The sequence below is a fragment of the Bufo bufo genome, chromosome 4 (genome assembly GCF_905171765.1).
Source record: "Bufo bufo chromosome 4, aBufBuf1.1, whole genome shotgun sequence".
In the NCBI taxonomy this organism is placed as follows: Eukaryota; Metazoa; Chordata; class Amphibia; order Anura; family Bufonidae; genus Bufo; species Bufo bufo.
The window spans coordinates 136,353,274-136,416,529 of NC_053392.1; the positions used below are offsets into that span (position 1 = coordinate 136,353,274).

At 45.0% G+C, this 63,256-nt stretch overlaps 1 protein-coding gene across 1 annotated transcript; it reads right to left on the minus strand.

The window, feature by feature from the left end:
- Window positions 1-9,680: 9,680 nt before the first annotated feature.
- Window positions 9,681-60,741, minus strand: LOC120997731 (diacylglycerol O-acyltransferase 2-like). Its single transcript, XM_040427995.1, has 9 exons — window positions 60,599-60,741; window positions 58,193-58,304; window positions 55,915-56,005; window positions 45,862-45,969; window positions 45,073-45,143; window positions 43,495-43,699; window positions 38,460-38,634; window positions 25,297-25,499; window positions 9,681-10,254 (listed from the first exon to the last, which is right to left on the minus strand). The coding sequence occupies exons 2-9, from the start codon at window positions 58,274-58,276 to the stop codon at window positions 10,100-10,102; spliced, it is 1,092 nt and encodes a 363-aa protein (XP_040283929.1). The 5' UTR covers window positions 58,277-58,304; window positions 60,599-60,741; the 3' UTR covers window positions 9,681-10,099.
- Window positions 60,742-63,256: the final 2,515 nt, after the last annotated feature.

Sequence of the window (63,256 nt, forward strand, 5' to 3'; positions counted from 1 at the left end):
CCATAGTACCCACCATAATGTGTCACAGTATAAAATGCTACGGTACAGAGCCCCCCATATAAAATACCCCTTTTTTGTGGCCTCAGTAGATGCCCCTATAGTGGCCACCAATAAGGTGTCCGTAAGAAGTGCCCCCATAGTGCCACCCAATAATGTGCCAGTAAAATGTGCCCCCATAGATGCCCCCAATTATGTGCCAGTAATAAGAGCCCCCCCACCATCTTGTGCCAGTAACAAGAGCCCCCCCATATCATGTGCCAGTAGCCATTGGCCCCATATTATGTGCCAGTAGCCAGAGCCCCCTCATATCATGTGCCAGTAGCCAGAGCCCCATGTGCCAGTAGCCAGAGCCCCCCCCATATCATGTGCCAGTAGCCAGGGCCCACCCCATATCATGTGCCAGTAGCCAGAGCCCCCCCCCCCCATATCATGTGCCAGTAGCCAGAGGCCCCCCCATCATGTGCCAGTAGCCAGAGGCTCCCCCATATCATGTGCCAGTAGCCAGAGCCCCCCCATATCATGTGCCAGTAGCCAGAGCCCCATGTGCCAGTAGCCCGAGGCCCCCATTATGTGCCAGTAGCCAGAGCCCTCCCCCCATATCATGTGCCAGTAGCCAGAGCCCCACCATATAATTTGCCAGTAGCCAGAGGCCCCCCCATCATGTGCCAGTAGCCAGAGCCCTCCCCCCATATCATGTGCCAATAGCCAGAGGCCCCCCATATCATGTGCTAGTAGCCAGAGTCCCCCATATCATGTGCCAGTAGCCAGGGCCCCCCATATCATGTGCCAGTAGCCAGAGCCCCCCTCATATCATGTGCCAGTAGCCAGAGCCTCCCCTATCATGTGTCAGTAGCCAGAGCCCCCCCATATTATGTGCCAGTAGCCAGAGCCCTAGGTTCCAGTAGCCAGAAGCCCCATGTGCCAGTAGCCAGAGGCCCCCCCATCATGAGCCAGTAGCCAGAGCCCCCCCCCCCCCCATATCATGTGCCAGTAGCCAGAGCCCCCCCCCCCCCCCCCCTCCCATATCATGTGCCAGTAGCGTTTAGGACATTGCACGGCCGGGAGAAAAACTTCAGTCTTCTTCGCAAGCGCGGCCTAGCCGGGAGAAGACGTCAATCAAGCACCGCCGAATCCAGGAAGTGAACGTCCTGCTGGACAAAGGTAAGTATGAAAACTGAAGATGGGAATACCCCTTTAATGGAAGCGCCGCCCCTGTGAATCTTCAGGCTCCATGTGTCTTCATCTCTAGCCAGCAAACACCCCCAACATAGTGAGTAAGAAGAAGACCCCTTGTCTATCTCTGTCAGTCATTTATACCATAGATACAGGCGTGTCCTAACCAATGTATGTGCTTCTACATGGAGATTTATAGGTCTTGACGTCCTCATACAGACCTCCCATCGTCCATGAACTTTACTATAGATGGTGTCAGTGTGTAATGTAATACATACTTTATATTAAATACCAATTAATATTATATCACATATTATTTAACAAATGGCCAGGAAACAGCACTAGCATAGAGCACTACCTCCTCTTCAAAGAGCTGATCGGCGGGGATTTCGGAAGTCTGACCCCTGCCGATCTGATATTTATGTCCTATCCTGACAATAGATCATCAATATAAATGGCAGGACAATCCCTTTATTTGCATCCTCAAGAGTGTGCCACAAAATGATTGAATTAGTAACGCATCATATAAGCATACATACATTTCAAATTGATCACAAGAGAATTTAGTCACATGATTAACCTCTTGGGGACACAGGGCGTACAGGTACGCCCTGATGTCCCGGTACTTAAGGACACAGGGCGTACCTGTACGCCCGGTGTATTCCCGATCACCGCGGCGGGCGGTGATCAGAACAGAGTGCCTGCTGAAATCATTCAGCAGGCACTCTGTGACAATGCCGAGGGGGGTCCTGTTTCAAAAATGATATTATTGTGTAAAACTTAAATACTAAAAAAGTATACATATTAGGTATCGCCGCATCCGTAAAAACCTGCTCTATAAAAATAACACATGACCTAACCCCTCAGATGAACACAGCAAAAAAATATATATAAATACAGTGTCATATAGTGTACTGTATTGTATTATACAGGCATCAGACCCACTGGATCTCGAAGAACCAAGTGGGTCTGGGTCAATTGTTTTTTAAAAAAAGTGAAAAAAAAACAAAAAAAAAACACATTTATCACTGATTAAAAATGTAAAAAATAAAATGCACTACACATGTTTGATATCACCGCGTCCGTAATGACCTGATCTATGAAATGGTCATGTTACTTTCCCTGCACGGTGAACGCCATAACAAAAAAAAAAACTAGGATGAAATTGAAATTTTGCCCACCTTACTTCCCAAAAAAGGTAATAAAAGTAATCAAAAAAGTCGTATGTATGCGAAAATGGTACCAATCAAATTGGCACCTCATCACGCAAAAAATGAGCCCCTACATGAGACAATCGCCCAAAAATAAAAAATAATATGGCTCAGACTATGGAGACACTAAAACATGATTTTCTTTTTTCTAAAATGCTGTTATTGTGTTAAAGTAAGAAAAAATAAAATATACATATTAGGTATTGCCGCGTCCGTAAGAACCTGCTCTATAAAAATATCACATGACCTGACCCCTCAGGTAAATACCGTAAAAAAATTCAATAAAAACCGTGTCAAAAAAGCCATTTTTGTCACCTCACATCACAAAAAGTGTAATAGCAAGCAATCAAAAAGTTATATGCCTCCCAAAATACTACCAATCAAACCGCCATCTCATCCCGCTAAAAATGAACCCCTACATAGGACAATCGCCAAAAAAAATAAAAAAAATATGGCTCTCAGACTATGGAGACATTAAAACATGATTTTCTTTTTTTGTTTCAAAAATGATATTATTGTGTAAAACTTAAATACTAAAAAAGTATACATATTAGGTATCGCCGCGTCCGTAAAAACCTGCTCTATAAAAATAACACATGACCTAACCCCTCAGATGAACACAGCAAAAAATAATATAAATACAGTGTCAAAAGCCATTTTTGTCAACTTACGTCACAAAAAGTGCAATAGCAAGCGACCAAAATGTCATATGCACCCCAAGATAGTGCCAATCAAACTGACATATCATCCTGCAAAAAAATGAGCCCCTACATAAGACAGTCGCCCAAAAAAAAAATATGGCTTTCAGAATGTGGAGACACCAAAAAAATCTTTTTTTTCAAAAAAGCTTTATTATGTAAAACTAAAACAAAACCCCCCAAAAAGTAGTCATATTTGGTATTGTCACGTCCATAACAACCTGCTCTATAGAAATAGCACACGATCTAACCTGTCAGATCAACGATCTAAATAACAAAAAAAACTGTCCCAAAACAGCTATTTAATTTGCAAATTTTCCATTTTAATCAATTTTTCCAGTAACAATGCAAGGGTTAACAGCCAAATAAAACTCAATATTTATTTCCCAGATTCTGTGGTGTGCAGAAACACCCCATATGTGTCGTAAACTGCTGTATGGCCAAACGGCAGGGCACAGAAGGAAGGGAACGCCAGATGGTTTTTGGAAGGCAGATTTTGCTGGACTGGTTTTTTGACACCATGTCCCATTTGAAGCCCCCCTGATGCACCCCTAGAGTAGAAACTCCAAAAAAAGTGACTCCATCTAAGAAACTACACCCCTCAAGGTATTCAAAACTGATTTTAAAAACTTTGTTAACCCTTTAGGTGTTCCACAAGAGTTATTGGCAAATGGAGATGAAATTTCAGAATTTCAATTTTTTTGTTACCTTGCCTCAAAAAAAGTGTAATATAGAGCAACCAATAATCATATTTACCCTAAAATAGTACCAACAAAACTGCCACCTTATCCTGTAGTGTCCAAAATGGGGTCACTTTTTTGGAGTTTCTACTGTAGGGGTGCATCAGGGGCGCTTCAAATGGGAAATAGTGTAAATAAACCAGTCCAGCAAAATCTGCCTTCCAAAAACCATATGGCATCCCCCTTCCTTCTGTGCCCTGCCGTGTGCCCGTACAGCAGTTTACGACCACATATGGGGTGTTTCTGCAAACTACAAAATCAGGGTAATAAATATTGAGTTTTGTTTGACTGTTAACCCTTGCTTCCTTACTGGAAAAAATGGATTAAAATGGAAAATGTGCCAAAAAATTAAAATTCTGAAATTTTATCTCCATTTGCCATTAACTCTTGTGGAACACCTAAAGGGTTAACAAAGTTTGTAAAATCAGTTTTGAATACCTTGAGGGGTGTAGTCTCTAGAATGGGGTAATTTTTGGGTGGTTTCTATTATGTAAGCCTCACAAAGTGACTTCAGACATGAACTGGTCCTTAAAAAGTGGGTTTTGGAAAATTTCGGAAAAATTTCAAGATTTGCTTCTAAACTTCTAAGCCTTGTAACGTCCCCAAAGTAGACATATGTGGAATGTAAATGAATAACTATTTTTGGAGGTATTACTATGTATTATAGAAGTAGAGACATTGAAACTTGGAAATTTGCTAATCTTTCCAAATCTTTGGTAAATTTAGTATTTTTTTTATAAATAAAGATTTTTTTTTACTCCATTTACCAGTGTCATGAAGTACAATATGTGACGAAAAAACAATCTCAGAATGGCCTGGATAAGTAAAAGAGTTTTAAAGTTATTCACACATAAAGTGACACTGGTCAGATTTGCAAAAAATGGCCTGGTCCTTAAGGTGAAAATGAGCCCGATCCTTAAGGGGTTAAGCGGCTCAAAATCTTCCACATAACTTAGGTGTCTAATAAACTATTGCTGCTCAGTATTACCGTCTTTAGCCATTACAATTGATCATTTCTTTTACTTCCCATAGTGCTCAATCATTCCCATCAAACCAGAAGAACATCTGTTCGTTAGTCCCTGCTGAGACTCTTGTGGTTCCTATACACATGAGAAGTTTATATACTAAACATGCTGCGTATATGAATACAGCCAAGAAAAGGTCAGCTTTTAAATCCACCAGAGTTTTTTAACCTTGTGATGTAAACCCAGCTGTTCCTATTCACTGGAAGCCAACCGAGTTTGAAAGTAGCGTGGAACTGAAAATATTAATTGAAAATATTAAAAATGGTGCCAACGTTTATTACTCTGGAGGACTGCCCATTGACTGCACTGGTCTGTTGTAGTGATCAATTTCTTTCTATTTTTTTTTTTAGCAGATTAGGCCAATAGGACACTTTCATAAAATAAACTTTATGGCAATGAAACACATCGGGGGGTGTACAGTTGTTTGGATCTGTGAAAGCTAGGAGCCTGGTGTGATGTGGTCTCGCTCATTTCAAGTAGGACTTCAGTCCAAGACAAAAAAAAACTAATGCAGAATAGAAGTTTAAAGTAATCATGTAACTTACATATCAGAGACACAGATACATCTAATAAATGCTGGGCCAATTAGTCCTCAATCATGAATACCTTAGAAATGATACAGTAGATGATCCAGGAAGACAGGGGAGGATTAATCATTCTACATTAATCATTTCTTGTATCTGATTATTCACACCTTGTTTCAAATGGATTACATGTGTAATACTGAGTCTATCTCCAATGTACGTAGAAGTAAAAGCTTTCCTCATAGGAGCTGGCAACTTATAGAAAAAAATCTAATGAAGCAATAAAATGTTAATTTGTGACTTTAAAGGTGCTATATTTCTATCATATCACCACTAGGCTAATAAGGTTCCTCTGGTCCATGTATGTCAGGGGTGAGCAACCTGCAGCTCAGGGGCCACATGCGGCCCTCAATACCATTCTGTGCGGCCCCCGACCATCTGGTAACAGACATGTATATCTATGTCTTCTGGCTGCTCACATGTATCTTTCATGTATTCTCTTATTAGATGGGAGTCCCGGAAGTGTAACTAGACATTTATGATATACAGTGGATATAAAAAGTCTACACACCCCTGTTAAAATGTCAGGTTTCTGTGATGTAAAAAAAATGAGACAAAAATAAATCATTTCAGAACTTTTTCCACCTTTAATGTCACCTATAAACTGTACCACTCAATTGAAAACCAAACTGAAATCTTTTAGGTAGAGGGGAAAAAATAAATAAATAAATATGGTTGCATAAGTGTGCACACCCTTAAACTAATACTTTGTTTAAGCACCTTTTGATTTTATTACAGCACTCAGTCTTTTCGGGTATGAGTCTATCAGCATGGCACATTTTGACTTGGCAAGATTTGCCCACTCTTCTTTGCAAAAACACTGCAAATCTGTCAGATTGCGAGGGCATCTCCTGTGCACAGCCCTCTTCAGATCACCCCACAGATTTTCACTCAGATTCAGGACTGGGCTCTGGCTGAGCCATTCCAAATCTTTAATCTTCTTCTGGTGAAGCCATTCCTTTGTTGATTTGGATGTATGCTTTGGGTCGTTGTCATGCTGAACGATGAAGTTCCTCTTCATGTTCAGCTTTCTAGCAGAAGCCTGAAGGTTTTGTCCCAATATTGACTGGTATTTGGAACTGTTCATAATTCCCTCTAGCTTAACTAAGGCCCCAGTTCCAGCTGAAGAAAAACAGCCCCAAAGCATGATGCTGCCACCACCATGCTTCACTGTGGGTATGGTGTTCTTTTGGTAATGTGCAGTGTTGTTTTTGCGCCAAACATATCTTTTGGAATTATGGCCAAAAAGTTCAACCTTGGTTTCATCAGACCATAACACCTTTTCCTACATGCTTTTGGGAGACTTCAGATGTGTTTTTACAAAATGTAGCCTGGCTTGGATGTTTTTCTTCATAAGAAGAGGCTTTAGTCTTGCCACTCTACCCCATAGCCCAGACATATGAAGAATACGGGAGATTGTTGTCACATGTACCACATAGCCAGTACTTGCCATATATATCTGCAGCTCCTTTAATGTTGCTGTAGGCCTCTTGGTAGCCTCCCAGACCAGTTTTCTTCTCGCCTTTTCATCAATTTTGGAGGGACGTCCAGTTCTTGGTAATGTCACTGTTGTGCCATATTTTCTCCACTTGATGATGACTGTCTTCACTGTGTTCCATGGTATATCTAATGCCTTGGAAATTCTTTTGTACCCTTCTCCTGACTGATACCGTTTAACAATGAGATCCCTCTGATGCTTTGGAAGCTCTCTGTGGACCATGGCTTTTTCTGTGGGATGCCACTAAGAAAATTTCAGGAAAGACCAACTAGAGCAGCTGAACTTTTTTGGGGGTTAATCAGAGGCACTTTAAATGATGGCAGGGGTATGCTGACTCCTATTTAACATGATTTTGAATGTGATTGCTTAATTCTGAACACAGCTACATCCCCAGGGTGTGCACACTTATGCAACCACATTATTTTAGTTTTTGTTTTTTTTTCTTCCCTCCACCTTAAAGATTTCAGTTTGTTTTTCAATTGAGTGGTACAGTTTATAGGTCACATTAAAGGTGGAAAAAGTTCTGAAATGATTTATCTTTGTCTCATTTTTTTACAGCACAGAAACTTGACATTTTAACAGGGGTGTGTAGACTTTTTATATCTACTGTATGTTCAATATGCCATAAATATAGTATTTCAGTTGGTAATACCCCTTTAAGTTTTATTTTCAGTTCTTAGAATTGGTTCAAGCTCACAATGTGGCCCCCTAACAGAAAAGGTTGTGCACCCCTGATGAATGTGCCACATAAACTTGAATAATGCTGCCATAATTATCCAATAGCCGTCTGAACAATCATTTAGCTGACGGTTTTCTCTCCCTCCGCTTTTTTCCTTCTACTCAGTAACCCCAACCCTGAGTGGAAGTTAAAAAGGATGAGAAGAAGAGGGGAAAAATATAGCAATATGAACCCAGTTCTAGGTAATGGCAATAATGGGGCACATGGCCTTGTCCATTTTGTAAATCACGGATCCGCAAAACACAGACACTGGCTGCGTGCACCCCGCATTGTGGTGCAGCCCCATTGATTTCAATGAGTCATGCGATCTGCAGGTTGCGACTAAAGATAGGACATGTGCTATCTTTTGCGGAGCGGCCGCATTGACCCAGAAGCTCACAGAAGCCCTTCCATGTGCTTCAAAGCCAAACCAGACAGTCATCTGTAGACAGCTGTTTCGGGGTTCTTGCTTCTTGTCAGTACAGAGCAGTGTACTGGTTGGCTGGATACCTTTGATTCAGCTTGGGGAAGGGGGGAAGGCTGGGGCTACACAGCAGTTTTAGGTGCTACAGCTGTTGTGTGTGAACAAGGGTCATAGTCTAGCCATAGAAATGAATGGGGTTGCAGCGCAAAGCTTAAGTCACCATGACCCCAGGATCACAAAAAGTCTAGCAGGGTAGTACTGATTAGTACTTTGACAGTAGTATACAGCCGTACATAGGCTCATAAATTGCTCATCACTTCTTCTCATAGATATGTTTTGGTGATCATCTGATAAGAGTGCAATCAGACATCAGTGATGAACAAGCCAAGTGTCAAATGCTGAGGACCAGTTTGATCATGTACAGGATATGTGCTGCAGACAAAGTCAGTCCAAAATGTAGTCAGCTTTAGGGTACAGAAAATAGTGTCATTTTTGGATTTCCAACCTTAAAGGGGTTCTCCAGGAATTAAGAAAATGAACATACTTAAATATTACTTCATTATAAATATATTACCAAATACCTTCTATTAGTTATAATGGCTCATTTTGTCTGGGGAGCAATCATTAGGAGAAATAAAATGGCCGCCATCCTACTAGTCCACACAAAACCTGTCCTGATCACACAGGAGGACAAGTTAAAGAGCTGTGCCATCTTCCTCTCTTACTTGTCAGGGATTATGATCCTGAATACAGTTTAATATGATCTTCAGATGAATCTCTGTAGGAATATAGTTCATTAGGAGACATGAAGTACAGAGAAGGGGGGGGGGGGGGATAATGAGCAGCAGCACTTGTATGCAGTCTCTATTACCACAGCCCCATATTACCACAGTCTGTCCTGTCCGTCCTCTCTGCACTTCATGTCTCCCCCTGAGCTCCATTCATACAGAGATTCAGCTGAAGATCTTATCAGCTGTATTCAGGATCATAATCCCTGACAAGCAGAGCAGAGATGACATGAGCAGTTCTTTACCTCAGTGTTGTAAAGTAACTTGGCCTCGTGTTATTAGGACAGGTTTTGTGTGCACTGATAGGACGGCAGCCATTTTATTTCTCCTAATGATTGCGCCCCAGACAAAATGAACCATTATAGCTAATGAAATGTATTTGGGAATATATTTATACTAAAGTAATATTTGAGTATTTTCATTTTCTTGATTCCTGGAGAACCCTGTTAAAGCATACTTTTTAATATTTTTGATGTTCTCTGCTTGGCGATTCATTTGAGCAAAGTGAGATCAGTGTTGGACTGGCCCACCAGAGTGCCAGAATATTCTCCGATGGGTCCAGATTCTCATACTATAGTGGGCTTCGAGGACCATGAGTTAAAAAAAACATTTGGAGTTGCCTTTGGAGCCAATAACGTGCCACTAGGGTCTATTCTTTTTAAATCTAAGCCTATTAGACTTCATTGATGACACAGAGTTTGGGCTCAAATTTTCTGGTGGGCCCAAGGAAAACCAGTCTAACCTTGAACAAGTTATTTTAATTTCTGTTCTTGCTTTCAAATCGAATAATTATTTTGAAAGCAAAAAATATTCACCTGCGTTAGGACGAAAGATGACAACACGGATAGACAGTGCATTACAACATGAGGTTACATTCATTCTTAATGTCAAAGTTGATTATACAGAACATTTGATCATACACAGTACACTCTTCCTATTACACATGACCTCCTAACCCAAGTAATTGTCCATGAGCAATAGGGTTACAACACTGGTATAAATGACACTGCTTCCTGGAAGACTTGTCATGGTTCGTATGGGCAGACAGTGTTTCCCACTGAACCATCAGATAGGGTTCTCAGTATTTCAGCTTTCCTTCTTAAGGAGTGCAGTAACCACCCAAGGATGTCTTAGTTATCAGGTGTTACGTAGTATAAACCCCTAATATATTCTGATGCTACTGGCAGTCCAATCCATCATCACTGCTCTGTTGGCTTTTGGTCCAGTTAAACTTCTGTTCTCATATGAGCACCAAAGAGTCACTTTGTTGAAGACCAAACCGTTCCTTGTGAGCATTGAAAAGGTCTTGTAGACTTTTTATGTAGAGAGCATGGTACGCGTCCACCTGCTGCTCAGAAGGATTCTCAATTTTAGGCACAGGGATAGGTTTACCAACTGAAAAGAAAAACAAGAGAGTTCAGTGCAGGATAACCACCACAACAGTCTGAGGTGCCACCTAATGCCAAGGTTCGATCCCCTTGATATGAAACACACCCTATGATTCACCCTCTATCCTTTCTCAATGTGTTAATGATAGTCTGGGCAAACCCTGCACACATTAAATCCTATGCACGTGTGCAACAATTTTTATTGCTCAAACTAATCTAAAAAAAATTGAGCACTTTGCATATACTATAGTATTTATTAGGATATGCAGTCATCGACCATCCCTGGTCCTAATGTACTCTAAAGCAGGTTAATGTTCGTCACACACAACATGCTCCACTTTCTTGAAGAGACTTTTGAGCTGTATTTCAGTTTACACAGCCATCTCAATGTGAGGGAGAAAGGGGGACGATACAAAGCAAACAGGCTAAAGAACTCAGACCAGGGAGAAGGAGAGAGCATTCTTCATGGGGAACTTCCACTGAGCCCTAAACTTGCAGCTCCACAAGTAGTGATGAGCGGCAGGGGCAATATTCGAATTTGTGATATTTCATGAATATTTGGGCGAATATTCGTCATAAATTCGCAAATTCTAGAATACGCCATTATTTTCTTGATTGCGAAAATCGGCAATGTAATATGCGCATATTGCATGCGCAATACAGTTGTGGGTCACTTTTGCTACATTTTTCAGGCTGCTAGAAGTTTCCCAAGACTGGAGAAAATGGTTGGCACGGTAGAACATTACAATAGCTTTATATGCAGATAGAGTGCTCCAATATATTCACGATTGCAAAATCTTCACTAATGATGCGAATATTTTGCCGCAATACGTGCAACTTCACATTTTAACAGGTCTGACTACTTATTAGTGATTGGTGCACTAAGTATTGTTGTGAACTTGTGACATCACAGCAGTATGTATGTATGTATGTATGTATGGACAGCAGAACCTATTAGCTACACTATATCAGGATATAACCTACACTGACTATCTCCCACTAACTATCTGTATTATATATATAAGCTAACTAACTATCTTATGTAATGAGTGGAAAGCACAGAGCACAGCAATGACACTGCTGTCTCTCTCAGATCTGCAAAGTACTGCATACAAGGGCTGCTGGGGAGGTTCTTACATAGTAAGGGGTAGGCAGCTTTCCTATTGGTTGCTAGGGATGTTGCTAAGCTCTGACAAAGACATTGCAGCCTTCTCATTGGCCCACAAGTAAGAAGGGAGGTTACTGATGAAAACAAAAACTAGAATACGAATATATAGCACTATATTCTAATTCTTTGCGAATTCTCAAAGTGGCGATATTCGTGATTAAAATTCGCGATTCGAATATTCGCGCCCAACACTATCCACAAGCAGGCAGTTAAAATAGTAAAATTAAAAAGAAGCAACAGCAAGAACAACAACAGTGCAGCTTAAGCCTGTTTTTTTATTTTTAAAGATATTTACCTAAGCATTAAAGGTGTATTCCGTTTTTATTTGTTTATGTAATAGTAAATTATATTTTGAAATATACATCTATTTAAAATTTTGCTTAAATACCTTTCTTATATTATGTTGTGACCCCTATCTGCACAGTAGAATGGTATAGCCCATGAATCAGACAGTCCTGTGTAATGCATCCATGGCCTAACTGATTCCAGGTAATTTGTAAAATGGCTGCCTGTCTCTAGGTGATGTTGTCATGCTATTAACCCCTTAGGGACTTAGGACGTACCGGTACGCCATGTTTGCCGAGTCCTTAAGGACTCAGGACGTACCGGTACGTCCTAAGTTTAAAAGTACACTGCAACTCAGCGGGGGTTAATAGTAACAGGATGCAATAATAACAGTAACAATAGCATCCTGTCACAACGCCGGGGGGGGGGGGGGTTCTTGTGACCTCAATTCAGACCTGCGGTTTGCGGCTTTTACCTGCGGTTGCGGCGGCGGGCGGTGCCATCGGGTCACCATGCGGCTGTGTGGGAGACCCGATGGTATGGAAGGCAGCGCGATGTCTAAGGAAGGCATCGCACGGCCTTCCGGTGACGAGCCTGTGAGATCCAGCCCCCTGGATCTCACAGGCCGGAAGCTGTATGAGTAATACACACTGTATTACTCATTCAGCCAATGCATTCCAATACAGAAGTATTGGAATGCATTGTAAAGGATTAGACCCCCAAAAGTTCAAGTCCCAAAGTGGGACAAAAAATAAAGTGAAAAAAAAAGTTGAAAAAATAAAGTTTTCCCCCCAAAAATTAAAAGTTTCAAGTAAAAATAAACAAAAAACGTCATTTTCCCCAAATAAAGTTAAAAAAAAGGATACATATTAGGTATCGCCGCGTCCATATCGACCGACTCTATAAACATATCACATGACCTAACCCCTAAGATGAACACCGTAAAAAATAAAAACTGTGCTAAATAATCAATTTTTTGTCACCTTACATCACAAAAAGTGTAATAGAAAGCGATCAAAAAGTCATATGCACCCCAAAATAGTGCCAATCAAACCGTCATCTCATCCCGCAAAAAATGAGACCCTACCTAAGATAATCGCCCAAAAACTGAAAAAACTATGGCTCTCAGAATATGGAGACACTAAAACATGATTTTTTTTTGTTTCAAAAATGATATTATTGTGTAAAACTTGCATAAATAAAAAAAAGTATACATATTAGGTATCACCGCATCCGTGACAACCTGGTCTATAAAAATATCACATGATCTAACCGGTCAGATGAATGTTGTAAATAACAAAAAATTTAAACGGTGCCAAAACAGCTATTTCTTGTTATCTTGCCTCACAAAAAGTGTAATATAGAGCAACCAAAAATCATATGTACCCTAAACTAGTACCAACAATACTGCCACCCTATCCCGTAGTTTCTAAAATGGGGCCACTTTTTTGGAGTTTCTACTCTAGGGGTGCATCAGGGGGGCTTCAAATGGGACCTGGTGTAAAAAAAAACAGTCCAGCAAAATCTGCCTTCCAAAAACCGTATGGCATTCCTTTCCTTCTGCGCCCTGCCGTGTGCCCGTACAGCAGTTTACGACCACATATGGGGTGTTTCTGTAAACTACAGAATCAGGGCCATAAACATTGAGTTTGGTTTGGCTGTTAACCCTTGCTTTATAACTGGAAAAAAAATATTCAAATGGAAAATCTGCCAAAAAAGTGAAATTTTGAAATTGCATCTCTATTTTCCATTAATTCTTGTGGAACACCTAAAGGGTTAACAAAGTTAGTAAAATCAGTTTTGAATACCTTGAGGGGGGTAGTTTATAGAATGGGGTCATTTTTGGGTGGTTTCTATTATGTAAGCCTCGCAAAGTGACTTCAGACCTGAACTGGTCCCTAAAAATTGGGTTTTTGAAAATTTCTGAAAACTTTCAAGATTTGCTTCTAAACTTCTAAGCCTTGTAACATCCCCCAAAAAATAAAATATCATTCCCAAAATGATCCAAACATGAAGTAGACATATGGGGAATGTAAAGTAATAACTATTTTTGTAGGTATTACTATGTATTATACAAGTAGAGAAATTGAAACTTGGAAATTTGCAATTTTTTACAAATTTTTGGTAAATTTGGTATTTTTTTATAAATAAAAATGAATTAATTAAAAAATTAAGAACACAACACATACTGGGGAGACAGGGAGAACAATGTAAGGCTACTTTCACACTGGTGTTTCTGGGTCCGCTTGTGAGATCCATTTCAGGGCTCTCACAAGCGGCCCAAAATGTATCAGTTTAGCCCCAGTGCATTCTGAATGGATAAGGATCCGTTCAGAATGCATCAGTTTGCCTCCGTTCAGCCTCCATTCCGCTCTGGAGGCGGACAACAAAACGCTGCTTGCGGAGCCAAACGGATCCGTCCTGACTTACAATGTAAGTCAATGGGGACGGATCCGTTTTCACTGAACAATATCGTGCAATTGAAAAGAGATCCGCCTCCCATTGACTTTCAGTGTAAGTCAAAACGGATCCGTTTGCATTGTTCTTGGTAATGCAAACGGATCCGTTCTGAACGGATACAAGCGTTTGCATTATCGGTGTGGATCCGTCTGTGCAGATACAAGACGGATCCGCACCTAACGCAGGTGTGAAAGTAGCCTTAGATGTGCTTCTACACAGACAGACATGAAATGCTGTGGCAAGCAATAAACTACTATTCCCCTGTTAGATACTTAGTTAAAGGGGTTATGTCATGACTGATGTACAAAATACAAATTAGACATCCTCTAGCACATGACATTACCTTTCTAATAAAGCTAGAACCAGTCCTGTACATGGGTTATGAGTAGAGATGGCCTTGCGGTTCGCCCGGCGGTTGTTTTGCGGCAAACTTTGCGCGTTCGCAGTTTGCCGAACATGAGAACATATGGCGATGTCCACGGGCGCAATATTCTTCTGCATTGCACCGAACTTTGACCCATGACACATCCATCAGGTGGGACAGGACAGCCAATTGAGACATTTCAGCACATGGACACACCCCACCCTATCAAAGAACCGGATCTGGCATCCATTTTACATTCTGTTTTGCCAGTGTAGGGAGAGGTTGCTTTATGGAGAAGGGACAGGCTGTTAGGGACACCATACGCTAGCTAATAGGGCCACAAAAGTCCTTTTAAGGACTGGCATAGGTGTGCTATTGATAGGTGTGATATACTGAGGTGTGTGTGATATACTTAGGCCCCTTTCACACGGGCGTTGCAGGAAAATGTGCGGGTGCATTGCGGGAACACGCGCGATTTTTACGCGCGAGTGCAAAACATTGTAATGCGTTTTGCACTCGCGTGAGAAAAATCGCGCGTGTTTGGAACCCAAACCCGAACTTCTTCACAGAAGTTCAGGCTTGGGATCAGTGTTCTGTAGATTGTATTATTTTCCCTTATAACATGGTTATAAGGGAAAATAATAGCATTCTGAATACAGAATGCATAGTAAAATAGCGGGTGGGGTTAAAAAAATTAATTAAAAAATTTAACTCACCTTAATCCACTTGTTCGCGCAGCCCGGCATCCCTTCTTCTGTCTTCATCTGTGCTGTGAGGCATAGGACCTTTGATGACTTCACTGCGTTCATCACATGATCCATCACCATGGTGATGGATCATGTGATGAGCGTAGTGACGTCATCAAAGATCCTATTGCTCACAGCACAGATTAAGACAGAAGAAGGGATGCCGGGCTGCGCGAACAAGTGGATTAAGGCGAGTTAAATTATTTTTTTATTTTTTTTAACCCCTCCAGCGCTATTTTACTATGCATTCTGTATTCAGAATGCTATTATTTTCCCTTATAACCATGTTATAAGGGAAAATAATAATGATCGGGTCCCCATCCCGATCGTCTCCTAGCAACCGTGCGTGAAAATCGCACCGCATCCGCACTTGCTTGCGGATGCTTGCGATTTTCACGCAACCTCATTAATTTCTATGGGGTCTGCGTTACGTGAAAAACGCACAAAGAGGAGCATGCTGCGATTTTCACGCAACGCACAAGTGATGCGTGAAAATCACCGCTCGTGTGCACAGCCCCATAGAAATGAATGGGTCAGGATTCAGTGCGGGTGCAATGCGTTCACCTCCCGCATTGCACCCGCGCGGAATACTCGCCCGTGTGAAAGGGGCCTTAGAGTATACTTTCTAACATGAAAAATATATTATAGTGCATTTGTATTGTGCAGCAGTTGTGTGCGGTTCTGTTGCGATACTGCAGCTATATAGAGTTACAAATGCTATTGGAACAACTAATTGCAACGGGTGTGATATACCTGTTGCCCCCCAAAAAAACTAATTGAGGGGTGTTATATACCTTCTTCAACAAAATACTGATTGAGGGCTGTGATATACCTGTTGCCCAAAATAAACCAGCTGGTGTGATATAACTGTTGTGCCTCCAAAAAAATTGAGGGGTGTGATATACCTGCTTCCACAAAATACTGATTAAGGGGTTCGATATACCTGCTTCCCCCATATATTGATTGAGGGGTGCGATTATTCATGCTTCCACAAAATACTGATTAAGGGGTTTGATATACCTGTTTCCACCAAATATTGATTGAGGCCTGCTATATACCTGCTTCCACAAAATACTGATTAAGTGGTTTGATATACCTGCTTCCACAAAATACTGATTGAGGGCTGCGATATACCTGCTTCCATAAAATGCTGATTAAGGGGTTCGATATACCGGTTTCTACCAAATATTGATTGAGGCCTGCGATATACCTGCTTCCACAAAATACAGATTAAGGGGTTCGATATACCAGTTTCCACCAAACATTGATTTAGGGCTGCGATATACCTGCTTCCACAAAATACTGATTAAGGGGTTCAATATACCTGTTTCCACCAAATATTGATTGAGGGCTGCGATATAACTGCTTCCACAAAATACTGATTAAATGGTTTGATATACCCGCTTCCACAAAATACTGATTGAGGCCTGCGATATACCTGCTTCCACAAAATACTGATTGAGGGGTTTGATATACCTGTTTCCACAAAATATTGATTGAGGCCTGCGAGATACCTGCTTCTACAAAATACTGATTGAGGGGTTTGATATACCTGTTTCCACAAAATATTAATTTAGGCCTGCAATGTACCTGCTTCCACAAAATATTGATTAAGGGGTTTGATATACCTGCTTCCACCAAATATTGATTGAGGCCTGTGATATACCTGCTTTCACAAAATACTGATTAAGGTGTTTGATATACCTGCTTCCACAAAATACTGATTTAGGACTGCGATATACCTGCTTCCACAAAATACTGATTAAGGGGTTCAATATACCTTTTTCCACCAAATATTAATTAAGCCCTGCAATATACCTGCTTCCACAAAATAGTGTTTATGGGTTCGATATACCTGCTTCCACAAAATACTGATTGAGGGGTTTGATATACCTGTTTCCACAAAATATTGATTGAGGCCTGCGAGATACCTGCTTCCACAAAATACTGATTGAGGGGTTTGATATACCTGTTTCCACAAAATATTAATTTAGGCCTGCAATGTACCTGCTTCCACAAAATATTGATTAAGGGGTTTGATATACCTGCTTCCACCAAATATTGATTGAGGCCTGTGATATACCTGCTTTCACAAAATACTGATTAAGGTGTTTGATATACCTGCTTCCACAAAATACTGATTTAGGACTGCGATATACCTGCTTCCACAAAATACTGATTAAGGGGTTCAATATACCTTTTTCCACCAAATATTAAATAAGCCCTGCGATATACCTGCATCCACAAAATAGTGTTTATGGGTTCGATATACCTGTTTCCACCAAATATTGATTGAGGCCTGCGATATACCTGCTTCCACAAAATACTGATTAAGGGGTTCGATATACCTGTTTCCACCAAATATTGATTGAGGCCTGCGATATACCTGCTTCCACAAAATACTGATTAAGGGGTTCGATATACCTGTTTCCACCAAATATTGATTGAGGCCTGCGATATACCTGCTTCCACAAATACTGCTCTTCTCTAAGGACTTAGGCACTGGGTCATTTAGAAAATGGGAGGCCTTTCCGCAGGGGTGGTAGGGGTCAGGCAGGTGCACCAGGCCGAAGCCTAAGTGGGAAGTTGGAGAAGACGCGTGCGATTACTTCAAAGGGCGCATTAGAGTTGGTTGAGTGGCTCACTCACCATTCCGCTTCTGCACCATCCTCATCTTCTGTATCTGCACCCTTCTCACTCTCTGATGTGTGCACTCCCAACTACACCACCACCACCATAGCCCCTCCACTTGAGTTAGAGGAATTATTTTTCCCATCCATTCCCAGACCTTACAATGCGCAGCCATTCTTAACATCGGATGAGGAAGAGGAGGTAGCAACGGCCGCCACAGAGCGGTCTGACGACAGTACCCAGATCAGCCCAAGGAGGGTGGTCCCCGCTGTGTCAATGGTGGTGAAGGTGACGATGATGACGTGTCGATGGACGTCACTTGGGTGCCCACAAGAGAGAAAGAGGAGGAGAGTTCATAGGGAGAGATGGAGCAGCAGAGAGGGAGGAGAAGGAGGAGAATCAGGCAGAGCTCACAGGGCACAGGAGGCAAAAAGCAGACTGCAAATGTATCTGGAGCGAGCCATCCACCATGCACAGTCACTTTTGGCGCTTCCAGGACACTGGCACATGGCTCTGCAGTGTGGGCTTTTTTAAACGTGTCAGCTGCTGACAATAGTGTTGACATCTGCAGCCTGTGCTGTCAATGCATAAGTCGTGGTAAGCCCAACACTCACCTAGGGACGACCGCCTTAAGAAGACACCTGGCCTCCCATCACCGAGTCCATTTTGGAAACTAGGGGATAAGGTGCCAGTTTTATTGGTACTATTTTTAATTGCTCTATATTAATTTTTTTTGTGAGGCAAGGTAACCAAAAAAGGCACGGTTTTAATTTTTTCTTTTTTACAACATTCATCTGACAGGGTAGATCATGTGCTATTTTCCTAGAGAAGGTTGGTAAGGAGGCAATGATATCAAATATGTCTACTTTCTTTGTTTGTTTCAGTTTTACATAATAAAGTATTTTTGAAAACAAAATTATGTTTTTGTGTCTCCATTTTCTGAACGCTGTATTTTTTTTTATTTTTCTGCTGATCGTCTTGTGCAAGAAGAGTTGCCGTTTTTATTGGAACCATTTTTGGGTTCCACAACTTCCATTCAGAAATAAACGACCAGCCCAAGTACGTTTATAGTCAATGGGGTTATGACATGGTTGATGTACATAATGAAAATTAGACATCATTTAGTACATGACAATCTCTTTCTAACAAAGCTAGAACCAGCCCTGTACCTCACATGGATCCAGAGATCTCCTCATTCATTGCTAGACTGTTTTCAGACTGGCAGCTCGGGGTTTGTGCCCCTTCTGCAGCTCTCTCCCTGTAAATTTCACAGCTTCTAACAGTAGATATGGCTCGTGGAATTTGAAGGATGGAACTGAGCATGTGCAACCACCTCAGTAGGTGGACATGTAAATTAGTATACAAAATAAAAAGAGAAAATCAAAGAGAATATCTTACAACTGGAGCATTTTTATAGTAGAAAGTAAATTACAAAAATTATTTCTTTTTCTGAATTATATTAAAACAACATTTAATGGTGGCACGGCCGCTTTAACTGATGTTGAGAATCAATTAAGTCTATTTATAGAACTGGAATTTGCATGTCCTCTAATTTAGAGAAACCTAATTAGCAGGAAAGTTGTCTCCACAATTTTAAACTGTGCAATTACAAGGTCTACTAAATATGAACTAAATTAAAAAGTGAAGGTTTGGGAGTGAAAGACACAGGATCTTACTAGTGTTGGGCGAGCATGCTCTGCCGAACACCTTTTTCACTCGAGCATCGCAATGCTCTACAGATCGCGGTGTTTGACCGAACACCGCGTGTGCTTGAGCGCGATGCTCAAGTCTCCTTCTCGCACGTTTGTTGGCTGCTAGGCAAACAATAACCGTGCGGAAAGGCAGTGCCACTCACTGTAATGGAGTAGCCATGTTAGTTACTGGCATTACAGTGATTGGCTGGCCGAAACGCGTCATCGGGTGCTATATAGCCGATGACACGTGGTTCGGCTCAGACTTAGTCAGGGCGAGCTGCAGCAGAAGGGACAGATAGTGTAGGGAGAGGAATTGTGTTTTTTTTTAGGGAGTTTTGAGTGTAGAAAGGTGTTAGAGACCCAACAGTCCTTTTAAGGACTATTGTTTTATCTGGCTGCGAAATATATTACAGCAACATGCGCTAAATTGCATGCAATTGTTTGGCTGCTGGTGACAGCAGCGACATTAATTGCATTACATCTCCTGTATAACATTAGCCGCTGGTGACAGCAGCGACATTACCTGTGCTACATCTCCTGTATAACGTTAGCCGCTGGTGACAGCAGTGACATTACCTGCGCTACATCTCCTGTATAACGTTTGCGCATCATAAATATCAGTGACATTCAGTGTAATTTATTTGCGCATACACTTACAAAACCTGCGCTACTGTACATGTGACATACTTGCAAGCATATATACCATTTAATATGCTCAAGGCGAACAGTAAAGGACGGGGAAGTGGCTGTGCTGCTGATGGTGCACGCAGAGGCCGTGGTCCTAGGCGCAGTGAAATTGTGCCTGCTGCCATAGCACAAGAAACACACTCATCCACGATAACTAGCTTCATGTCCCAGTTTGCAGGGCAGCGCATGACACCACTCTCGAAGTCACACCAATCCGACCAGGTGGTCGGTTGGGTTGCAGCAGATAATGCTTCCAGTCGGTTAAGCACCACCTGTCTTCCACAAAGTCCAGTATCAGTAGCCAAGAGTCTGGTCAACAGAATTCTCACCCTGATCCTCCTTCCTCCCACCATGGAGAGTCCTGGCAAACAAGTGATCCCACACTCTGATATTCCGAGTAGCTCTTTTCAGCGCCATTCCTTGATTTGGCCCTCTCACCAAGCCCGCTTGAAGAGGGACATGAGGAGATCTTGTGCACTGATTCCCAAACTCTTGAGAATCCACAGTCAGAAAAAGATGATGGTGGGGAACGGCAATTTGTGTTTCACGAGGTGGATGATGATGATGAGACACAGTTGCCAATAAGTCAACGTCAATTAGTGTCTCAAGAGGTTGATGATGAGGATGAGACACAGTTGTCAATAAGTGAGGTTCTTGTTAGGTCAACAAGTCAAGAGGATGACCAGAGTGAGGAAGTGTAAAAGGAGGTGGTGGACGATGAAATCACTGACCCAACCTGGGAAGGAGGAAAGCCGAGTAAGGACAGCAGTACAGAGGGGGAGGGACCCGCAGCACCTCAACAGGCTGGAAGAGGCAGTGGGGTAGCAAAAGGGAGAAGGCGGGCCACACCAAACAGGCCCGCAACTGTTCCCCAAAGCACCCTCTTGCAACAATCTCCCTTGCCAAGGGGTAGGTGTTCCGCAGTATGGCGCTTTTTTGAGGAAAGTGTGGACGATAAAAGAATTGTCATTTGCAACCTGTGCCGTACCAAAATAAGCAGAGGCGTGAACACTAGCAACCTCATCACCACCAGCATGATCCGCCACATGGCATCAAAGCACCCTACTAGGTGTGCCGAACGCCTGGGTCCTCAATCAGTGTCTGCGGGTCACACCACTGCCTCCTCTTTCCCTGTGTTATGTGCTGGCCAATCCCCTGTCCAAGACGCAGGCCCAGATGCCTCCTGCCCTGCACCTGGACCTTCGCAAGCACCATCAGCTAGCACATCCACTTCTGAGTCCCAGCACAGCGTACAGATGTCCATACCCTAGGCCTTTGAACAAAAGCGCAAATACCCAGCCACCCACTCACAGACCATAGCACTAAATGTGCACCTTTCCAAATTGCTGGCCCTGTAGAGCACCTGAGCATCCCAAAGTGTTCTACTCGAGCACCCGAGCACTTTGGTGCTCGGTCAACACTAGATCTTGCCACTCATGTTTGTAGCTCACCTAGTTAAGCTAGCACTCTCTGCTCTGCACTGATGAGGGGCAGTCAACCTGAAACAGTTGTCTGCAGATGAGGTGCTGGCTTATTTAATATCCGAGTCATGTGTCAAGGCCTATATAAAGGGTGGCATTAAAGGCAGAGCTTGCTAAGAACTTATTTGCATCCCTTTTTTCCCAGAATTCCAGAGGAGCATATATGGCCTATAAGTCTCCTCATGCCGACTAAGGTGTTCTCTCCCCAAGGAGAGATAATACCTCCCTAAGTCATTTTTGTATTAGTCAAGAAACTCACTGTCCAAGGCTCATACATGCAGTACAGGGTGGCCCACCTAAAAGTTATCAAAATGAAAATCCCCTGTCCTTGTGTGGGTTCACTCCACAACATACCTCTATTCCTTGTAAGAGGTGAATGGTTTCTCTTTCTTTGAAAGAATGAAGTGATCTCTGGGTAGACGACACTACAGGTGTTCACACTGACTATGTGAAATAGAATCAATGTAAACTGTGGCTCCCAACTCCAGAAGCCCCGTAACAGCTCGGTAGTGCTTTTTGTGTGAATATATCACACCCTACTAAAATTTGTTTTAAGTAAAATTCATTTTTCAGATTTCTGCTTCTTCAGTAGAAGTAAAGCCAAATGTGTCACAGCTACAATCATTTTAATACCCTTTCCATTATATAGTGGCAATCAACAGCAGCTCCAGCTATGGTGAATTCTGCTAGACCATGTGTTAGATGTTACCCATTCATTTGAATAGGTGACTGTTAATACTTTGTTTTCCCAGATGTTGGGGGAAAGAAGGTTTATGCTGTTGGATTTCAAAACATCTTATCCTTTTGTTGAGGAGAGTGGCATAAAAGTAATGATGATGTTGGTGGGTTATAACTGCCCACAACATGTATGAAGTTCATAGAACATTCCTTCTGATTAGAATGTCTCCAATTGTGGAAAATTGTGGTTTGTCTTGGCTGTATCATAGTAAAGCTTACATACAGTCAGGTCCATAAATATTGGGACATCAACACAATTCTAACATTTTTGGCTCTATACACCACCACAATGGATTTGAAATGAAATGAACAAGATGTGCTTTAACTGCAGACTGTCAGCTTTAATTTGAGGGTATTTACATCCAAATCAGGTAAACGGTGTAGGAATTACAACAGTTTGCATATGTGCCTTCCACTTGTTACGGGACCAAAAGTAATGGGACAATTGGCTTCTCAGCTGTTCCATGGCCAGGTGTGTGTTATTCCCTCATTATCCCAATTACAATGAGCAGATAAAAGGTCCAGAGTTTATTTCAAGTGTGCTATTTGCATTTGGAATCTGTTGCTGTCATCTCTCAAGATGAGATCCAAAGAGCTGTCACCATCAGTGAAGCAAGCCATCATTAGGCTGAAAAAAAAAAAAAAAACATCAGAGAGATAGCAAAAACATTAGGCATGGCCAAAACAACTGTTTGGAACATTCTTAAAAAGAATGAACACACCGGTGAGCTCAGCAACACCTAAAGACCCGGAAGACCACGGAAAACAACTGTGGTGGATGACCGAAGAATTCTTTCCCTGGTGAAGAAAACACCCTTCACAACAGTTGGCCAGATCAAGAACACTCTCCAGGAGGTAGGTGTATGTGTGTCAAAGTCAACAATCAAGAGAAGAATTCACCAGAGTGAATACAGAGGGTTCACCACAAGATGTAAACCATTAGTGAGCCTCAAAAACAGGAAGGCCAGATTACAGTTTGCCAAACGACATCTAAAAAAGCCTTCACAGTTCAAACAACATCCTATGGACAGATGAGACCAAGATCAACTTGTACCAGAGTGATGGGAAAAGAAGAGTATGGAGAAGGAAAGTGTGACAAACTGCCATTTGCCACTGGGCATTGTAGAAAACTTGTGGCTAGCCTCCTGCCCTACGACTATGGCCTGGGACATATTACCTTCTTCCATACTGAACTTTCAGCTCCAGAGACTAAGTCCCGTTCGAAGATGGGACTTAGTCGTTTTTCTGCATGAAATTGACCGACCGCACAGCCCAAATCTATGGAACTGTTTTGGGCAGGAAATTGTGCTTGCGGTCGGTCATAAAGGACTTCCACTAAACTTTTGATCCGCTGGAGGGATTTGTGTGATTTTTGGAAGTGTTTATGTTTGATGTATGCTGAGTTTAAATATGTAATTTTTATGGAGATGGAATGTATGGTTTTAAAGTTACAGTGTATGTTTAAAAACTGTATTTTTACTGTCTGTGATAGTTATGTTAATCCATAATTATATCCCAGACAGAAGGAAGGATTTTGTGTATTTGGGTGGTGATTCCTCTCCTATTGTTCCCACATGTGTATTCGTGATTTCCCTTTGTCCTGAGAGATAATTGAATTGCTCTTCGGGTGTCTCCAGGGCAGAGAGGAGGAAACCATAATGCATTGTGGGGACCTGCATAAATACGGGCGGGTAGCCCTCAATAAAGAGTTCAGTTCAGTTCATGTTTTGCTAACCCTTCAAAACGCAGCCTTGTCTCGTTATTGGAGGGAATTGCTGTATCACGCTGGGGATTGCTATGCTCTGCATATTCCCTGGAGGAGTGATCTTTCCCACACGGTCCTGAATGCTGGATTTTCATTCAGGGTGGAAGGAAGACGGCCCGGCTCCAGTTAAGCTACGGCGGTTGTGGAGTCTGCGGTGGCTGTGGTGTCCAGTGCGGTGCTTGTGGTCCTCGGCGCAAGCTAGGAAGCGTCCATTAACGGAAGCGGATCCGTTACAGAAAGGAACTGCTCATGATCCTAAGCATACCACCTCATCAGTGAAGCATGGTGGTGGTAGTGTCATGGCGTGGGCATGTATGGCTGCCAATAGAACTGGTTCTCTTGTATTTATTGATGATGTGACTGCTGACAAAAGCAGCAGGATGAATTCTGAAATGCTTCAGAACTTATTGGAAGGTGCTTCACAGTGCAGATGGGCAATGACCCAAAGCATACTGCAAAAGCAACCAAAGAGTTTTTTAAGGGAAAGAAGTGGAATGTTATGCAATGGCCAAGTCAATCATCTGACCTGAATCCGATTGCGCATGCACTTTACTTGCTGAAGACAAAACTGAAGGGAAAATGGTCCAAGGACAAGCAGGAACTGAAGACAGTTGCAGTAGAGGCCTGGCAGAGCATCACCAGGGATGAAATCCAGCATCTGGTGATGTCTATGCGTTTCAGACTTCAGGCTGTAATTGACTGCAAAGGATTTGCAACCAAGTATTAAAAAGTGAAAGTTTGATTTATGATTATTATTCTGTCCCATTACTTTTGGCCCCTTAACAAGTGGGAGGCACATATGCAAACTGTTGTAATTCCTACACCGTTCACCTGATTTGGATGTAAATACCCTGAAATTAAAGCTGACAGTCTGCAGTTAAAGCACATCTTGTTCGTTTCATTTCAAATCCATTGTGGTGGTGTATAGAGCCCAAAATATTAGAATTGTGTCGATGTCCTAATATTTATGGACCTGACTGTAGATTCTTGCAATAACCGTAAACCAAATGGAATATATTAAGACACTAACCCACGGTGTTGATGGCTTTATGAAGCGGCATTATTCCTTTAGAAGCACTGGAAAAGATTCCTTGTCCAAAGAAGATACAGGGAGCAAAACCAATCCATTGCCGGAATGCTTCTTGTAGGGCTCTTTTCCAGCTGCCGGGTTCAAAATGATATTGCTCAAGTACTTCATTCTCGCCAAATGAGTACACAGGGACCAAGGATGCTCTACAAGAAATACATATATTCACAGTAATCACAGATTCACAGATACATTGCATTTATTAGATCAATCATGACAATACGGAATTTCACATGCCTATGATAACATCACTGCTACTGGAAATTATTTTCATAATTCATAAATGCGCATTAGATAATCGTCCACTACATGTGGCCATACACTGTGAAGGGGGCCAATCTGCTTTTTGCTTTTTCATTCTGTACATAAATTGACCTGCCGTACAGATTTTGAAATCTTTTGTGACAAACAAAAGAGAGAAATACATGCCACACAGAGGATGCACTCCAAGTGATCACAAACATTGAGTCAATTAAAAACACTAAAAAAAACAGTTTTACATGATTTAGCTTTCCCTTGTGTTTTTAATTGACTTTGTAATCTTGGAGAGCGTCCTGTGTGTGGCATGTATTTCTTCTCTTTTGTTTGTCACATTGGTCTTTGTTATTGCATGCCGGACAGCACTCAACCATGTTCATTTTCTTATTCGGTGGGCCTGCTCCACTCTTCTTTTTCAATTTTTAAGTCTTCAGCATCTCAATTGTTTTTGAGCGGTTCTTTCTTGCGGATTTCACCCTTTTCAATGAAAGGGTGAGATCTAAAGCAAAACTGTGTGAAATCTGCACCAAAAACTTCAAGTAACACATGAGTATTTGGGGCAGAAACACGCAATGTCCGCATGAATTTCTGCAAGACAGCCCGCACTCATGTGCAGGTTATGTTCACACGTTGCTGTGTTGTAAGGGTATTTTACAAGAAATAATTGGAATTTGATATACATAATTAAGTACTAATTGGTTCTTGCCCTTTAATTATTATATTACTTTCTATATTCCTTGTAATGTAGTAAGTTAGGGATAGTTAGTTAACATATACAAAGACATTGGGCCAGATATATCATTAGCTCAGGTGAGAATAATGGAGTGAAAAAGTCCCAAAAAAAGTCCCAAATGCTAAAACTGCGCACAAATTTGCGACTTTTTTCTGCTCTGCACTTTGCTCGCCAGTTTTCTGAAAGTGGGCGTGTTTTCTTATGTAGATGAATCTCTAGACAGATTTACTATTGGGACTATTTAAAAAGTCGCAAAAAAGTCGCAATTTCACCCCAGTGAGGACCATGCTTATCTTATGAGACTTTTTAATAGAACATGCGACTTTTTCATAAAAACGTGCGAGTTTTTCGTAAAGATGTGCGACTTTTGTAAAGCTGCTTACTGACGAATAAACTGCAACCGTCAAACCACATTTATTACAGTCTTAAAGGGCCGATCATAAATCTGACTTGGCTAAAACTGACTTTAGCCATATGTTAAAGTGGAGTGAGCTGTCAGAGTCATGAGAAATCTGGCCCATTGTTCTGTGTTAGAGGACTACCAAACCACATTCCACAGTGGTTAAGACATGAGTACTCCACACGGGACATTCTTAGACAAAACACTTAGCTCCGCTGAGAACATCATCCAGGTAGGTGTAGATCACTATCTCTCTCTTGTATTACCATGGGGCGTCAGCCATTTGCTACATGGGTAGCATGGCAACAACATCTCCCTCATTGTGTAGGCCAGGTGATTGATTGTTGTTTTATTCTATATGTGATTTGTCTGTTTTACCTTATATTTAGTCACACTTAATAAATATTTTTATCACTTAGCCTGTGTAAGCCTAATTATCGTCAAATCTTCAAATTCATGTTAAAACCATGGCAGATATGCCACAGCGGTGCTGTGGATTTTTAATGCAGCAAATGCGCAGCAGTGTACAGTACCAGCAAATTGGATGAGATTTTAAGTAATTCTGCATAAGAAAACCTCAGCGTAGATTAAGCTGTGATGTGGTATGAAATCTACAGCATTTCAATTTATTCTGCAGATCTCCATCATGGATTTCACCCTTTGCAACGGAGAGGATAAAATCCTCAAATTTCTATTTTAAGTGATACATACTTTTTTTTTGCCATGGATGCACTGCAAATCTGCAGCGGACTCTTTCCTTGTATTTTGTGTCATGTGTGCACATATCCTTTATCATTTTAAACTTCTTTGTCTTGCTGCTTATAGCATCTGGGAGGATCTTGAGAAAACTGAGTGATAACTTTTTTACATAGTTTATATAGTATGTATAACAAAAATTTGGCAAATCGTTTTAGTGTCCTAATTCGAATTGTATTCCTTGATAATTGTAATATTTGTAGGATGCAATAGCCTGAAGAACTAGTCAACTAGTAATTTCACATAGAGGACATGCCGCTGCTCTTCCACATTCCTTGTCCATATACTCCTACATGAGACTCCTCTCTATAAGGCCTCTTACACACAAACTTTTTTTTCCGTTTCCGTTCTGTTTTTTTGCGTTCAGTATACGGAACCATTCATTTCAATGGATCCGCAAAAAAAACTGAAGGTACTCCGTATGCCTTTTGTTTCCATATTTTTGTTTTTCTGTTTCGTTCAAAGATAGAACATGTCCTATTATTGTCCTCATAACGGACAAGGATAGTACTGTTCTATCAGGGACCAGCTGTTCCGTTCCGCAGAAAACTGAATGCACATGGACGTCATCCATATTTTTTGCGGATCCGGTTTTTGCGGACTGCAAAATACTGAAAAAGCTATACGGTCGAGTGCAAGAGGCCTAAGGGCTCATGCACACGACCGTGTGCTGGAAGGGCCCATGCTGCGGACTGCAAATTGTGCATGGTGCCCGACCGTGGGGCCACCGCATGCGGATCGCCGACTTATTCACTTGAATGGGGTGTGCGATCCGCATCCGACGGTCCGCACCGCAAAAAAGTAGTGCATGCACTACTTTTTTGCGGTGCAGAGGCACGGACAGAAAAGCCATGGAAGTACTCCGTAGTGCTTCCGTGGGCTTCCAATCCGTGCCTCAGTTCCGCACCGCATCTCCCGGATTACGGACCCATTCAAGTGCGGGGTGCACATTGCCGGTGCCCGTGTATTGCGGTCTTGCTGCATGAGCCCTAGGCCAGAGCCACTATCTTACCTGCTCTGGCAGAATCTAGTCATCCATTTATTAAAGGTCATCTGAATGTCCCCTGCAGGTGAACTGTATGGCTGGCTGCTGCTTCTGATATAGCTGTACTGTCACTGTCTCTAGGTTCCTCCACAGATTACAGCTGAACACTATGGGTTCCATAAGTGGGTCATTCTTTGATCACCATACTGTTGTTGAGCCCTTTCAACTCGAAAGGAATTCTCCAAAGTAGACAACTCCCTAAAGTGGTTTTCTGATGTCATGTAATCATTTTCTGTGGTGTGCAAATGCTAAATAAAGAAAAAATGGCATATGCTCAGTGGCCCACCCTTCCTAAATAAAATCTGCATCAGCCGTGATGAACAAGGGGGCTGATGAACTGAGCAAAACAAACAGCCCCCTTCATTACGCCAGTGAGACAAAAGGAAGTGGTCTGCATTATGGCTAACAGGGACTGCAATCTGGCCAGCTGAAGTTCAGAAAAGTAAAGTATTTTTGTACTTTTTTCCATGTTTTGCATTTGCACACTACATTTAAAAATGTCTTATTTGTGGTCGTGGCTAAAATACGAACTTGGGCAGCGCCAGGGCCGGCCTTAGGTGTCCAGGCGCCCTGTGCGAGCTAACCTTGTGGCGCCCCCCCCCCCAAAAAAAAAACACTGCTTGTTGCTGGCATCATGGCATAGGCTGGCTGACTATCCAACCAAGTAGTTACCAGCCCGCACACCCCAAAGGCCGGTGTAATGTTATACTTCCCTACTTCGTGAGATTTCCCTACCCTCGTCACTTCCGGTCGCACCAGACATGACGTGAGGAGGTGTGCAGCGCAGCGCAGGCGCACAACGACAGGTTAGGGAAGTTTCACAGCAGAGTGCGCATGCGCCAGGAGTCTCGCCGGCGGTTAGGGTAGGGAAAAACTATGGGCCAGTGCGCAGGCGCAGTGATCGGATGGATGTTCTCAGCTGAACACCGGCCGACACTGCGCATGCACCGGGAGCCTCACCAGCGGTTAGGGAAGAGAAAAATTACGTACGGGCCAGTGCTTTTTCCCTACCCTAACCGCTGGTGAGGCTCCCAGTGCATGCGCAGTGTCGGCCGGTGTCCTGCTGAGAACATCCATCCGATCACCGCACCTGTGCACTGGCCCATAATTTTTCCCTACCCTAACCGCCGGCGAGGCTCCCAGCGCATGCACACTCTGCTGTGAAATTTCCCTAACCCATCGTTGTGCGCAGTGCGCCCCCCCCAATATAATAAACATTGGTGGCACAGTGCGCCCCCCCCCAACACCCCAGTATAATAAACAGTGCGCCCCCCCTCAATATAATAAACATTGGTGGCGCAGTGGGCAGTGCCAATGAGGGTTAAAAAATAAAAAAATAATTAACTCACCTCCTCCAATTGATCGTCTTCTGTTCTTTCTTTATGACCTGTCAAAGGACCTGTGGTGACATCACTGTGCTCATCACATGATACATCACATGATCCATCACCATGTTAATGGGTCATGTGATGAGCTCAGTGACGTCACCACAGGTCCTGAAGAAAGACCGGCAGCTACGCGATCAACTGGAGGAGGTGAGTTAATTTTTTTTTATTTTTTTTTTAACCCTCATTGGCACTGCCCACTGAGCCACCAATGTTTCTTATACTGGGGGGGGGCGCACTGTGCCACCAATTATGTTTCTTATACTGGGGTGTTTGGGGGGGGGGGGAGGCGCACTGTGCCACCAACGTTTCTTATACAAATACAGGAGGCGGGTGCCGGAATCAATCAGCTGGCACCCGACCTCTGTGACAGGGAGCTGCGATCAGCGGCAGTTAACCCCTCAGGTACCGCACCTAAAGGGTTAACTCAACTGCAGCTGATCGCAGCTCCCTGTCACAGAGATCGGGTGCCGGCTATTTGATTCCGGCACCCGCCTCCTGTATTTGTATTTCAGGTCAGTTTTCTTCATTGGTGGCGCAGTGGCCACAGCCCCTCCCCTCCTCCTCCTGTCTCTCTTCTTATTGGCAGTGGTGGGGGCAGCAGGCAGGTCAGACAGGGGAGGGGGAGATGGAGGGGGCGCCCTGAAGGAGAACACAAGTACAGTCTCGCCTGCCGCAGATTACATTGCGAGCTGTCGGCCGCCCAGTGCCCCTGTTACTATGGCGCCCTGTGCGGCCGCACAGCCCGCACACCCCAAAGGCCGGCCCTGGGCAGCGCACCTGCCTAGAACCTAAACCGGTTGGTGTGTGCCTGGAGCCGGGTACGAGAGCAGCCTAAAAGGGGGCTGCCCTAAGGAGGACCCTTGGAATGAAGGGAATGGGTGGGTGGGTCCATGAACCGGAACGCCTACTAAGGTGAGGGAAGAGGGGTTTATAAAGGCTCAAGCCCCTCCCACAAATGCAGGCTGAACTTCAGCCTTACCAACTTGTGGTCGTGGCTAAAATACGAACTTGGGCAGCGCGCCTGCCTAGAACCTAAACCGGCTGGTGTGTGCCTGGAGCCGGGTACGAGAGCAGCCTAAAAGGGGGCAAAAAGGAAATCAACATAGTTAAGGTACAAGACTTTATTACCTTATAATACCAATGACCGAAACGCCTGCAAAATCTCCACCTGTGGGTTAGGTATGTATCTGGTGAAGCAAGACGAACGCCACCTGCCCATCTTTCGGATGACATGGGCGGGGACCCCATGCCGGGAAGCCGCGGAAGCCGCTCCAATGCAGAAGGAATTGCCGGATATAGCGCCAGGGTCAAACCCCAAGCCAGCAGCAACCGTGCGGATGTGGCTGATGAACTGCGCCGTGGTGAGAGCGCCATCGAGATGTGGTAGTAGAGGGCTGTGAGGTGGAGCATCCTGGAGGGCGAGCATGAGCTGGCCAAACACCTGTAAGGCACCATTTATTATCAGTCGGGAAAAACTGAACCTCCACCGGGGGGCCTGTTTGACTAGTCTTGGTGGAAATTAACTTTAGCGTGTAATGGTCTAGATTCCGCACCAGCTGTTCTCTGTGCAGACTGCACCGCCCTGCCGTACTGCAAGTGAAATCGCCTGGCCTAAGAAAGCCGTAAAAGCCCAAATACATGGCAGCTTTAAAGACCAAGCTGGAGAAGGGCCAAAAAGGAGCCCCATCCAGGGCTGAAGACAATCTCCGGAACATCTCCCCAGTGACGCCCTGTCTGCGGGACAGGGGATTGGGCCTACCCTTCTGGACCCCTCGCAAGGTAGCCTTAATCGCGTGCGCAGAAAAAATGGACCCGCCCCCTGGGTTGCGGAGCATGGTGTGGTGTTGGACGCCCGCCAGGTACAACTTAATGGTATTGTAGGAGAGGTGTAACTGGTGGTGACAATGGGCAATGAAGGCCATGATGAAAGGAATGTCCGCCAGGCCACCTTGCGGGTGCAGACGCGAAAACTCCTGGAAGGTTCTCAGGCCTGAAAGATAGTTCCTGGCCGTACTGGGGGCGAGGGACTGCTGCGCCAGGTCTCTTGCCGAAGAGACGAGCATGCCTAGTCCATTGTCAGGGAACTGAAAGCCGTGGTGGGATATCTGAGCGGCTCGGCCTCTGGCATGACCTGAAAATTTTGCTGACCCGGAATGTGGCTACAATGCACGTGAAAGTTGTGTGACAGGGCCAGCCAAACCAGCTGGCGCAATAGTGCCATGATTTTGGGGGACTTGGCCCTGCCCTTTGCTAAGATGTCGACCAAGGCCTGGTTGTCTGTCAATAACATCACTGGCAAGTTAGCCCAGAGGTGACCCCATGCCTGGGCTGCTGCAACGATGGGGTACAACTCCAACAGGGAGGAGGTGCGGATGGACTTGGCCTCCTCTAGGATAGAAGTGGGCCAACGGTCCGCTAGCCAACGGGGACCCCAAATAGCCGCGTAGCCGCAGGATGTAGCAGCGTCCGAAAAAATTGTCGGGCAGGAGCGAGACCAAGGAGACACAAAAAGGAGAAGCCGTTCCATCGGGACAGGAACAATTCCCACATGGCCAGGTCTGCCATGGCCTGGCCGTCCAACCGGATGACGCTGTCCTGCTCGGGTGCTGAGGGAAGAAGCTGGAGCAGCCTTGACACGAAAGTCCTCCCCTGGGGTATGATCCTAGAGGCAAAATTGAGCCGCCCCAGAAGAGATTGCAACTCGACTCTAGTGAGGCACCCCGTGGAAGCCGCCTGGGAAATGACCTCCCGACACTGAGCGAGTCTCTCTTCCGGGAGGCTGGCCTGCAATAGAACCGAATCCAGGATGATGCCCAGGAACAAGACCCTCGTGGCGGGACCCTCAGTCTTTGACTCCGCGACCGGAACAGCCAGACTGGCGAACATCTCCAGGAGGACCGTGAGAATGCCAGACCCGCCCTGCGGGTCCTCCACGACTAGAAAGTCATCGAGGTAGTGGATGACTGACCGGAGGCCCCCGTGATGGACCAAGATCCAATGTAGCGCCTTGGCCAGTTGGTCGAATAACCAGGGGCTACTCTTGGATCCAAACGTGAGTCTGTTGGCCAAAAAATACTGGCCGGCCCACTCAATGCCGTAGAACTGCCACAACTGAGGTTGGATGGGAAGGAGCTTAAACGCATCGGCGATGTCCACCTTTGCCAACCAAGCGCCCTTACCATGCAACAGGATGGCCTGAATTGCGTCGTCCACTGAGGAGTAACGCATGGCAAATTCCTCCGAGGGAATCAGGGAATTAAGGCTAGGGATTCCGGAAACATGAGGGGCGGACAGGTCATAAATCAACCTTTTTTTATTGGTATTTTTCTTTGAAACTAAGCCGATGGGGTTGATTCGCCATGAAGAAAACGGGATGCGCGGGAAAGGGCCTATGAGAAACCCTTTAACCACTTCCGACTGGAGCAACTCGCTAGTTGCTGGAGGGTCCAGGGTGGCCGACAGCAGATTCCTGCCTTCCCAGGGAACCTGTGGCAGCGTGATGAGCCCTGTGTGGAACCCCTGGCGGAAGCCCGCCAACAGGAACGCCACAAAGTCCTGATCATGGTGAACCTGAAGGAGCGCCGCCAAGAGGTCCACGTTAATGTCGGCTAGTCAGGACCCTTTAGCAGACTTTTTGGGGCAGGCAGACCGTGGATGGGCCCTGAAGCACAGGGAGCACACGTAGAGGGATCTGCAGCTGGCATAAGAGCACCCCCCTGAGTTGAAATTGTTGCAGACCTGCCTTTTTCCCAAGTAGACAATGGGTCTGCCCAGTTTGTCAGTGGAGGGATTAGACGGAAAAGACCCGGAGGTGCCCGGGAGGGCCCTGTCCTGAGACGGGTGGGCGCTATTTGGGCACCATTCAGAAGAGTGGAAGATTGACTGACACGTCGCACAGTTGAGTGCCCTGAGGCCAGCGAAGTGACGACAGAAGAGCTCTGTGTCAATCAAAGACCAGCTGGTGACATACTGGAATTGCGCCGACGCTGCCGCCGCCTTAGCTGAAAAGGAACAATGGTAGTTGTAGAAGGCCGACCCACCATACTTGTGCCCCAGGTCAGTGACCAGGTACAAATAGCTGTCCAGCTCTTCTCTCCTCTCCGGCTGTGCGGTGCAGATGTCTCTGAAGAGGCTGAAAGCCAAGACAAACTCAGGGATTGGCAACTTGCAGTTAAGCCGCGAGTCCTTGGCCCGGAGGACCACCGACACATCGCCACAGTTGATGACCCTGTTCTCGGGTACGTCTTGAGCAGCAATGAGGATTGACACCAGGTTGACATCTTTCCCTGCCAGAATGTCTCTTTTGAGGTTGTCGGGAATGAAGTGAGAGGGGGACACTTGGGGAATGGGCCTTGGTGTACCTGTAGCCAGCCAACCCGATGTAGATGGTGCCATCAGCGGGACGGGTGACGGGGGTGCCATGGGTGGCCGGGATTCCAGCTCTGAAACCCTTGCCCGAACGTCTGCTACCGAGTCGACCAAGGAGTTTAGGGTCGACTGTAGCTGCACCAGTGACAACTGGATAGATGACACCTCCTGCTGCACTGCCGAAGTGCTGGGGCTGGTCATGAGCAGCTTGTACAGCTCTGCCTTCCTTGCGGTGGCCGGGTGCGGAATGCCTCTTCGGTTCAGCTCAGCCAATAGCTTTGGTATGGTCCAGCTCCGAAGGGATGATGGACCCGCCTGGCCTGATATGATCGAGCCGGAGACGGACAGGCCGTCCTCCATATCCGAAGCACGAGACATGGCAGTGCTGCTAGAAAACACAAGGCATGACAAATAAAGAGGAAAAAAAAACCGAGAGGGTGATGACGGAATGGTATTTGAATTGGTGCACGATAGAGAAACACATACCGGAATAAGAACCCGTAGGATGGCTCAGTAGAACCTGACCTAGCCGGACAGATGAAGGGACAATTAAAAGCGTGAACATGATCTGACCGGGACCCTGGCGGAGTCAGTGCGAACTTACCTGAATAGGACCGATTGGAACGGAAAAATAGGAAAAACCCCTGTAAATAAAGTAACAGGCGAAAATTTGAAAGTGCACAGGAAACGGGTGACCTCAAACCTGTTGGAACCAGGCGAACTAGCCAGGATGGGGCGCACCCCTAGGTCAAGTAACCATCTGAGCGCATCGGACCGGATACTTGAGAGAGAGCGTACCAGGCGGTTGACAGAAGAGAAGGCGCGTAGCCAGAGATAGAAGCTGCGCGTAGCAGCGGCCCGCGGAGGGCGGCAGACTGACATGGTAACCTTGGAGCCATGGAAAGCAAAGAACGACCGGGGGAACAGCTGAAGGATGGCCCCTTAGAAAGACTCGGATAAGACAAAGGACAGGTGCGTGAAACCCATGTGTTAGAGAGGAAACATGAAGACCTGGGCGTACCAGGAATGTACCGTGCCCTGGGCGAACCAGGGGAGACAATGTGACAAAACCAGAACCGTGACAAGACCACCGACAGTGCCCTGGAGACAAAATAAGCGGCTATGACATGACGACAACAGTGGCCTGGGCGAACCAGGAAGACGAGACAATCCTGGGCATGACCAGGTGCCAGAAAGCGCGAGGGAAGTCGAGCGATTCCTGCGCAGGAAACCCACCCTGCTAGGTTACAGATGGTGCACCCCAATGCGGTGCCCCTGTTTTTTTTTTTTTTTTTTTTTTTTTTATTGATATTGTGGGTTTTGTACTTCCATGTTTTTTTGTTTTTTTTTTGTTGCTTTTTTACTGATATTGCGTTTTGTTTTTTTTTTTCTTTTAATTATTGCGGGTTTTGTTTTGCCTATGTTTTTTTTTTTTTTTTACTGATATTGCGGGTCTTTTTTTTTTTTATTATTGCGGGTTTTGTTTTGCCTATGGGTTTTTTTTTGTTTTTTTTTTACCACGACAGGGATGGTCGGACTGGGAGACTCGTGCCCAGGGGCCCACCCCAAGCAGGGCCAGGACCGCGCAGCGACCTGGAGATCCTAAACCCTCATGCCTGGGTGTTTGCTAGCAGACTGGCTACCAGCTTGCGTGGTCCGAGCGAAGGACTGTACAGGGACCCATGGGTGGTATGAAGACCTATGTGGAATGATAACATGAGGGCCAGCATGCGGTGAGAAGCCCGACAAGTGCCAGTTATTCTCCCCCCTTTCCTATCAGGCCTGGCTGCCTGTGAGCCTGCGCTCCACGTGGAACGCAAGCCGACATAGCAGCCAAGGAGCCCGGCCAGGGGGTGAGTGACAGCAATGCCTGTGCCGGAAGGCGAGTGCTTTCCACCCTGGAACGCACGCCTCCGTGCGACGTCCTCTTGGCAGAAGGAGCGAGCCGGCCAACCAGCCTCCCCCACGAACCCCCCCCCCCCCTAGGATGGAAAAAGCCGAGCCAACTCCAAGGTGCGTCCCCCACCGCCGAGCCGCCAGCCGCCGGAAGGCAGGGGAACGGGCGGTGACCGGAACCAGGAAGCGCGTGCGTTCCACGCTGGAACGCACCCGCTGAATGAAGCGGCGGTAAGGAGCCGGACAGCCGCTGTCCTATCCTATCCTTTCCTATCAGGCCTATCTGCCTGTGAGCCTGCGCTCCACGTGGAACGCAAGCCGACATAGCAGCCAAGGAGCCCGGCCAGGGGGTGAGTGACAGCAATGCCTGTGCCGGAAGGCGAGTGCGTTCCACCCTGGAACGCACGCCTCCGTGCGCCGTCCTCGGCCGAAGGAGCGAGCCGGCCAACCAGGCCCCCCCCCCCCCCCCCCCCCCCCCCCCCCGAGTATGAAGAGAGCCGTGCTGGCTCCTAGGTGCGCTCCGAGCCGCCAGAAAGGCAGGGAGACGGGCGGTGACCAGAACCAGGAAGCGTGTGCGTTCCACGCTGGAACGCACCCGCTGAATGAAGCGGCGGTAAGGAGCCGGACTGCCGCTGTCCTCTGCTCCGCGAAAGTGCCTCATACTTACCCACTAGAAGAGAAGAACTCTGCGCAAGGCGGCCGGAGGAACAAGGAGACACACGTAGTAAACACAAGTGCAAAATCCATGAACCGGAACGCCTACTAAGTGAGGGAAGAGGGGTTTATAAAGGCTCAAGCCCCTCCCACAAATGCAGGCTGAACTTCAGCCTTACCAACTTATCAAGAAAGGATGTCTCTGTTAAAAAAAAACATTAAGACTACGTTCATATTGCTTGAAATTACAGTAATCTGTTCCACCAGGTTCCCCGGCATGTATATTGGCATTCTGCCGGGCAAAATACAGCTGCAGTGGTCCCATTATAGTAAATGGTATCCCTTGGGCGCCGGCAGTGTCAGGCATGTGCTAGATCCGGCAATTCCAGTAGTCTGTTCCTGTGCCGGAACAAAATACTGGTGTTTCAGACGCCGATGTGAACCTAGCCTAATCTGCAGTTTACTGCCACTAATCTGTTAACATCATACAAACAATATGTACAAACATCAGAAATGAAAGGACAGTGTTTATAAGGTTGTAGGTAGCTCTATACATAAAGGTGGCGATATCACCACCAACTCTCATTAAAGGGCACCTCCCATCACTCAGCCCTCTGTGGAACTGCCACGGCCCCCTGTGGCACTTTGATTGACTGGGCCAGGCAGTAAAAAGATCATCACACCTGGACCTGTCAATCAAAGGTGAGAGGGCCCAGCAGTTGCATAAAGAGCAGAGCCTCTAGGTGTAAAGGCAACACCCCTGTTGCTCGTAGAGGCTCGTTTGCATATATTAAAACATCATTTTTCTCAGTAATGTGGGCACATATGAACACGGGACCAACACAGATGCCTTCAGCTGTGAAGCACACATGTAACAGGTCAGCCATAGGTACAAATCTGCTGACAGATGCCCTTTAATGTACACAGTTGGATCATCCTAGGAAAGGTTAGGCACATAGATCTGGATGAAACGGGTGATCCTTGGTTCACTGGCGGCCAAGTCTGGAGATCTGTACAGACCTTGAAAGGGTTTTCTAGGCTTTTAATATTGATGACCTATCCTCAGGATCATCAATATCAGATCGCCGGAGGTCCGACACCCAGCACCCCTGCTGATCAGCTGTATGAAGAGAAGGCATGTGCCATGCACGTTTACCGTCTCCTGTCTCTCTTTCTGTTTGTTGCTGCTATGTCTATGGCAAGCAGGAAGAGAGACAGGAGACGGCTCATGCACACTGCGCGTGCTGTGGGGGTGCCAGATGTCGGATCCCCACTGATCAGATGATGATCCTGAGGATAGGTCATCAATATTAAAAGCCTGGACAACCCCTTTAATGTTCAGTCAGGTGCTGAGCTAAGGAGAGATGCGGTATGCCTATACTGAAAATTATTACAGGCCTGTATGTCTTTCACTGGTCTAATCTTGATATACAGTAATACAGCTGGATATTTATCTACTCACAGATTAGCGTCCACACTTATTTTTCAAGGACACAAGCCTAGTAGTATGAGTAGCTAATGTAGCAAGGGTCAATCGGTTCCCCCCGGCATTAATGTTTACACTGGAATGGAAAGATTACAAGTTTGGCTTTGAAAGTGGTCACTTACCCGTTAGTGAGGGCCTTCCTGATAAAGCCTTTTCTCCTTTTTAAGGTTAGTATGTGTTTATTCCTGGCGCAGTTTAATGCCTCAGCTGCTCCGCCTATGACGATCACTACTGCATTACCAGGACGTTGGCTGGAGAGTAGGTAGTCTATGGAGGAGTGGGCCACTGAGCACATCCCTGTCATCAAAGTCAACATATCAGGTCATAACAATACATACCAGTAGGCAACGAACAATGTTCGCCCCATCAGAAATAAAGCAAGGTTAATTTGATAGAAATAGGTCACTTGTGCCATCTAAGGGGACATTATACAAAGCACATTCAACATATACTTTCCTATATTCAATAAAATGAGCATTTAAAGGGATTCTGTCACCAGGTATCACCCCTGTCAGCTAAACATATGCTGATGTTCAGGGCCTCATCAGGATTCCTAATGTGGGCTTCTAAATGTGATCCGTAGCCTTATTTTGCTAAAAAACTGGTTTTACTAACCTGTCACTCAAAGAAATAAGGTGCCAAGGGGATGTCAAGGAATGCAAGGTGCCGGCCGCACCCACCGCCGTTCGTGCCCAGCACCGCCTTTCCAGACTTCAGCACCGCCTCCTAATCCTCTGTGCCTCCTCTCGCTTCCCTCCCTCCCCCCTCCTCCTGCTGTAAGATATTGCGCGTGCGCACAGGGCTCTGAGAGACTGGCGCCAGAGTGCAGGTCATACCTGGGTTGAGCGAAGTGCCGGCACATGCGCACTTCGCTTTAAGAAGCCAAATCGAGAAGTCTGCACGGGCGCATCAGGCAGAGCCCTGTGCGCACGCGCAAGATCTTACAGCAGGAGGAGGGAGGGGGCAGGGGGGTGGGTGGAGGGAGGAGGGGGGATGGAGGGAGAGCGAGAGGCGGCACAGAGGATTAGGAGGCGGTGCAGAAGTCTGGAAAGGCAGCGCTGGGCACGAACGGCGGTGGGTGCGGCCAGCACCTTGCATCCCTTGACATCCCCTTGGGCACCTTATTTCTTTGAGTGACAGGTTAGTAAAACCTGTTTTTTTTGCAAAATAAGGCTACGGATCACATTTAGAAGCCCACATTAGGAATCCTGATGAGGCCCTGAACATCAGCATATGTTTAGCTGACAGGGGTGAAACCTGGTGACAGAATCCCTTTAACAATATCGCTTTTGCCATAAACCAATCAGTGCATGTAAATGTAATACCATATTTCATAAGGAGACAAGAGAATTTTCCTTGAAGCTGCCAGGTCAGGAAACCAAGGAGTCAGGAGTTGGCAATAAACAATAGGTAGACGAGCCCTAAAAGATATGATCCTTCCTCCACAACAGGAACAACTTTTCATTCTCATTGACCTTCCATGGAGGATTCGGTGCTCTCTTCTATTTTGTCCTCTCAGGTTATAGTTTCTCCTTCTCATTTTCTCTTTTGGGACTATTCTCATTCCAGCTTTACATATGTTAGTAGCACCAGATTAAAGTAGCGAGAGGGGCTGAGAGGGGGCATTATATATACTGGAGAGCATTATGGAGTGCCTTATTTATACAGGGGAACACTATGGGGTGAATTATTTATAAAGGGGAACACTATGGGGTGAATTATTTATACTTGGAGGCACTACTGGGTACATTATGTATATTGGGGGCACTATGAGGGCCATTTGATGTCCAGGGAGCACTATGGGGGGGGGGGGGGGGGCATTATGTATACCTAGGGCACTGCATGGGTTGGGATGTTAAAAGAAAGCCTATGAAATTTATTTATTTTTAACAGCAGTAATGGATGCTAAATGGACAAATTGTGAGAAAATGGATGCACACACTTTCTCCTGGAAAGCAGCCCTCCATGAGCTCTAACTGTATGTGAGGACAGGATGCCGCTTCCTTTAATACAGCCATGGCACCCATACATCCATAAGGGGTGTGACAGAGCCTTTTTGGAAAGGTGTCCATGCCCTGAATACATTTGGCGCTTTGTTGCTGGAGTGTTAGGTTGCTGTGGCAGTTGGCGCTTTACACTGACAATGGCAGGCAGTCTATTTAAAGGGGAAATTGATTCTACCTCTGTCTGCAGTCTGAGATACATCCATGCCTGGCTCTTGTTGCTGATTGCTACTCTAATACTGACCCTGAAGACAGTGGGCCAGATTTATCATTAGCTCAGGTCAGAATAATGGAGTGAAAAAGTCCCAAAAAAAGTCCCAAACGCTAAACTGCGCACAAATTTGCGACTTTTTTCTGCTCTGCACTATGCTCGCCAGTTTTCTGAAAGTGGGCGTGTTTTCTTATGTAAATTAATCTCTAGACAGATTTACTATTGGGACTATTTAAAAAGTCGCAAAAAAGTCGCAATTTAAACTCGCTTTATTGAAAAGTAACAAGCAAGAAATGCAATAAAACAGTCGCATTCAAGTACAATCAATTACACATCACAATGCCTAGGTGTAATACAGCAATAAAGGTTGTCCTATTTAAGTCATTGATGGTCAAGACGTATCAGTAGTGCACTTAGCAGTAAGCATCCATACCAAAAACGATGACACATGGTTAATTCTCTACAGTGAACATTGATCCGGATAGCCGCAGCAGGTAACAGAACGTGATGAGACAATTAGGTTATAGAGTGCAGATGATCTGCCGTGGCAGTCAGAGGAGAGTCGCACCAGGGTCCCCATATCTTTTGGTGCTTCTGTGAGCATCCTCTACGGGAATACATAATCTTCTCAAAGGGAATTATTTTATTAACAAGGGTCTTCCATTGAGTGATCGTGGGTGGCCTGTCCGCCATCCACCTAAGAGCAATAGCTTTCCTGGCTAAAAACAGGGCCTCCCTAATGAAGGTGAGTGTGTAGCGTGGTCTCGAATCCTCGTCTAAAATTCCCAAGACGCAAATCTTCGGGCAAACCGCCAAAGTATCTGGGATCAGGGAAGAAATGAGCTCCACTACCCCCCTCCAGAATGATTGAATGTAACTACAGTCCCACATCAGGTGCCAAAAATCCGCGCCCAACTGAGCACATCTATGGCATCCGGTGTGTGATCTTCTACCCATTTTATATAGCCTAGTAGGGGTGAGGTAACACCTATGCAGAATAAATAACTGAATCAATCTGTTAGTAAGGGACGGGGATACAGTTATCAGAGCTTCAAGGGCCTCACTCCACTCACCATCTGTCAATGTGGGTATATTCCCTCTCCATTTACATTCTGCACTCAGTGGAGAAGCTGAAATTTTAAGGTTGAGCAGATGTGTATATAAGGCGGATATCAGTCCCCTCGGTCCTTGTGTTCTGAAGACCCCAATGAGCGGATATTGAGATACTTGTCTTTTAAGGTCTCTAATCTGGGCCTGAAGGGCGTGTCTCAACTGCAAATACCTAAAGAAGTGTGGCCTTAAGACACCCGCTTTGGTCTGTAACTGAGTAAAAGAGAACAGAATGCCATTCTCATAAAGATCTTTCAAATAGCAAACACCGTACCCTCTCCATATCCTCTCTCCTTCACAGTGTAACAAATGTGGAAATAATGGGTTGTTCCATAGTTGTATATCATCTGGTAAGTCACTGTATTGCTGCATCTTTGCAGCCCTCCACACCTGATGCGCCAGCTTGTGAATCAGTACGAGTGGACCTGTTAGAGATGACGGGCCCTCCAAAACCGGCCACAGGGTGGAGAGATGCAAATATTCCTGCAAGTAATATTCTGAGTTAGGAAGCACATCCTGGGTCACCCATGGCACCAAATAGCGCAACTGGCCGGCAAGGAAATACAAGAATAGATCCGGCAGGGCTGCCCCGCCCTCGTCCCAGCTCCTCTGTAAGGATTTCACGGCCAATTTACGTCTGTTCTTACCCCATATAAATGTTGCCATGAGAGAGTGAAGTTTATCGAAGAATTTGCGTGGTATGGGTACACACGCATGAAAAAGTCGCAATTTCACTCCAGTGAGGACCATTCTTTTCTTATGAGACTTTTTAATAGAACATGCGACTTTTTCATAAAAACGTGCGACTTTTTCGTAAAGACGTGCGACTTTTGGAAAGCTGCTTACTGACGGATAAACTGCTACCGTCAAATCACATTTATTACAGTCTTAAAGGGCCGATCATAAATCTGACTTGGCTAAAACTGACTTTAACCATATGTGAAAGTGGAGTGAGCTGTCAGAGTAATGAGAAATCTGGCCCATTGGCTTTGTCTTCTGCATTAGTTTTTTGTCATACCTGTTGAATTGAACACCTGCCATGTCTTGTTCTTCTCCAGGCTTTGACCCCTGGCCTATCCTCTGATTACATCTCCACCTCATCATTCTTGGTGACAATGTCTCACTATATTCCTGACTACCTTACTGTTAGCCCTCCTGCCGACAACTGGTAACTTGTACTGGGGACTGTGACCCGGGAATCCAACCAGGAAAGTCTGTATCTTTTTACGAGGTTTAAGGGTCCATTCACACGTCCGTAATTTGGGTCCGCATTCGTTCCGCAATTTGCGGACCCATTCACTTTCAATGGGGCTGGAACGGATGCAAATCCACATTTCCTGGATCCGCATCTGCATTTTCGGGATCCGCATCCGTTTTTTCGGGATCCGTTTTTTTGGGATCCGCAATTTCGTTCCTGAAAAAAATAGAACATGTCCTATTCTTGTCCGCAATTGCGGACCAGAAAAGGCATTTTCTATTATGGTGTCTGTGATGTGCCGATCCGCAAATTGCGGATTGCACATTGCAGGTGTCTGTGTTTTGCGGATCCGCAATTTGCGGATCCGAAAAACACTTACGGACGTGTGAATGGACCCTAAGGGTGAAGAAGGGGGGAGATTCCTTAGATTCCACAACCCCGACAAGCCAAACTGATTACAGCTTAGAGGATGTACATCTCTGGTACAGAAACCATAATAACACTATGTGATAAGAGTCCAGGAAGCTGAGATATGACATGCTTTAGTATTCCCTATTCCTAACTGAGGGAGAAAGCAGGTTCTTGTAATTTTCTTTACAATACTTTGTAGCACAGTAGTCAGTCGGTACATTTACCTGCAGCCAGTAGGTAATCTCGGTATAAAGGCAACTTAAAATTTCCTGCTAATGTGGTCAGATGTGGTTTCAAGTTGGGAAAGATGTGGGAAAATCCTGTACTATCTGTGCCAAAATTACAGAATGCTCCAATGCTCATGATGCCGTGAGGGTGGTAGGCAAAGATATAGTTGTGTTTCGGGTCTAGATCTGCAGTTTTATGGAGCTAGAAATGAACACAGAAGACCATAATTAATGTCTATTTCATTTTGTGTTATAACCTGTTTACTGAGACCATCTATATAGCAGGAAGATCATGTAAAGAGAAAAACTGCGTAATAAAGGTAATGTGGATGGTTAGTCTGAACATAGACCTCCTTTGTAATTTATCTCGGTGGGAGGAAAGGGAATAATATGATCTTAAAGGGGTCCTCTGGGCATTTCATCTAATTAGTACTTGCCAATCAACTGTGGAAGAAAGATGTTTTATATAGTACTTACCTGTCCCTTGCTCCGCTGATGCTGCCGTCTCCACCGTGCCGTCATAGGCTGGGGGCTCTTCCGCTTGGGTTCCAACCAGATGTGGCTTCTTCTTTTCCTGTTCAGCTTTGTCAGTGGAGACGGCGGCATCAGCAGAGCGAAGGACGGGTAAGTACTATGTAAAAGTTCTTCCACAAGTTATTACCAAGTACTAATTAGATGAAATGCCCGGAGAACCCCTTTAAAAACAGAGTTATATTACAAAGGAGGTTCAGACTAACTGTCCACATTACCTGCATTACACTGTTTTTCTCTTTACATTATTATCTTGCTATATAGATGGTCCGAGCATCTTTGTGAACCTATATCATACACTTGGTGGGTACTTTGGGAGGAAGACAGTAGACTAACTGGTGTACGTGAAATTCATGGGCATCCTTTTACATGCAATCCCATTAGTTTAAGTTTACAGAGAATCTTTCACCAAGAAATCCACTGTTAGGGTAATGCACACAAAGGTTTGCCGGCCATTCCATGCATTGGGGACTGCAATTTTTCTGGTCCTCAAAACACGGGCACCATCCATGCGGCTTCCACAGACGGATCCAGACCCGTTCAACTTGAATGGGTCCTGTGATCCGTCCGCACTACAAAAAAAATAGAACATGTTCTATTTTTTGCGGTGCAGAGGCGCGGAGAGAAATCCCACGGAAGCACTCCGTAGTGCTTTTGTGGGGTTCCGTGCCTCCATTCTGCACCGCTCTCTCCGGATTGCGGACCCATTCAAGTGAATGGGTCAGCATTTGTGAAATAGTGTGCACACTGCTGGTGCCCGCATATTGCGGACCCTCTGATTGTGGGCCACAGTACGGGCACTGCCAGTCATTCAGTTGAGTTAGTCCTACAAGGCATTGTGCCTGGTTTACCGGTGAATTTCCTGCTGACAGTGGGCATCTTACTACTGGTAGGACGTATTCTATAGGTAGCACAGTAGTTAGGTGACCACATCCCACATGTTCCCTAATCAACACTCCAATACAACAATTCAAATTTTTAGAGTTTTTTTTAAGTGTTTCTGCAGAACATATACACCCCTATACTCCTTATATTCCCACCCACCTTTATTGGGAAATAATCTCTAAAATAATTCCACACGGTCCATTTACTCATCCAAAGAGACCTCCTTCCACCTGAAATATAGACACCATTAATAAGAGGCAGATATGATAAAGGGGTTGAATAATAAAATTACATATTACATTGGATTAATACAACTCTCTCTAGAATTCATCTAATATGTAGACATAGATAATCTCTGAAGAATACCGAGTCCTTCATGACGGGGTAGCCAACAAGTAGGGGGAAGAACGCATATTGGGCTGCTCTGACTGTTCACTATTATTTCTGTTTTTCGGTCCCTTTGTAGTGCTGGAACCATTAAATGATGGACACCAATGGTGACTGATGGATCCCATTGACTATAATGGGGTCCTTTGGGTTTCTGTCAATGTTTCCATCATTCTATAGGTAAAATAATGCAGCATGTGGTCTATTTTTTCCCACCAAGTCTAGCTCCTAACAGAACCCTCAACCCAGATGTGAAAAACCAATGTACTGGCCATGTTGTCTTAGCTTCCTGACTGAAAGTGGTCTGTGACGTGGGCAATAAAGGTCACAGATCCTGACCAACCACTACAGTTATTATACACATGATATGGTTTTAGTCCATAAGCCCCAAATTGCCAGTTTAAAAATTAGATTATGGAAATTATGGAAAAGTGAGTTAATTCTGTAACCACCAGTGTATGAGCAAGAATATGGAGCATAGAAGGAATTCTAGCCAGTATTCGGGTAAGGCGCGTAGAATGGGGCCCGACTGTTGTACTTGGTGCACATTTTACTACTTACCTCTCGCTGGAGTTTTCCAGTCAGAGATCATCCAGATGATATAGATGGTGAACACTGGCCATAGTTGGCTGTATATAACCCAGCTGATCAGGAGAGCACACAGCGGACCTGAAAACACAAAAAATGGGGCAGATGTTCAATGGAAAATGAACCTTAATTCTGATGTGGTTTGTGCCAAAAAGTTTAACAAACCTTTCATCCCCGATCATGATTAGAGGTGAGAGCTGCATTTACATGGAGCAATCACCTCTGCTGAAAGGGGAGGAATGATCACTACTGCAATCATTCATCCCCACACAGATTCATTGTTTCAGGGCAGCAGATTGCGGATGATCTGCAGGATGATCTGCTGCCCAGGTATAATGATTTTTCTTGTTCATCGGGTGATCAGTGGCACCTTTACACAGGCCAATTATTGGGATTGATCATTTGTACAAACGTTTGTTCCCTATATTCAGCCTGTGTAAAAAGGGCATAAAAAATAGTAAATTGTCATTAATTGAAAAGACCTGATAAAAGGAGCAATGACCCGTACAGTTGAAACGTTATCTTACATTTTCTGCCAATAAAACCTTCATAGACAGTCACTGTATTATCTTTGAGTGCATAATACAGAAATATAGTGTAGTATAGGCCTTATCTATAGGAGGTTAAAACTCTATATATTAGCTGCAGGGGAATTTTGGGATTGACTTGCGTCTGTTTGTGCAAAATGTGAATTTGTAAAAGCCTTTTGAACTGAATTTTTATTACAGAATGAGAAATGTAAGCCCTTGGAGAAGGAGAAGTGTGACTTTTGTCACCTGGGTACAAGCTACAAAGAATGGGCACATGGACATGTGTCTATCCCAGCTAAGCATCCCCCCACCACTACCCCATACAGAGGGAGGAATTAAGAAACCACATACAAATTAATATTCCTGGGACTTGTCCTCTTATTAATCTTCTGCCCAGTCACCGACGAGGGATTTGAATAGTGATCCAGAAGGGCGGCTCTGAAACCTGAGCCAAGGGCCGAAATTATAAGACATGAGTCTGACCATATGAACGGTGTTACACATGTGGGGGTCAGCCAAGATCTGAGTGTGTGCCTTTAATTTCCTCCTACCCCCAAGGAATCAGAACAACTATGTAAAGTAGTTTTTCCTGTCTGTTTTGCTTGTTTTATGTCCTTTTATTTTGTATCTTTTTGTAAGCGCTGAAACCTTTTGTATTAAAGGGGTTCCCTGGGCTTTTAATATTGATGACATATCCTCAGGATAGGTCATCAATATCAGATCAGCGGGGGTCCAACATCTGGCACACTGCACATGCCTTCCTTTCATACAGCTGGTCAGCGGGGGTGCCAGGTGTCGGACTCCTGACCATCTGATATTGATGACCTATCCTGAGGATAGGTAATCAATATTAAAAGCCTGGAGAACCCCTTTAAAGTGTTTGCTTTAATGAAAGTCCCTGTATGCTCCATGGATCCATTATCTTTTAAACGGCGTCTTGCTGTCTGACTGCTGGAGAGTGTGTGTTTGGGGTACCTATTGGCCCGGAATTCAGTAGGTGGTGGCAGCGTGTATCTGGGGTGCCTGGACTGTCTTGGGGTGTCATTTATGCTCAGTTTTCAACTTAAGTAAAAGTTGAGCACAAGATTGAGTGACTGGAGTAAATTAACCCTTGGCAGTCACACCCACGTCACATGCTAGGACGGACAGAAGCATGGTTTCAGCCAGGAGAACTTTTATTGGAGTGATTGTACAGCTCCATTCAAAGTTTTTGGGACTGACCAGTGCAGCGTGTTCTTGCTTCTGTCAGCCCCGTAGACACTTATTGAAAGGTTACTAGGTAGATACGGCTTTCATGACTATATGTGATAAGTGTGAACTACGGTAACTGTGTGACAGACTGGTACAGAGGAGGAGAGGACCCTGCCTGGGCTACGAGCGCCTACAATTTACAAGAAAAAGGAGAAGGACACAGTCTAGTAGTAAATCGAGGTGTCACAATTCCTTACTGGATCTACTACTAGACCTTGCCCAGTTAAGGCTGGCACCTGAGCTGCCTTGTTTCTCAATGTCTAAATATTTATACTTGACTCTCTGTTTCAGTGATGTTGCCAGCATGAAATGACTCATTCTATGTCAGCAAGCTTAGACCAATAAGTAATTCCTCAATGGAGAAACACAGCTTTCATAAGGAAGGCCTGTACATGACAGTATGAAAGTCATCATTTCTGGGAAAACAGGAGGATCAGGATCTGTATGCAATCGGTTACTTAAAAAATGACTAATTATTAATATTTTGTCTAGTACGTGCACCCGTGTTGTTATTTTCATACCACTTCATATCTTCACCTCGCTATATGTCTAAATGCGGAAAAATACTTGAAGGTAGATCGTAAGCATCAATATGTTCTGATTCAGAATCAGAAAAGGAGAGAAAGTATAAAGGACAGATAGAACTTTTTCTCTTTTTTGAATTTACTCCTGGTTTAGGCTTCAGAGACTGCATCAGGAATCCTGACCGTGTGGCTGTAGCCTAATGCTGCTGTCCAAAGGTTTGGTAGACACAGAGGCTTAGCACAACTTTGCCCAATCTCCCTTGGCCACAGACTGTGTAAATCTCCACAGAGGGACATGGTTGACCTAGGCCAAGGCCACCATTTTTTTTTTTTTTTTGTGGGGTGGAAAGGAGACCCTCATTTTATAAATTGGGAGGCTGTCGAAGTATTAACCAGCACTAGATAGGGCTTCCCTTTCATACTTCGAGCATTGTCCAAAGTGTGCTGGAGTAACATGCGGCAAGGACACATCTTTACCTTTTCACGTGCCATAAAATCAAATCCCCACCAGCTTTACATGAGACAATGATAGGGAACAAACTTTTGTATGTACGTCTGTAAACACATCACTAGTATTCACAATTGGATCTTTTATGTAGAATTAAAAATCATCATTTTTTTGGCAGCATGTCTCTTGTGTAATCTGGGGGGGTGCCCCTGACACATATACTGTATGGGGAAGACTTTATTTTTATTAATGCTGAGAGCATCAGATAACTATGTACCCGGCCAGCTGCAGTGAGAAGAGCCGGGGGAGTCCACTGGACATCGGCCCACCGAATGTATGGCTGGGCTTTCCATCAGACAACCTGCTTACAACAAAGATTACCTGTGGCTCTCATCATTTCTCCTCATACGTCAAGTGAACTCATAATTATGAGTCCGCTCTATTCAGTCCTAGGGTATGGCCCGACGGCATGGCTAGCTGCATGTAGCAAAGACACACCCACCTGCATCTGCCAATGGCCGCTCGATTATACCACAAAGTCATTAGGCACTGTGGGGCTTCATTAGCCAAACTGCACTGTATTTGTAGTACACTGGTCCTGTCCCCATATTATGTTGCCCTTAATTAAGTCAATATATTTAGGTGACAGATCCACCTAAGTGAGTTATGCTGTCATTGATGTAAAATTTGAAAATAATGTAGTGTCCCACTAGATAGGCGTGGGCACTACAGAAGGGTCAATTGGAGTGCGCGTTACTCCTACTCACAAGGGACAGAAATGCTATATTTAATTGTGCATTTTATGTATTTTCTAATGTCTTTTTATATGCAATGTTTCCCTGTATGATGCAATAGCAGGCCTAGTTGGGTGTAGTTAGACATCCCAGACACTAGAGGGAGATAGGGAGCCCCTAGTATAAATATCCAGACCCAGACAGGGAGAGGGAGTTCAGAGTCAGGAGTCTGCAGAGACAGAAGTTAGAAGGCACCAGCCAGGGACAAGCTGAGGGCCTCCTCCTGACATGCAGCTAGACAGCCCAGGCTACTAGTTGTTACCAGGAGGCTAGTAGAGGGATCCTAGCCTACCTGCGGATCAAGAGAGCCGTAGTTAGCTCTGAAGACACCCCGGTTGCAGGACGTCACCTCCTGGGAGAAACCACAGCCCTGCAGCAATAAAGCCGACATACTACAGGCAAAGATAAGTAACCCTGATAGGCAGATGCTTTAGGAAGAAAAGCAAGGATTTAATACGAGAGGAAGATATATATATACCAAGGATTTAAGCCACCATTTAGGCATCCGGGCCTTGGGATTGAAACCAGACAGGAGTTCTAGAAAGGAACAGTGTACGCTATTTCTGAGGAAAGGTACAACCTGATTCTGAGTACATTGTGGATTTACCCTCTGAGTATCTTGCATAACTTATACCTGCCATCTTGTGGAATAAGCCTGCTTGCAAGCTGTAATACAAAGGACTGTATAACTACCTTACTGTATAAAGTTGGACTGTTCAGTAAAGAAACGTTTGGTTCACTGTGTACCTCAATTATTCCCACTACAAATCGGTGTGCCACCGTCACAGGCACTGGCGTCACGAATCCAAAAGGGACCTTGCCCCAGGCACTCAAAATACCTGTAACATCCAGGGCACCTCATCCACCATCAGGCCTGGTCCCTACATACAGAGTGTGCCCCAGAGGAACTGTGTCTACCTCTCCGTCACTGCCGCATGCCTGCCCAGGGTTCTCCAATACAGTGAGCAACCCTCGATTGCCCATAACCGTGACCTCACTTCGCTATACCCTGCAGGTCTGGCGTGCTGCATAAATTGGCGTCACGAACAGGATTTACGGAACATTCCTGCGCCATTGCGGATATAAAACTGTGTGCTGAAAAAATTGCCTTAAAGTGACAAGCCCTAATTGTTTTATTGAAAATTGCTGGGCCCAAGAACTGTCCTAAGTAGCGGTGTGAAGATAGTGTTTTCTGGACTGTTTGCTGCTTGTTTAAGCCACCGCTTGCTGTCAGTGAATAGACAGCGTTTTGCTAAAGATGGCCGCTTAGCTTGCTTGATTTACTGCTGCGTCATCTTCGTCCTGAATTGGCGGTAAAAGTTGGCGCCTTTTTGCTAAAAAAAAAACGGGAAAGGCTCAATGTCGGCGCCACCGCCCTGTCTGGACATTTGCATGTCTGCAGAAATGGACTCCGCCTCCCCCATCCTGGAGTACCTGGGGGGCGGCCTCCCAGTGCAATGGGAGGATCTGTCTGAACTTATTGGCGCCACCCTGTCGCTCTCCAGAGAAGGATCGAGCATGTTGCAGAGTGAAGACTGCTCCTCTGGGATGTCTGCGCCTGATTTGTTGGAAATGGATGATGTTGGTGTAGAGCCAGAGGACGCTCCACCGGCCTACTCTCCGGGACCGGAGAAGCCCGCCTGCCCGCCACTGAGGACGCAACCGGAGAACTACTATGGCTCCTGGAGGGACTTCTTCCAGCCCTCGTTCAAGTGGTCGGCGTTGATGGCAGAGATCCGGGAGGCCGCCATAAAGAAAAATACAAAGTCAAAGATATTCTACGAAGAACTGGCAAAGACCATTCACGAGCGCCACGCTGACACCCAACCCCGCCTGGAAAGGAGAATGGGGTTGGTTGTGGCCTTCGACAAGAACCGTGGCTACGGTTTCATACAGGACTATACCACCGGCAGAGACTTATATGTGAATCGGAGATCCGTCAAGCGGAGTTACCTCTCCGAATATATGCATAACCTCCGCGAGGGAGAGGAAGTGGAATTCACCCCTGCCGAGGGCCTGCGAGGCCCATATGCCACTGCCGTGACCCGTCCCAAGAAAGAACCGGAGGACTGGGAGGCCGATGAGGACTACTCTGGCTGCGAGCGCGAACCAGCGCGCTCTCCAGAACCGGCCCATCACGCATTCCAAGAGCGGGGCTCTTTCATTGGCCCGAATGTTTTCTGGCAGCCCACAGTATTGGAGAAATGCCCCTATCCATCCCCCGAGCTGTCTCGCCGGGAGAAAACGATGCAAGAGATGGAGAATCTGAAAAGACTCCACGTTACCCTGGACAATATCCGGAAGGGTAAAAGACCTGATGCGCCAACTGAGCCTGCAGCGGCTGCGCAGGATGCACCTTCTATGGAACAAGTGCCGGCGGCGACAGCGGAGGACAGCGATCCTGAGACCGAGAGCCTGGATGACCAGATCGTCCGTCTGGAGAAGAAGTTGCGGGAGTTACGCAAGATTGCCACCGCCAGGATCCAGACGCCACCGAGGAAGGAAGAGGTAAGGGTACCTGTCCCTACCCGCCGGCCACCTTCTGCTACCACAGCTGCGTCAAGGCCCCCAAGAAGGCCTTCTCACACTGTGACTTGCTGCGCAGAGCCAGTTGTTCCAGAGCCCACCGGACCGCTTGCGGCGGCGGTACCTAGACCAGCACAACCTATGATTGTTATCCCTGCACCGGTGCGGTCAGCAACTGTCATTACCCCTAGGCCTATGGGGCCAATACCTATTAGGGGTCCCTTTATGCTGCAGCTGCCCCCTAATACCGTGTTGTGGGCGCACCCGCCTGTGGAGGCTTACTACGGGCCTCATTTGCCAGCAGAGCCAGGGAGCACCGCCGAAATGCCAGGTGATGATGATACGCCCCTGTGAATTGGCCTGCTAGGCCATTGATTTATTTGCTTTCATCAAAAAGGGACCTTATTGCTGAGGATTTAACCCTTTCAGGACAGGAGTCCTTTGTTTTGGTCCTTTGTTGCTGCTGCCAGTTACCCACGGCTCAGTGGTGGTGGTCACCCACTGAAATACCAATTGCTGCAAAGCCATCTTGTTTACAGGACCTCCTGCCTGCTTCTACCTTATTACACCAAGTTGTGCCTGTTTCTATGTTGCACCTTTAACCCTTTAACCCCCTTTTCAGGTTGATTAAGGCTGCGTTCACACGGGCGAGTATTCCGCCCGGGTGCAATGCGGTAGGTGAACGTATTGCACCCGCACTGAATCCTGACCCATTCATTTCTATGGGGCTGTTCAGATGAGCGGTGATTTTCACGCGTCACTTGTGCGTTGCGTGAAAATCGTAGCATGCTCTATATTCTGCGTTTTTCACGCAACGCAGGCCCCATAGAAGTGAATGGGGTTGCGTGAAAATCGCAAGCATCCGCAAGCAAGTGCGGATGCTGTGCGATTTCCACGCATGGTTGCTAGGTGACAGTCTATTCACTGTATTATTTTCCCTTATAACATGGTTATAAGGGAAAATAATAGCATTCTGAAAACAGAATGCATAGTAAGTGATCAGTTGAGGGTTAAAAAAATAAAAATAAAATTAACTCACCTTCTCCGTTTGTTCGCGTAAGTCCTGGTCTCTTCTTTACTTCTCAAAAGATGAACTATGGGCTAAAGGACCTTTGGTGACGTAAGATCACATGCTCCAATCACATGGTCCATCACCGCGGTGATGGACCATGTGATTGGAGCATGTGATCTGACGTCACCAAAGGTCCTTTAGCCCATAGTTTATCTTTTAAAGAACTAAAGACCGGGAGAACTACGCGAACAACAGGAGAAGGTGAGTTAATTTTTTTTATTTTTTTTAACCCTCAACTGATCACCTACTAAGCATTCTGTTTTCAGAATGCTATTATTTTCCCTTATAACCATGTTATAAGGGAAAATAATAACATCTACACAACACCAAACCCAAACCTGAACTTCTGTGAAGAAGTTCGGGTCTGGGTACCACAGTCGGTTTTTTATCACGTGCGTGCAAAACACATTGCACACGCACGATAAAAACTGAACATCGGAACGCAATCGCAGTCAAAACTGACTGCAATTGCATTCCTACTTGCGCGGGTTTGCCGCAACACACCGGGACGCATCCGGAACTAATCCGGACACGCTCGTGTGAACCCAGCCTAAGGGTATTACAGCACTTGTTTTTATATATATGTGCCAATGGAATAATGTGGGCTATTTTTTATGTGCTGTCATTTTATTGTGCAACCTAATTCTAAGGAAACGTGCCCAGTGATAGACTCAAAAGTACCTGAGCCTCTGAGATTTTTGCTCTTTTAAAGAAATGTGCCCAGAGATGGACTCCACTGTAAGAGAGCCTCTGTGATCGTCTACCTTGCTGTATCTTGCTTTGCTGATGAAAGACACTTACTCAAAATAAGAAAGAAACCTGGGTACGGACTCATATTTGTTCCTTGAGCCTCCAAGAACTTTTAAATTGTTTACATTTTTCTGCTGTTCTATTATGGACGTTTTGCACTTATGGACTATCCTGGTTATCACTGATACGCTGCACCAGGTCAGCGCCCCTGTTCCCTCACACTATCCTGAGAGAAGAGAACGACGCCCCTTTTCACCGTCACTTCCTAAGCCAGTGGAACTGCCTGATTTATGCATATAATGTATTCTTGCAAATGTAGATGAAATTTTCCTGCTTTGCGTTATTCTCTCTTTTACAGATGCAGTATCCAGCTGGGCAGGGCCCCTCCATGTTGCGCCGAGGACGGGCAACGTTATAGCATGGTGGTATGTAGTGTCCCACTAGATAGGCGTGGGCACTACACAAGGGTCAATTGGAGTGCGCGTTACTCCTACTCACAAGGGACAGAAATGCTATATTTAATTGTGCATTTTATGTATTTTCTAATGTGTTTTTATATGCAATGTTCCCCTGTATGATGCAATAGCAGGCCTAGTTGGGTGTAGTTAGACATGCCAGACACTAGAGGGGGATAGTGAGCCTCTAGTATAAATATTCAGGCCCAGACAGGGAGTGGGAGTTCAGAGTCAGGAGTCTGCAGAGACAGAAGTTAGAAGGCACCAGCCAGGGACAAGCTGAGGGCCTCCTCCTGACATGCAGCTAGACAGCCCAGGCTACTAGTTGTTACCAGGAGGCTAGTAGAGGGATCCTAGCCTACCTGCGGATCAAGAGAGCCGTAGTTAGCTCTGAAGACACCCCGGTTGCAGGACGTCACCTCCTGGGAGAAACCACAGCCCTGCAGCAATAAAGCCAACATAATACAGGCAAAGATAAGTAACCCTGATAGGCAGATGCTTTAGGAAGAAAAGCAAGGATTTAATACGAGAGGAAATATATATATACCAAGGATTTAAGCCACCATTTAGGCATCCGGGCCTTGGGATTGAAACCAGACAGGAGTTCTAGAAAGGAACAGTGTACGCTATTTCTGAGGAAAGGTACAACCTGATTCTGAGTACATTGTGGATTTACCCTCTGAGTATCTTGCATAACTTATACCTGCCATCTTGTGGAATAAGCCTGCTTGCAAGCTGTAATACAAAGGACTGTATAACTACCTTACTGTAAAGAGTTGGACTGTTCAGTAAAGAAACGTTTGGTTCACTATACCATCTGTGTACCTCAATTATTCCCACTACAAATCGGTGTGCCACCGTCACAGGCACTGGCGTCACGAATCCAAAAGGGACCTTGCCCCAGGCACTCAAAATACCTGTAACATCCAGGGCACCTCATCCACCATCAGGCCTGGTCCCTACATACAGAGTGTGCCCCAGAGGAAATGTGTCTACCTCTCCTTCACTGCCGCATGCCTGCCCAGGGTTCTCCAATACAGTGAGCAACCCTCGATTGCCCAAAACCGTGACCTCACATCGCAATACCCTGCAGGTCTGGCGTGCTGCAATAAGATATCAAATAGTACGTGACAATCTCTTTCTAGCAAAGAGAGAACCAGCCCTGTACAGCCCATAGGTCCAGAGATCTCCCCATTCATTTGCTCATTTTTTTCAAGCTGGAAACTCAGGCATTTGTCATTTCTTAAGGGCGTGTCCTCTGTGCTGCAGCTCTAGCATATCACAGCTTAGGGGGTGTGTTCTCTCGCTGCAGCTCTCTTCCCATCACAGCTTAGGAGAACGTGTTCTTTCTGCTACAGCAATCTCCCTGTAACTGTCATAACTTCTAACATAGGTCTGTTGGAAGTGGAAGGACGGAACTGAACATGTGCGACCACCTCTGTAGGTAGATGTGTACATTACTATACAGATACACCAGGGTGAACCATTATAATGAACTAAAGATAATATCTCATAACTATAGTGTTTTTGGAAGTAAATGACAAGTCACTAGTTTTTCATGCTGAATTAAATTACAATAACATTTAATGGCGGCACAGCCCCTAAAAGACAACTTTTATGGACCAAGGAATCAAATCAAATCAAATGTAGATATTAATAAATATCATTATACTTACCTAGTAGCAAAAAGGTCAGTATCCACTGCAATACACTAAGAGTCTGCAGGAGTTCATAATATGTACTGTTGTGTTTCCTCCTCTCTTCTCTCTGCAAGAACCAGAAGACACATTTTTAGAGGCCATGATAAAGTCAAAAGTACGAATGATCTACAGTGCCTTGAAAAAGTATTCATACCTCTTGAACTTTTCAACATTTTTTTAGACCAACCAAAAGTAGCAAGCATGTGTGAAGAGAAAAGAAAATGATATATTTGATAATTTGTATTCAGACCCTTGTACTCTGAAACCCCTAAACAAAATCCAGTGTGGCCAATTATCTTCAGAAGTCATCTAATTAGTAAATAGAGTCCACCTGTGTGTAATTTATTCTCAGTATAACTAGAGCTGTTCTGTAAAGGCCTCAGAGGTTTGTTAGAGAATATTAGTGATCAAACAGCATCATGAAAACCAAGGAACACACCAGACAGGTCAGGGATAAAGTTATGGAGAAGTCTAAAGCAGGGTTAGGTTATTAAAAAATATCCCAAGCTCTGAGCATCTCACAGAGCACCGTTCAATCCATCTTCCACAAATGGGAGTATGGCACAACTGCAAACCTACCAAGACGTGGCAGTCCACCTAAACTGACAGCCCAGGCAAGGAGACCTCTAATTAGAGAAGCAGTCCCCTGGTCTTTCTGGAGGAGCTGCAAAGATTCACAGCTTAGGTGGAAGAGTCTGTTCATTTCCTCCACAAATCTGGCCTTTATCGAAGAGTGGCAAGAAGAAAGCCATTTTTGAAAGCAAGCCATAAGAAGTCCCGTTTGCAGTTTGCCACAAGCCATGCAGGGGACACAGCAAACAGGAGGAAGAAGGTGCTCTGGTCAGATGATACCAAAGTTGAACTTTTTGGCAACTATGTGTAGCAGAAAACTAACACTCCACATCACCCTGAACACACCATCCCCACTGTGAATTATGGTGATGACAGCATCATGCTGTGAGGATGCTTTACTTCAGCAGAGACAGGGAAGCTGGTCAGAGTTGATGGGAAGATCCAGGAGGAAAACCTGGTAGAGGCTGCAAAAGACTTGAGACTGGGGAGTTGGTTCACCTTCCACCAGGACAACGACCCTAAACATACAGCCAGAGCTACAATGAGATGGTTTGGAGCAAAGCATTTTCATGTCTTAGAATGGCCCAGTCAAAGTCCAGACCTAAATCCCATTGAGAATCTGTGACAAGACATGAAAATTGCTGTTTACAGACGCTCTCCATCCAATCTGACTGAGCTTGAGCTACTTTACAAAGAATGGGCAAAAATTTCAGCCTCTAGATGTACAAAGCTAGTAGAGACATACCCCAAAAAACTTGCAGCTGTAATTGCAGTGAAAGGTGGTCCTACAAAGTATTAACTCAGGGGGGCTGATTTTTATTTATTAAAAACTTTGAAAACCATATATAATTTTATTTTCACTTCACACATACTTGTTACTTTGTGTTGGTCTATCACATAAAATCCCAATAAAATACGTTAGTTAGTGGGTGTAATGTGAAAAAAATGTTGAAAAGTTTAAGGGGTATGAATACTTTTTGAAGGTATTGTAATTATTTAGAATGCTTTTAAGCTAGGATAGATGTTCTGCAGCATTTATAACTTTATTTTGGGGGGAAGGACGAGAAAAAAACTGCACTACGGCCACGTGTAACAATAGCTTTGGTTCTACATTTTGGAGGGGCAGTAACCAGGACTACAGCATTGTCCATGTGGATGGCTGCGCTTATAGCTCTGTTCACACCATGCTTCGGCTTTACTTCTGATGTTCCCACATATTTATAAGGGGCTGAACTTAGTCAAAACTACGCCCTTTCAGCATACTGGACAGAATCCTTATTACTCCGTATCACAGAGCCATAGTGCCACCACGTAGGGCTTTTGTACAGCACCATATTCTCCTCTAGTACCAATGCTTTTTGGGTAGAATACTTCTGCAATACATCATGTAATGAACAAGTGATTGAGAGCCAAAACCAGTAGTGATGCCTACACAGAGATAAAGTATAAATGGAAAGATCTGCACTTCTTCTGTGCTTTTGACTCGCAACTGGTTTTGGCTCTCAATAACTGATGGAAATAACTGACCAAATAACTGAAGTGTGAACTTGGCCTAACAGATCAGTACAAGGCAGATCCATAAACGCTAGGCGAGCATCAGCCCTAGGTAAGTTTGTAGTTTACTTGTTGGAACCACTAGAAACCAGTTATGAGACATGTTTTTATTCCGTGTAACACTCACCTCCTGGTGGGAATCCATCTGAGAGGCAGCGGTGGCTTTGATCACACATCTGAACATGCAAAGATCCACATAGGAGTCCAGCATTAAGGAAGCCAGTAAATAATACCACCTACTGCCGAAAGAAAGCAAACACTGGTGTCCATTGTGGGGGCATTAAAGCAAAACAAAAGCTGCCATACACTTTAATGTCAGTGGGACTGGCCAACCATCTAATGCAGGGATCAGCAACCTTCACTCCAGCTGCTGTGAAACTACAACCCCCAGTATGCTCACTTACTCGGCTGTTCTCAGGATTCTGAGAGTTCTAGAACAGCTGGAGTGCCGGAGGTTGCCGATAACTGATCTAATGTGTATGAGTGCCTTCAACTTCCTCCCAACCGCAGTAATGCTGGGGAGAGAAGGATGGGACACTTGATTTCAACATGTCTGACTGTCAGCAGCTTACTCTCCTCTCGCCATTCAGAACAAAATCATGTTTAGCAGAATGTGTATGGGGGAGTCAGAAGGAATAGCTGTGGGCCGAAGTTATCCGAGACGTCTGGCGAGCTTTACAGCCGGTTCAGACCTGAGTGTTTTACAGCGCGTTCCTACGCGCTGTAAAACGCTCAACAAGGAGAAACCAATGCCTCCCTATCGGCATGGTTTTCACCTGGGCGTTTTACAGCGCGTACGATTACGCTGTAAAAAGCCCGACACCCCAAGAAGTTCAGGAGCTTCTTTGGGGCGTAGTGTCGCGCGTTCCCGTACATAGACTTCCGGGAACGCGCGACAATGGGCGTTCGCTTCTGTCCGACGCGCGATTGTAAACGCCCGTACAATCGTGCGTACAGAGCGTACGTTCAGTACGCTCAGGTCTGAACCCGCCGTTAAAGGGTGTATTAGGCTCCATTCACACATCCGTGTGTGTTTTACGGATCCACAAAACACATACACCGGCAATGTGCGTTCCGCATTTTGCGGACCACACATCGCCGGCACTTAATAGAAAATGCTAGGACATGTTCTAATTTTTTTTCGGGAACGGAATTGCGGACCCGGAAGTGCAGATCCGTGCGGAACGCACATTGTCGGTGTCCGTGTTTTGCGGATCCGCAAAACACATACGGACGTGTGAATGGACCCTTACACTGCAAGATGATCACAACAGCACTCAGCAAACACAAATAATAAAGTAAATACAATCATGCCATACCCACTATAGAAAATGTACTAACGCTAATACTACGTTATAAATGTTAAATTCTTGGCAAATACATTTTGTACTAAATTATTTGAGCGTGTCCTCCAAAGACAAGGCGATTTCTTTAGGACAGGAACCTACACTAAATACTCTCTCCGCTGGTGCCATACTGGCCTCCATAAAATTAATTCTCTGAGACAAATACCCCAAATTGTAGTATAAAATGAGTGGTCGTCTTAAAGGGGTTTTCCAGGTTGCTTATATTGAAGTCCTCAGGATAGGTCATTAATATTGGATCAATGATGGTCCGACAGCTCCCCCCCCCAAACTCCAAATGGGATTTTTCTCCTGGACCTTTGGGGTCCACTATGGCTTCAGAGACTGGGCCCACCAGAGCAGGGTTCCCCAACTCCAGCCCTCGGGGCCCACTTGCCTGTCAGGATTTAGGAGTATCCCACAGAATGAACACCTGTGGTAAATCCTGATGGATGGGCACTAATTATATCAGCTGCCCAATACTGAAAACATGACTGGTAGGTGGGCCCTGAGGACTGGAGGTGAGGACCACTGCACCAGAGGATCATCCGGTACTCAGGTGAGCCAGTCCGACCCGGTTTAAGACCCTCACCAATCAGATATTAATGACCTATCCTGAGGATAGGTCATGAATATCAGGAGCCTGGAACCCCTTAACGAAGAACATAGAATATAGAAGAGCAGGGGAAAAAAACTAAAACTTTTTCTAGCGCAAGGGTGGTCTTCTGGAGGGATTTCACAGTATAACCAACGGCCATAAACTTCTAGAGACATAGATTACACTTACACATTAGATTTTGGAATCCGCTACCACTATACATTTACAGACTCCTGGTGAACAATAGTATTAGATTTATTACATACCAGCTCATTAGCTTCTTATTTTTAACCCACTATTATCTAGTCATGTGTCATCTCTCAAAGCTATGTACGACACTTGGTCTTGCATTAAGCTGGCCTATTTTTCTGATCTGTGAGTCTTACCGACCCCCATAAATGATAATTCACATGAATAATAAAATTTTATGTACATATGTTAAATTCCTCCTGTGTACTAATAAGTATCTAGCTTGGGCCTCCAGTTCAATATATTCTATTACCCAGGATGATTGTGAAGTAGTCCAGCTCAGCAGTATAATGCACTTCTCCACAGGCCACAGCATTAGCTTGTCATCCATACAGAAACCTACCTTCCCCCCAGTAGGTTAGGACGCTGGGCTGGGGACCTCTGAGGGCGTCATTGGCAGGGGTCATCCACAGCTGTGCACAGAATGAATCTCACACATGGTCCTGTGCTCAGGATCAGGGCAGATGGAGCGTCTGGTACCCACACACGCTCTCACACACAAGATGCAAGGCGGATCCTCATTTGCTGCTCTCTGCGGTTTCTGATTGGGCTAAAGGTTTCTTTTTTCTACTCCCGAAATTCATCAGATGCTATGATGTAGCAGGAACCGGAAAAGAATTAACTCCTGTGTGACCAAAGCATGAAATCGGAAATGAAGGCTGAACGGCTATTCTTCTGACTTGTAGCCAGTTACATGCTGAAATCTGATCAGCTGCTTGTGTAGATTTATACCACGAGGAGGTTTTTCTACCTTGTTTCTTTGAGATTTGACAAATAAAGTTAGTTGAATACACATTTTGGAATTTGTTTTGTATGTTTTTCTAGCATATTTTGTGCTGCACAATTGATCTAAATTGACTTAAAAACGAATAATAAATTTATATTTTTTCAGTCCTTCGCTCATTTGACCTCAAGGATTAAAAAAAATTTGAAAAATAATGACTGATACAAGCTGATGCACAATTGTGATAGGCTGGGTTCACATCCGAGGCTCCATTAGGACAGAGTGCCGCTCTAAATCCACAGCCCTATTTGTCGTGATAAGGGCACGTTCACATCTGCATTATGAAATCCGGCATCTCTGGATACTGCCAATCACCGCTGGTTCTCCATTGACTATAATGGAATCCAGACGCTTTCTGGCATAAATGTCGGATTTCGGACGGACGGACAAATACCACTGCATACAAAAAAATTTGTCCAGCAGACAGCCAGGATTTATGCCGGAACAGCCTACCGGAACACTGTGTGAACCTAGTGTAACTTGTACATTTTACAGGGTACTGCTCCTGAAAAATCAGCACTGTGCGAATGCAGCCTAAGGCCTATTGCACGCGACTGTATGGCTTTTTCAGTGTTTTGGGGTCCGCAAAAAATATGGATTACGTCCATGTGCATTCCGAACGGAACAGCTGGCCCCTGATAGAACAGTACTATCCTTGTCCGTTATGCGGACAATAATAGGACATGTTCTATCTTTGAACGGAACAGAAAAACGTAAATACGGAAACTGAATGCATGCGTAGTACATTCCGTTTTTTTGTGCGACCCCATTGAAAAGAATGGTTCCGTATGGGGAACGCAAAAAAACAGAACATAAAGTGGAAAAAAAAAATAATAAAAATGTTCGTGTGCAAGGGGCCAATATTCACCCGACAGTGAAAGAAAACTGCCATTTTGCATCAGTTTTTCACAGCCTTTAAAAGTTGATGAATTTCATTGTGTTTTTTTTTTTTAAACTCCCAACTCCACAGTGCCCCCAGTATTATAAATGGCCCTCACATATATAATGCCCGCCCATCCCAGCTGTGCCGATAAAGGAAAAAAATAAATAAAATTTACTGGAGGCAGCAGGACCTGAAGCTCCCAGTGTCGTGACGTCACATGATCACGCCTCCAGTCTGTGTACCTGTGGTATTTGTTTTTTCATAGTGTGCCTGTTTTTTTAACAGCCATAAGGCTGGTGCAATTCTGTCTAACAGTTTAAAAAAAGGCCCATTGCTTTCAATGGGGTCCATCTGGCTGTCAAAACAGCCAAGAATAGGACATGTCCTATTTTTGGACGTCCATTACTTATTGGTCTTTAAAAAAGAAACTGCCGTGGGAATAGCCCCAGAGGCTGCAACGCTTATAAAAACAGCTATTAAAAGAAAACCATCCCTTTCCCCTGTAGTGTGAATAAAGCATTTTTTGCAGACCATTCATCTCAATGGGGGCGAAAAAGATGCATAAAAAAATAATATATATATATATACACTGCTCAAAAAAATAAAGGGAACACTTAAACAACACAATGTAACTCCAAGTCAATCACACTTCTGTGAAATCAAACTGTCCACTTAGGAAGCAACACTGAGTGACAATCAATTTCACATGCTGTTGTGCAAATGGGATAGACAACAGGTGGAAATTATAGGAAATTAGCAAGACACCCCCAATAAAGGAGTGGTTCTGCAGGTGGTGACCACAGATTACTTCTCCGTTCCTATGCTTCCTGGCTGATGTTTTGGTCACTTTTGAATGCTGGCGGTGCTTTCACTCTAGTGGTAGCATGAGACGGAGTCTACAACCCACACAAGTGGCTCAGGTAGTGCAGCTTATGCAGGATGGCACATTAATGCGAGCTGTGGCAAGAAGGTTTGCTGTGTCTGTCAGCGTAGTGTCCAGAGCATGGAGGCGCTACCAGGAGACAGGCCAGTACATCAGGAGACGTGGAGGAGGCCGTAGGAGGGCAATACCCCAGCAGCAGGACCGCTACCTCCACCTTTGTGCAAGGAGGAACAGGAGGAGCACTGCCAGAGCCCTGCAAAATGACCTCCAGCCGGCCACAAATGTGCATGTGTCTGCTCAAACGGTCAGAAACAGACTCCATGAGGGTGATATGAGGGCCCGACGTCCACAGGTGGGGGTTGTGCTTACAGCCCAACACCGTGCAGGACGTTTGGCATTTGCCAGAGAACACCAAGATTGGCAAATTCGCCACTGGCGCCCTGTGCTCTTC

Coding starts and splice junctions, on each gene's coding strand:
- LOC120997731 (XM_040427995.1), bottom strand. CDS start 58,276: ATGCTGGACTCCTATGTGGATCTTTGCATGTTCAGATGTGTGATCAAA. Junction 45,144..45,861: donor CTGGAAAACTCCAGCGAGAG/GTAAGTAGTAAA, acceptor TCTATATTTCAG/GTGGAAGGAGGTCTCTTTGG. Junction 43,700..45,072: donor GAGATTATTTCCCAATAAAG/GTGGGTGGGAAT, acceptor GTTCATTTCTAG/CTCCATAAAACTGCAGATCT.